Raw genomic sequence first — 57,634 nt, forward strand, 5'->3', positions numbered from 1 at the left:
TGGAAACATCTTCTCTATGTTTAATTAATCCAGGTTTTAAATAGTATGAGCACATCACAAATGTAATATTCAAAACCTGGAAATGTTTTGTGGTCCCAGAAACCAGAGAATGCTGAATGGGTGAATGTTTCCATAGAACTTTAAAAAAAAAATTGAAGAGTAATTTATTATTTAGTCACTGGTCTCAGTGTGATTAAAAAGTCATGTTTACCTCCTTAATCTAAAGTGCTCATTTTTTGAAGGTCTCCTGTATTGTATTGAATTGTCTAGATAGTGCCTGGCATTTAAAAAAAAAATAAAATGCATGAATCTGACTGACCCTTTAAAGGGTTAAGCCCTTTGATTTTATTTTTTTAACTAAACAGAAGCATTTTATCCCTGTAATCTGTGCTGGATTCAAATCTAATACCCAAGATACTATCACTTTGAGATATAGGGGATCACTCTGCCATCTAGAGTACCTGAGATGCTAGAGCAGAGAAACAGAGACACATTGTGTCAAGCACACTAAAAATCCTGGAGTGTTGATACATAACAGCCCCTCTCCACCGTGTACTGTACTTCGGACATGAGCATACTGAGGCACAGGTGATCTCTCCACCATCTAGTATAGGTCGAACGCTAGAGCAGAAACTTGACAATCTCTCCACGTGGAACAGCGAGACATGGGAATCTCCCTCCAACATGCAGCATGTCAGGTACAAAAAAATCATCACAAATGGGAAATCCCTCCTATGCATACCTATATAAATCCAGAGGTATTCAAACAAATTACAAATTGTTCTTTTTTGATAAATAGCTTTTGTGTCAGAAGGACAACGTACCGAATTAAAATTGAAAAATCAACTTAAGATATCCCATTATGTTTTATTAATAAAACGTAAAACCAGTCAATTTTCATTTAGACCTGCAGATGAAGCTCAGGACCACTGTGTGACAAAATAACTGTTTTTATATACACTCTAATCATAATTCAAAACACTTCCTCGTACTAAAAAATTTTGAATTATCCAGCAAGGTCAATTAAGCAACATAAACAACAGAAAAGTAGGAACTTGGTGCTTTAAAAAAATTAGTAGGTAATTTGAATATGTACACTTCAAATTACGCTTAGACTGTACAGAATGTGCGATATGGCAACTGAGTGTTTCTGGTTTTTAAAAAGCCTCAGCTGTGACCTCAAATTCTTCTTTGACACTTTGCAAGCTGCACTCAGGCACTGTATAATTATACAGTGCCAGGAAAGCTGTGATCAAGCACTGCATATCATTTTAAAAAATAAAGTTTCTGTCTCAAATGGATAAAATTGTGCATTTCACACGTGACTATCACACTGCTGTCTTGTAAAATTCATTTGCAGGTCTATTCAAGAGCATAATTTATAGAAATGCTGTACATAAAGGCCACTGAAAGCTGCTTTATACATAGCTTTGTTTTTTTTTAAGTTAATTTAAGGCTTCACTTCTCGTAGGTATCAAGTCGATTGAGACAATGATTTTACTAAAAACCATTCAATGAAGTTAGCTACCAAAGTCTAAAGCATGATACATACAGGTAATGCAGGAAACTCAGGAACTGAGGAAAAGAGAAGAAATGTTCCTCCCTAAGTTTCTCCCCTCCTCCTCTAAAGTATGGTAACAGCACAAATGGTTTCACCAGTGCCAGTCCACCTGATTACCCATTCTTCATGTGAATTTAGATGGTGAATGCCAGTTGGCCAGTCATAGGGGGCATCACAGCCAAACCCAAACCTGCTCTTACCAGATGAATACGCATTCTCTCTTTCCAGCAGGAGGGTCAACAGATAGGAATTAGGAGCAGCAATCGTTGTGTTTTCCTCACCATCTCTTGTACATACAGCATCCCTACTGGCCTGAGCTAACTGAGCACACAGGTAGGAGTCAACCTGGAGCCTCCCGGATCTGTAGGGCTCAGTACAAGGAAGCTTGAAGAGTAGATTGTACACATTGGAGGAAACATTGGAACACTTTGCAGGTATAATGTGATTGTTTATTTTTCTTAGCTCAATGCTGAATCTTATAAAAGTTGAAGAGCAGAAAGGTGGTCAGAGCAGAGAGGTTTGTTAGTGATGCACACATTCTGTCCCACCCCATTCACAGGTGCTCCTCTAGGGCTGGTTTTCCGAATGCCCTCTGCTGTTCTTTCAGTTGCTTTTACTTTTTGTTGAACTTATTTTTCATTCTCGTCTGCAGCGTCCTGAGAATTGATATATCTTTTCTCCTTAAAAATGCATCTTTGGAGGAAAGTAGGGGAAAGAGGAAAAGAGAGACAATAAGACCCACAGTAGTTCATTTTGATGCGGCTTTGTGAAAATCTTCCATCTGGCTTGGTAATGATGCATCCGGTATGGGCAAACCTGGCATCAGCTCAGGTCCCAGCAGCCGAATGCAGAATCTTGAAGCTGTGCGTTCAATCCCAAAAACCACTATGCTGAAATAATAATCTCCATTAAAAAGACCACCTGGTCCAAACTAAAATTCTTTCCAGCATTGTATCTGCTGAGTTATTACAGTCTTTGTAAACAATTCCTTTATCCCAGCATCTGTTGGGGAATTCATTCTTTCACTGGGAGCATTTTGGCTCAGAAATGCTTGGGCATCTCACACTGTTCACAGCGAATCAGGGCTGGATGATTCAGAAAAGTACAGGTGCTACAGTTCCAATGAGCCCCTTCATCCTCCTCTGGGTCTATTATTGGTTTTGGTGGTTTAATTGCAGTTTTCTGCTCTGTTGGTAAACAAAAATGTTAAACGAAGTTAAAAGTAACGGCTAAGTTTCTCAAACCTGCAGAATTTAATTCAAGAGAAAAAGCTGAGAATTCAAAAACTATTTTATCATGGCCACCCCTCCCCCACCCAATCAAATAGGCACTACTTCCTGACTTTGCTTATCTCATTCTTTTACTGCTTTCAGCAGCGGGTGCCTTGTCTTTCTTTTTGAACTTATTTGACCGCAGTTTAAAATTCAACACACAAAAGTCTTATTATCCTTTCTGTGAAAAAGTAATCATACAAAAACACAAACATGACAGAATGATTAAGAGGGGTGACCAAAAGCTTGGTCAAAATGGGTGATTTTGAGGATAGGTGACAAATCCTCTCATAATACAAGTTCCATTTGAATTTCTTTTTGAGTGGCTGTCACAAAATCTACATCTTACCTTTCGGCTTAGGTGGCACAGGACCTCGAAATCCCATATTGTCATAAAAATTGTGGATAGCACTGGGGTTAAAGTGTGGTCCTGCAAAGAGAGATCAAAGGTTTGCAATTTATCACAACTCATCTTCAAGTTGCAACATCTAGATAACAGATTTAACCATTAAATAAGCTGTATGTTATAACATTATTTTTATGTTTACACTTCCTTGCATGAGGGCAAGGAGAAATTCAAACAAGAATAATTAATGTTGGAAAGCAAGCACCATTGAGGCAAGAATAGAACTGACCCAGATAAATTGGAATCAAAATTTAGCTGACAAAACTGAACTGCCTTTAAAGAAGAGATAGTTCAAGGTATATTCCCAGGAAGGGAAAAGGCTAGGAAAACAAATCCAGAACTCCTGGATGACGAAAGAGACATAGATTAAGGTGAAGGAGAAAAAATGTGCTTATGACAAATGTCAGTTGGATAATACAATTGAAAACAAAAACAGAAAATGCTGGAAAAACTCAGCAGGCGTAGCAGCATCTGTGGAGAGAGAAACACAGTTAAAGTTTCGAATCCATATGACTCCTCTTCAGAGCTGGAGAGAAGTAGAAACGTAATGAAGTTTATACTGTTTAAGGGGGGTGCAGGAGGTGAAGCTGGATAGAAGGCCAGCGATAGGTGGGGACAAAGGAGCGATTGACAAAGATGTCATGAACAAAAGGACAAAGGGAGTATTAATGGTAGTGGTAAGGGCTAAAAAAGGTGCTGATAGTGGCATAAAGGTAAGAAAGTAGAATGAGATAAGAGCAGAACAAGGGTAAGCACTGTGTGAAAGAACAACATGGAACAAGTAACAGATGGCCTTGGCCCTAACTGCCTCCTCTTCACCATGGACGTCCAATCCCTCTACACCTCCCTCCCCCACGAGGATGGTCTGAGGGCTCTCTGCCTCTTCCTGAACAGAGTACCAAACAATCACCATCTACCACCACTCTGTCTGGCTGAACTTGTTCTCTCACTGAACAATTTCTCCTTAAACCTGTCTCACTTCCTCCAAGTAAAAGGTGTGGCTATGGGTACCCTCATGGGCCCCAGTTATGCCTGTCTCTTTATGGGGTATGTCTTTGTCAGTCTCTCCTTTGGCCCCACCTATCGCTAGCTTTTTATCCAGCTTCACCTGCTCCACTCCCCTTAAACAGTATAAGCTTCATCACATTTCTACTTCTCTTTAGCTCTGAAGAAGGGTCACACGGATTCGAAACGTTAACTCTGTTTCTCCCTCCACAGATGCTGCTAGACCTGCTGAGTTTTACCAGCATTTTCTGTTTTTGTTTCAGATTTCCAGCATCTGCAGTATTTTGCTTTTATAATACAAATGAGAACCAGGCTGAACATAGAAGGTTCAGCAGGGAATTGAAAAGCAAATAGTAGAAGCAAAGAGAGAGAGTTTAAGAGAATGGCAGCTAACATAAAAGGAAAACCAAAAATCTTTTATAGGCACATAGATAGTAAAAGGGTGTTAAGAGGGCAGCCAGTTAGGAACCAAAAAGACGATTTAAGCATTGAGGCAAGGGGCAGGGCTGAGCTACTTTGCATCCATCTTTACCAAGGAAGAAGAAAGCTGTCCCCAGGTCATGGTGAAAGAAGAGGTAGTTCAGACTGTTTATACTTAAAGTTGACAAGGCATCAGGTTGAGATCCATCCAAGAATACTGAGAGAAATTAAATTGGAAATTGTGGTGGCATGGCCATAATTTTCTAATCTTCCTAAGGCTCAGGGGTGGTGTCAGAGGACTGGGGAATTGCAAGTGTTACACCCTTGTTCAAAAAAGCATATAAAGATAATTCCAGCAACTACAGGACAGTCAGTTTAACTTCAGTGGTGGGGAAGTTTTTGGAAACATTCAGGACAAAATTAATAGTCACTTGGGCAAATGTGGGTTAATTAAGGAAAGCCAGCATGGATTTGTTACGGGCAAATGAATTTTTTTGATGAGGTAGCAGATGGGTTGATGAGGGTAATGCTGCTGTGAGGCACATGGACTTCCAAAAGGATAAAATGCCACACAATAGATTTGTGAGCAAAGTTTGAGTTTATGGAATAAAAGGGACAGTAGCAACATGGATATGAAATTGGAGAGTAGAGTTGAACAGCTGTTTCTCAGACAGAGGAAGGTTTATAGTGGAGTTCCTCAGGGATTGATGTTAGGATCCTGTTCTTGCAGATATATATTAATGACCTAGGTCTTGGTGTACAGACACAATTTCAATATTCATGGAAGATATGAAACTTGGAAATATTGTGAACCATACGGGGGATAGTGTAGAATTTCAAAAGGACAGACAGGTTCGTGGAATGGGCAGACAAGTGGCACAGATGAAATTTAATACAGAGAAATGTGAAGCGATTCATTTTGGTGGGTGAACGCAGAGACAAGGTAAGATAATGGATATAATTCTAAACAGGGTGCAGGAGCAGAGGGGCCTGGCTATATGTGCATAAATCATCGAAGGTGGCAGGATAGATTGAGAGTGATTAAGGAAAGCGTAGGGCCTCTTGTGCTTTATCAGTAGGGACACAGTGTACAAAAGGAAGGAAGTAATCTTAAACCTGTATAAAACACTGGTTCGATTTCAACTAGAGTATTGCATCCATTTCTGGGCACCAAGCTTTAGCAAGGATGTGAAGGCATCAGAGAGAGTGCACAGGATTCACGAGAATGGTTCCAGGGTTGAGGAACTTCAGTTGCATACAAAGGTTGGAGAGGGTTGGGACTGTTTTCTTTGGAGAAAAGATTGAGAGGAGATTTAACAGAGGTTTTCGAAATTATGAGGGATCTGAACAGAGTAGATAGAGAAAAACTGTCCCCATTGGTGCAAGGATCAAGAACCAGAGGGCACAAATTTAAGGTGATTGGCAAAAGTAGCAATAGCGAAACGAGAAAAAAAAACTTATCACGCAGCAAGTGGTTAGGATCTGCAATGTACTGCTTCAGTATGTGGTGGGGGCAGGGTCAATTGAGACTTTCAAAAGGATCATTATTTGAAAAGGAAAATTTTGCAGGCTACAGGGAAAAGCAAGGAAATGGTACTAGGTTAATTGTTCCTTCACAGGGCCAGCACAGACAACTGGCCAAATGGCCTCTCCTGCAACCTTTCTATAAGTTTGATACAGGTGGTGCAAGGGAGAGAACACATTTAAAAAAGGCAAGTCAGCAATTACCACTAAACTGCTCACCCAGTTTCCACTCTTGGCACACGAGCCAATATTGTAAATGGTTTCCTCTTTTCGGATCCCATCTCCCTTATTTTAAAGCTACTGTCACCAAACCCCTCTCTCAAAAATTCACCATCAACCTCTGTCCTCACTAACTACCACCCCATCTCCAAACTCTTGTCCCACTCCAAGGTCACTGTGTGTGTTACATTTTCCCAGACCCATGGCCACAACACTTTGCTTGAATCCTTCTAATCAGATTTCTACCCTCCCACAGCACCAAAACTGCCCTAACCAAAGCTGCAAATGACTTATCTCTGTGACCGTGGTGTATTATCCTTCATGACCCTTTGCAGTTTTCAATATGTTTGACCAGACCATCGGCCTCCATTGCCCAGTTCAGTGCCAATGCCCCTTACTTGGTTCCAGTGTGACTTATCCAATCGTTGGCAGTACCTGTAATAATGGCTTATCTTCCCATCCCTACACTGCCATACTTGCAGCCTATCAAGACTCATCGTTAAGAACATAAGAAATACGAGTGACCTCCAGCCCCTTGAGTCTGCTCTTCCATTCAATAAGATCATGCCTAATCTTCAACCTCAACTCCACTTTTCTGCTCAATTCCCAATCCCTCGATTCCCTGAGAGTCCAATCTACTGACCTCAGCCTTGAATAAATTCAACAACTGAGCATCCACAGCTCTTTGGGTAGGGGATTCTAAAGATTCACAACCCACAATCCTAAATGGCCAACCCTTTATCCAGAGAATAGATCTTAGTTGTAGAACTGCTATTCAGGCAAACAGCCTTGCAGCAACTAACTGGTCAAGTGTCAGTGAGAAGGAATCTTATGTTTCAATGAGATCCTTGAGACACTTCCTCATTTAACAGCTGCCCTTTGGCAATATCATCCATAGACATGGAGTTAGTTTCCATCGATGATACCCAACTCTACCACTCCAAGACTTCTCTCAACCTCTCCACATGCCTGTGTGCAGTCAGACTGCAATAGAGACTTGAACTGCAAAACCCTTGCGCAAAAAATTGGAAAGACTAAAGTCACAGTCTTCAGCTCCAGTCGCAAAGCCATATAAATACTGTGGCTACAAGAGCAGGTCTTAGGCTGAGAATCCTGTCGAGTGTAACTCACCTCCTGACCCCAACAAAGCCTGTCCTACAAGGTACAAGTCAGGCGTGTGATGGAATACCCTCCACTTGCCTGGATGAGTGCAGCTTCAACAACACTCAAGAAACTCAACAACATCCAGGACAAAGCAGTCTGCCTGATTGGCACTCCATCCACTATCTTACGTTCACTCCCTCCACCACTGATATATAGTGGCAGCAGTGTGCGTCATTTATAAGACACACTGCAGCAATTCACCGAAGTTCCTTCGACAGCACCTTCCAACCCCATGACCTCCACTTACTAGAAGGACAAGGGCAGCAGATGCATGGGAAGACAACCACTTGGAAGTTCCCCTCCAAGCCATACACCATCTTGATTTGGAACTATGTTATTCATTCACTGTTGCTGGATCAAAATCCTGGAACTCTCTGCTTAACAGCACTTCTCAAAGGCAATAATTGCTGGCTTAGCCAGAAATGCACGTCCCATGAATGAATAAATAAAAAAACTGCTGCCTCACAACAGACTCCATACTTCTCCCCAACCATTCTTTCAGGCTGCAACCAAACCATTTGAAATTTAGCATCTTATCTGACTTCAAGCTAAGCTTCCAAGTCCATATCCTTTCCATCACAAAGACCTTCCCATAATATCACTCACCTCTGCCCATCTGCTGTTTAAAATCCTCATATATACCATTGCCACCTCCATGTGCGACTCTACTAAAGTTCTCCTGATCTACCTCCTTTCCACTACTCGAGAAATTTCAGCTCAACTAAAACTGCTGCCCATATCCTATCCTACACCAAGCCGTGCTCTCCCATCATCCTTGTCTAGGCTCACCTAGTCAGTCCCTCCAAAGCCTCAAATTTAAAATACTCAACCTTATATTTAAAACCACCCATTCTATTGCCTCTCCTGTTCCAGTATTTGTAACTTTCTCCAGTCTTCCAATGCCCCTCCCACCAACCTCCCAGCCCTGAATTCAGGAAGGTGACATTCCTTTATCTCCAGCCCCATGTGCAGCCCACCCTCTACATCCCTAAAGGAAAAGGAACAGTCGACAGCCTCAATAATGGTCCTTAAAGAGGAGAAAGGCGAGAGCCAAGCCAATGCCAACATTTCACCAAAGAGAGGTTTCGCCTTCAAGGGAAGATTGCAGTTGAAGGAGGGAGAGAGCAGGATCTCCATTACATTCCTATGCTCTTCACTACATAACTGTGATCAGGGTATCTGTTGCATGAAAGTATCAATGTTACAGTAGTTATCACATTGCGTTGTTTTGAAGTTATTAATGATTCTTGCATGTTATGGTAGAATTCAATTAAGTCCTCCTCCCACCAGCCCCTAGTCAATAGTTAAACAAGTTACACCATATTTGTAAAGGTCAGAAAATTGCCAGCGGACACTTAACAAGGCTTCTTAACTATAATATATTGTTCAAAAAAACTGATATGCAACAGATTGAAATCAAACATACCTTTTGTTTGAAACAGATCAATCTCTTTGGTTATGCAATCTATATCGATCTGCAGCTGTCGGTTACTGCTTCGCAGCTGCTGCATTTCCTCTAACTGAAAGACCAAGGTGTATACTCTTGTCACTCTCAGCAATTCCAAAGTCAATAAATCTCAGTGCTGTCAAATTATTATTTCTAATTTCTTAGCTCATTTACAGTACTTAGTTCGAATCACTGGATAGTTCCAGTTTTTAAGTGCTAATACAGGCTTTGAATTGTCATTATTTCACTGCACACCGATGGGTGAGTATGCACATTTACAAAGGAGAGTCCAATGATTGGTGAGGGGAAGCCCTTATTAACTTTAATTTAAATTCCTGGAATGGCAAATTAGTGTTCAGAACACAGATTATGGTATGCTACTCTTCATAGAACGGTTATGAACTTCCAGCACTGGATACCACAGCTAAATTGAAACATGATGCTTTACAGCATGAACTAAAAACAAAATGATTCAAAATCTGTTCTTTAATTGCTGAGTAGAATAAATACATAAGCTAATATGAATGGCTCAGGTTTAAAAAGGAAAGTAAGTAAGTTTGTTAAGCATTGAGTTGTGAATCGTACCGATGGGATTTGGGACGCTGAGTTTGATCGTTTCATGCGCCTTTGGGTAAGATCACTTTCCATCTCATTAACTTCACTTTTCAGTTTGTCTAGTTTTCTCTTCTCCAGCTCAAGTTCTCGATGCAATCGATCCATTCTGGCTTTCTGATGCACTAATAAAGCTGCAACAGACATCAGCAAATCAACATACAGATCACAGGGAAGCAGACAAAATATAATTCTGTACAACATAAAGAACCAAATACAAATTCCAAAAATAAACCCTTTTTGATTTGGACATACATTTCTTGGGGGTTGTTAATTATTCAACCATTACTTTAATGTACACCGAATACTTGGCCAACCTGAAATTAACTAATACCATATTTTTAGATGAAAATAAAGGTGGTTCAAGACAAACTGATAATAAAATATGATTTAAAAAGTACTGAAATTATGTTTTGCACGTCAGGTTATAACAGTAAACCCTTGCCACTTTTGAACTTTGCATGTCAATTGATTCAAATGGAGCAGGGTCCAGTTACTTATTGTCTTCACCTCTTCTAGTACCTTTGCATTATTATTAAAGCCTTATTTCTGTGCGCAATACAACTTTAAGTCACTAATATGTCATAACTACCATGTCACACTCCTAGTTATCTAAACTAATCCTCCAACTTGAATTAAATCTTCACATACATACCACTCAATCTTAACTCCAATTTGTAGTAGTGGTATACATAGTGCAGGGATACAATATTATGAGAATAGAGGTACGGTTCTCCTACTGTAAAACTGAAATGAAGAGAGTACAATAGTTATGTTGCAAGACTAGGTGACAGCAAGCAGCTCTGTAGGCATGCTGCAATACCAAGAGAGTAAGGAGTACAGCAATAGCCCTATAATCTAGGTTTAGAGCACAATTAGTGGATGAGCTGGAATACCTTATGGAGTTGCAATCTGTCGTCAAAAATAAACACCTAACATTCTGGCAATTTAATTTCTAGAGCAAAATGTTGAAATTAATTTTATTCATACACTATGTATTTTAGTTGGACTCCAAGTAGCTTTGCTGTCCCATTGTAGTTTGTATGGCATAACAGCGGCCTATTGCAAAAAAAACTACATAAAGTTGAGGGGAAGTACTCATTGATTTCAAATAAGAAGGACATCAGCCAAGATTATTGTTCTTTTAAAGCAGATTTTACAGTGATGCTACAGGAACAGGCCAGTTTTCCATTCATTCAAGTCGTTGCACAAATCCATTGCCCTTGCAAGGTCTGCAATCACATCAGCACTCAATCTATTGCATTTCAGTTTTTACCTACTGTTTTTCCACCTGTGATGCACACAGGCTGAAACAGGGCCAGTGTTAAACCTCGAGATAGACAAACTTTCAAAACTCTGTACCTTCTGTATAGGCAGCATCATCAGACCCCGCACTCATTCTTCGTATCTCACTGATCCGATTATCGCGAGCTGAAGCAGGATCAGTCGCTAGCTGCAAATGTTGGACAGGTTCAGGCTCCGCGTAATGATCAGGGAGGCTTAAGAGATTGGAAGGTTCAAATGTCGGTGATGCAACCCCAGGGGAAATAGCAGGTGGCTTGTTTGGTGAAACCGTAATCTTAAAAGTATACTTGGTATTGGGTTGGGTGACCACCACTCGAGGAGAAGTGGCAGCATTGCAATTGCCAACACTACGACTCTTGGGTGGGTGATGACGGATGTAAGCGGGTTGAATGAAAGCACCCTGCTGTGGACCCATGCTAATCTGCCCTGTGGCACTTCGAGAGGAGGATGCCGAACCTGGGTTTGCTGATATGTACACAGTGGGCTGATTTCGTAGACCCGGCTCATCGCTGGCTGTCGAGTTTGCTGAGATATACACCTTCGGCTGGTTGCGTCCGACCATCTCCTCGCATGATGGAGGGCTGGCAGAAATGTAGACCGTGGGTTGATTCCTGCCTACAGGCTGGCTACTGATAGAAGGCGCAGGGGCTGTGCGAGAGTTGGAGGAACGCAGCATTGTTGGATTATTCCTCTGTGGTGATTCAAGTTTGATCTCAATTTGGTTTTTCCGTGACCCTGTTGAGATATTTTGAATGTTATACTGACTGTAAATCGAAGGTTGTGCACTATTAGAGGGCTGGTATGGGGGAACTTGAGGAGTCGTGGGGGAGCTGATAGGCATGTACACATGAGAGGTCTGGTGGCTTTGCTGGCCTGGGTGCACAGACTGTTGGGATGAGGTATATGCTGAACCACTTTGCGAAGTAACAGGGGCACAGAGGCCTGCTACTTGTTCCATCTGCTGCTGATGCGAGTACTGTGGAGCCTGGAAGACCTGGTGCTGTTGATTGTGACCGTACTGTGAAGCGCTGGTATGCTGCCCAGATATCCAAGCAGGCTGCTGTGACATTTGGCGGCTTGTACTGCTTTGTGACGTCAAGTAAGGTCTAATGTAGATCGAATTCCCTTGAGGGCTATTAAGTACAGGCGGAGGCACACCACGTATGTGCAAAGATGTAGGAGTGTTATGGACTGTCTGAAGATTGGGTGCTAGAGTGACAGTAATTGGGTTGAACCTGGGTATTTGTTGGGCTGTACTTGATATTCCCTTGGAGCTCAATGGCTGAAGAAGTCCAAGCTGCTGGGGAGAAGAAGGGCTGCGACTCATGTCCATCGCTCCAAACATATTCAAGCCTGCAGCCAACTGAGTTGGCGTTACCTGCAGTTCCTGTGTAGGCTCATAGCAGGTTAGAGCAGTCGGGAGTGCCCCATCATTGACACTATGAGGCAGAGTTCTACTTCCATTCAACTGACTTCCTTCCTTCCAACGCTGATACACATTCTGGGACTGGACATCAAGATTGAGTTCAGACATGCGATTGTGAAGTCCAGAAATGCTGGGTTCATCCAAAAAATTCAGGTCCCCTTCTCCATAAAGATACTTGGTGCTTTCTTGAGACAAGAACTTACAGCAAGCATCCAAATTGTTACCGTTCTAGGAAAAAATATAGCAACAGAAAATTAGGAAATAAATTAATGCATCTAACATTAGTATTCCTTCTCTTAAATAACAATTCTTTGATTGAAAATTTATATATTTAAATTACAAAAGGGAAAAAAAAATTGTTCAAACTACTCCAAAACTTCAGCCGTAAATTTCCCCCCTCAGTCTGCCAAAAGCTAATTCAACATCAGGTTTTTCTTATGTTAGAAACATTACATATGTACTTATTGCACAATCATGTGAGAGAGTGGGTGAGAAATTCTGACACCAGGAGAACTCCTTGTTCTTTCAAGTGAAGACATAAGGTGCACCTGGACCAAAGAAGTCTCAGTTTAATACCGCAATGGACAAGCAACAGCTCTCAACTCAGATTTCCTCTGCGCTTCCATGGAATGTCAGTCTGGATTAGAAAATTGCTTGCAGGAACAGATGAAAGATAGTCAACGCGAAGGAGAGATCATGAAGAACTTGCCACACTTTTTAAAAAGACACCACTGCTATGATGAATAAGTGATGTTGCATCTGCAAAAAAATCAATGCGCTAGTTTCTATATCAATGGTTTAAACTAAAGGACTGTGGAATCAGCTTGTTTAGACTTTACTGTACCTACCTGCAGTATACAGTGGGAGACAACACGCTCAGGTACTTCAGGGAACTTTTGCCGCAGGTCATGCAGAACCTGAATATCAATTTGTTGGCTTCCCTGGGCCATTCGTATTTTGCCTCGTCAAGTGTGGCACTGCGTTAGCACAAAGGTGCAAGCCTCAATCACAGCAAAACTTTCGTGTCCCATCAGGCATTTTCTGAAAGAAAGGTGATTAAATGATTACTTTCTGAATATTGGAAACATGCTAGTTTTAGTAAGTTAGCCCATCATAAATCTTTGAAGATTTTATGGATTAACAGCAAAAAGGGAGGCCATTTAGCTATTGTGCCTATGTTGGAGCAGTGGAACTTCACATTTAGTAGAAAATCACACCTCTTCACATAAAGTGTAGTGGAAATCAGGGACCCTGTTCTCCCCCCACCCACCCATTGCCCCATCTACACCCGCCTCCCTAAAAAAAGCTGTTGAAACTTGGGTCAATTGAAAATTTGAAAACCAAGATTAATAGATAAAGAGCAGCCATTTTCTATTGAACGGCAAGCTCAAGGCACTGAGTTTCTGACTCTTGTTCTGATGTTGAGCGAAAATTGCAGGATGAGAATTTCTGAAACCTGACTGTCTGGGACTACAATAGGTGAAAAAAGGGACTCCAGATGGACTCGTTGAACATAAGAATTAGGAGGAGCAGGACTCGGATCTTCAAAACAAAAACAGAATTACCTGGAGAAACTCAGCAGGTCTGGCAGCATCGGCGGAGAAGAAAAGAGTTGACGTTTCGACTCCTCTGTTGAAGGGTCATGAGGACTCGAAACCTCAACTCTTTTCTTCTCCGCCGATGCTGCCAGACCTGCTGAGTTTTTCCAGGTAATTGTTTTTGTTTTGGATTTCCAGCATCCGCAGTTTTTTGTTTTTATCTCGGATCTTCAAGCCTGCTCCACCATTCAATAAAATCATGGCTGATCTGACTGTATCTCAATTCTACATTCTCATGAATCACCACCCCGCACCCCCCCCAATTACTTATCAAGAATCTATCTACCTCTGCCTTAAAAATATTCAAAAGCTCTGCTTCCACTGCCTTTTGAAGAACAGTTCCAAAGACTCACTTCCCTCAGAAAAAAAACTCATCTCTCTTAAATGAGTGACCCCTTATTTTTAAACAGTGACCCCTAGTTCTAGATTCTCCCACAAGGGGAAATATCCTCTCCAGTCCACCCTGTCAGCACCCCTCAGAATCTTATGTTTCAATCAAGTCACTTCTTACTCTTCTAAACTCCAGCAGATACAAGTCCAACCTTTCCTCATAAGACAACCCTCCCATTCCAGGTATTAGTCTAGTTAACCTTCTCTGAACTGCTTCCAATGCTTTTATATCCTTCCTCAAATAAGGAGACTCAGTCTTTTTATTCAGTCATGGGATGTGGGCATCGCTGACTAGGCCAGCATTTATTGCCCATCCATAACTGCCCGTAAGATGGTGCTGCGCTGCCTTCTTGAACTGCTTCAGTCCATGTGTGGTAGATACACCTACAATGCTGAGAGGGGTAGTTCCAGGATTTTGACCAAGCAACAGTGAAGGAACTGCGATATATTTCCAAGTCAGGGTAGGGAATGGCTTGGAGGGGAGCTTCCAGATGGTGCTGTTCCCATGCATCTGCTGTCCTTGTCCTTCTAGATGATAGCAGTTGTGGGTTTGGAAGGCACTGTCAAAGGAGCCTTGGTGAGTTCCTGTAGCGCATCTTGTAGATTGGACACACTGTGTCACTGTGTGTCAGTGGTGGAGGGAGTGAATGTTTGTGGATTGGGTGCCAATCAAGCAGGCTGCTTTTTCTTGGATGGTGTCACACTTCAAGTGTAGTGGGAGCTGCACTCATCTAGGCAAGCGGAGAGTGTTCCGTCACGCTCTTGACTTGTGCCTTGTAGATGGTGGACAGGCTTTGAGGACTCAGGAATCGAATTACCCATTGCAGGATTCCTAGCCTCTGACTTGCTCTTGTAGCCAGAGTATTTATATGGCTCATCCAGTTCAGTTTCTGATCAGTGGTAACCCCCAGGGTGTTGATAGTGGGGGAATTCAGTGATGGTAATACTATTGAATGTCATGGGCGATGGTTAGATTCTCTCTTGATGGAGATGGTCATTGCCTGGTATTTGTGTGGCACGAATGTTACTTGCCTCTTGCCAGCCCAAGCCTGGATACTGCCCAACTCCTGCTGCATTTGGACACAGACTGCTTCAGTGTCTGAGTCATCACGAATGGTACTGAACACACTCTGACCACTAACCACAGTACTCCAGTTGTGGTCTCACCAATGCCCTGCATAAATGAAGCATAGCCTCTCTACTTTTGTATTCAATTCCCCTCGCAATGAACAATAACATTTTATTAACTTTCCTAATTATTTGCTGTACCTGCATGCTAACCTTTTGCGATTCATGCACTTGGACACCCAGATCCCTCTGCGCCTCTGAGCTCTGCAATCTCTCACCAATTAGATATGATGCTTTTTTATTCTTCCTGCCAAAATGGCCAATTTCACATTTTCCCACATTATACTCCATTTGCCAGATCTTTGCCCACTTACTTAACCTATGCCCCTTTGTAGCCTCATGTCCTCTTAGAATCATAGAAAAGTGATAGCACAAGAGGCCATTCGGCCCATCTTGTCCATGCCAGCCCAAGGGCACCCAGGTGCCCTTTCTATTCCCACCTTCCTGCACCCGGCCCATAGCCCTGCAGCTTACAGCACTTTAGGTGCAGATCCAGGTACTTTTTAAAAGAGTTTAAAGTTTCTGCCTCTACCACCAACTTGGACAACAAATTCCAGACACCCACTACCCTCTGCGTAAAAAATTTCTTCCTAATGTCCCCCCTACAACTTCTGCCACTTACCTTGAATCTATGTCCCCTGGTTCTAGAATTCTTCATCAAGGGAAACAATTTTATCCTGTCCACTCTATCTATTCCTCTCATAATTTTGTACACCTCAATCAAGTCACCTCAGCCTTCTTTGCTCTAAGGAAAATAACCCCAACCTATCCAATCTCTCCTCGTAGCTACTCTTTTCTAACGCTGGCAACATTCTTGTAAACCACCTCTGCGCTCTCTCCAGAGCTATTACATCCTTCCTGTAATGTGGTGACCAGAACTGCAGACAATACTCCAATTGTGGCCTCACCAGTGTTTTAAACAATTCCAACATTACATCCTTACTTTTATATTCTATACCTCTGCCAATGAAGGAGAGTAACTTACTTTCCTAGCTATCGTTGTGTCATCAGCAAATTTAGCAACCATACCTTCAGTCCCTTCATCTAAGTCATTTATATAAATTGTAAAAAGTTGAGAGCCCAGCACTGATCCTTGTGGTTCACCATTCATTACATATTGCCAACCAGAAAATGACCCATTTATACCTACTGTTTCCTGTTAGCTAGCCAATCTTCTATCCATGTCAATATGTTGCCCCCACACCATGAGCTTTTATTTCCTGCAATAAATTTTGATGTTCCACTTTACCAAAAGCCTTTTGTAAATCTAAGTACAGTACATCCACCAGTTCCCCTTTATTCACAGCACCTGTTACTTCTTCAAAGAACTCCAATAAGTTGGTTAAACATGAATTCTTTCTCACAAAATCATGTTGACTCTGCCTCATTACCTTGAATTTTTCTAAGTGCCTTACTACAAAGTCTTTAATAGCAGCTTCTAACATTTCCCCATCACAGATGTTAAGCTAACTGGCCCGAGGTTTCCTGCTTTCTGTCTCCCTCACTTTTTGAATAAAGGAGTTACATTCACTATTTTCCAATCTAATGGGACCTTCCCTGAATCTAGGGAATTTTGGAAATTAAAACTAGCTTCAACTATCTCATGAACTACATCTTTTAAGGCCCTAGGTTAACGTCCATCAGGACCCAGGGGCTTGTCAGCCCGCAGTTCCAACAATTTGCTCAGTACCGCTCCTCTAGTGATTATAATTTTGAGTTCCTCCCTCCCTGATTCTGGGATGTTAGCTGTATCCTCTATAGTGAAGGTCAATGCAAAATACTTGTTCAATTCATCTGCCATCTCTTTATTTTTCATTATTAATTCCCCAGTCACTTTCTATAGGATCAACATTCACTTTGTTAACTCTTTTCTTTTTTAAATATCCATAGAAACGTAGTTTTGATACTTCCAGCTAGCTTTCTCTTGTACTCTATTTTTTCCCTCCTTATTAATCATTTAGTTATTCTTTACTGTCTTTTATATTCTATCCAATCTTCTGACCTGCTACCATCCTTATGCAATTATATGCTTTTACTCCCACTACTTGAATGGGCTCCTGTACCATGGTCAGTTAGCTCACCCATCCTGCAGCTCTCACTCAAAAAAAACACAAATCTGAAAGAAACTCTAACCTTTTGGACAATTGCTTGAGACTCTTGCACTCCTGCCCTCTGGGTCCCCTTACTTGCCTCACTCACAGTCACACCTTCTTGTCCCTGACCAATGACCAAATCAGAAGACCCTGCCCTAAGGGGTATGACAGCCTCCTGGTACAAAGTTTACAGGTAACTTTTCCCCTCCCTAATGCATTGCAGTGTATACAGCTCAGCTTCCAGCTCAATGAGTCTGAGCCAAAGCTCTCTTTGAGCTGCAAACACTTACTGCAGACATGTTTGTCATGGATCATAGTGGCATCCAGGAGTTTCCACATGCTGCAGCCATGATACATCACCTTGCCATCCTTAATACATTTTAATCAACTACCTAATTATTTTTAAAAATATATTTTATTAACCTTACCACCAGTTTGTGTACTATTTTAAACTTTAGGAATAGAACAAGCCTTAACATAGACACTCACCAAACAGCTAGTTTCTTCCCCTGTGGCAGAGCATGAACCAATTCTTATTGCGTGAAAAAGTTAGAAAAAGCAAAGGAACACCTCCTTCCCCTCTTCACTCACCTGACTCCCAACACTCTTGCTCAAAGTCACACTCCAGTGTTAAATCGCACTGAGGCAACTGTATTCATATGCTCTGAAACTAGAGTTACAGAACCACAGAGAAAGGGATAACCAGGGGGCCAGGGGTGTGTGGCTGTGTTTGGAAAAGTGCACTTATAGGAGATGCTATTAAAAGGATCAAGCAATCTTTTCCACAACTGCAACCAGGAACCCCAACTAGCCTGTTGCTTTCCTGATGCCAGGGTAAAAAATCAAGTTGAAGTTGATTTTGAAGCATCCTTAAATTTAATGGTTCATTTAGGAACCAGTAATGGTACACTTTTGTCACTGCCTCATTCTTGGGTCTTCACTTACATGGTTACCCTCCCTCGACCCCCAATTCCCACCATTCCCAAGAAGCCTGTCCAGTTTTTAGCCTTTTGAGCTATCCAATTCTGTTTTCTCACCCGAGCCACCTAATTTTGAAGCCTGACAATGTAATAACCTATGACGCAGTCAACGGAGTAAAGTGAATTTATTAAATAATTGTGGTAAAAAAGTGAAAATGTGGTTTTGTCCACTGCTCTGTTACCCTACATCCATTTAGAAATATTGCCTCCCCACTATCCAATGCCCATCTTCAAACTATTCTATTTCTACAATTAACCACTCACTCCAAATACACAGTAACTAGATATCCATCTGAAGTTATCAACATCTCTTCCTACACCTGAATTTCAACTCCTCCATCTTGATTATTGACCAATTTCCCTCAATACCTCCTTCTCCCTCATCAAGTTAATATACAAAAATGAATCACTTCATAAGGCATCTGGGGTTTTTCACTCAACTAATAATTAATGTTTCACTTACCCACTGCAGCCGATAAACAAATCTTATGACAACAAATCACTGTTTCCAAAGAGTAAACGTGAACAATTTGACTGTCTCTGTGGCTCTCTCTCTCAGCTTGATTCGCTTTCTGAAGTTAAAAAAATAAAATGTTTTAAAGTGGAGTTGAAAACCTACTCAAATTCATTATCTAGTTTCAATTGAAAATTACAAAAATACAAATAATAATACTGTTATACGGAGATACTGTTTAATTTTTCCACTGAGGAACATAGATTCTTTATAATTAAAACATAAATAAAATCAGGCAAGTATGCAATCATTGCTGTCTGTCATGTTGGCAGTGGGATGCACACACTCTTAAAAAGCACTTGATGCAAGACAAACCAGACTAAAGGTTCTGAAATCGGTTCTTTATCTTTTCTTCAAATTATTTTGAAAACAACCAGATACAGTTACAGGCTGTGCAGATACCGTTGGATAGATTAGTTAAAGTGTTCTTGAAAGCTGTTCATTCTGCATACATGCAGATTGGTCAAATATATAAAATTCAAGATCAGGTACGAGGGTGGCTAGAGTCTTCAAAGTGCAATTTTGGAAACATTATAAACCTCTTCTTTCATATTAATGCTAACTTTAACTTCTCTTGTTAGCATGACAAATGGATGAGGCTGAGAGTGGAGTGGAGCACCAGAAAGGTCAAAACTGAGAAGGGAGCAGATTTTACAAGAACGAAAGGTAATCTCATTTAAGCATAGAAAGTTCACAGGGGCTTGATAGGGTAAATGCTGGAAGGATGTTTCTCCTGGCTGGAGAGTTTAGAGTAAGGGGTCTCGGTTTCAGAATAAAAGTTGGTCATTTAGGACTGAAATGGGGAGAAATTTCTTCACTCAATGGGTTGAGAGTCTTTGGAATTTTCTGCCCAGAGATCTACAGATGCTTAGTCAATAAGTATATTCAAGAGAGATTGATAGATTATTGGGCACTAAATTAATTAAGGGATGTGGGGAAATTGCAGAAATATGTAGCTAAGGGAGCTTGTCTACCATTTGGTTAATCTACAAGGTTTGAAAGGCCTATTTTTGCTCCTATTTCTTATGTTCTTAGCATGAACACCAAATAAAAATAATCAACTTTATGGTATGCTTCAATCAGCTAAAGTCTGTGAATTTTAAATGTCTTTGTTACCAACCTTATTTTGCATTTATAAATTTCAGTTGCTGAAGGAAATAAATAACAAAGAAAATGTTGAGTCACTTAATGGGTTCACCAACTCTATTTTTTTATTTTTAAATTGAGCTCACAATCAAGACACAGATCCATTGTCAGAACTCAGTTCTCTATCTGAAATATTAATTCACCTGTTATCAACAAAGGTATTGCTTGATCTGTTGAGTATTTGCAGCAATTTGTGCTTTTATTTCAGCTTTCCAGCATTTGCAATTCTTTTGCATTTTCCTTTTTTTGTTATGGTTGAACTGGTAATTCAGAATTGTTCCTAGTTCCTCCCTAGTTACTCAATGGCACACCTGATTTAAAAATCCCTAAGTTCTGACTTGTAGCATTTTTACTAAAAGCTAGCATGCAGGTGCAGCAAGCAATTAGGAAGGCAAATGGTATTTTGGCCTTCATCGCGAGAGAATTTGAATAAAAGAGTAAAGATGTAAAAATTGTATACAGCCTTGGTGAGAATGCACCTGTAGCATGTGCACAATTTTGGTCTCCTTATCTAAGAAAAGGAGTACAACAGAGGTCCACCAGACTAATCCCTGGGTGGGGGGGGTGTTGTTTTACGAGGAGAGATTGAGAAAACTGGGCCTATATTCTCTAGAATTTTGAAGAATGAGAGATGATCTCAATGAAACTTACAAAATTCTTACAGGACATGAAAGGGTAGATGTAGATAGGATGTTTCCCCTGGCTGGTGAGTCTAGAACCAGAAGACACAGTCTCAGAATAAGAAAAAGGCCTTTTGAGATTGAGATGAGGAAGAATTTCTTCACTCAGAGGCTGGTGAATCTTTAGACTTCTCTACCCCACAGGGCTGTGGAAGCTCAATCATTGAGCATATTCAAGACGGAAAACAATAGATACCTGGATACTAATGACATCAAGGGGGATAGTGCAGGAAAGTGGCATTGAGGTAGATGATCAGCCATGATCTAGTTGAATGGTGTAGGCTTGATGGGCTGAATGGCCTACTCCTGTGTTCCTACTTTAGGCTTATCAACAAAATGGGACTTGATGGGAAGCAAGAGACTACAAGACTACTAATATTCGCCTAATGGATCATTAAGAGAAAGAGAGGATGCCCCGGAAGACTCAAGGCCAGGACCTATTTGGTCAGAGGCTAGGAATTGTGTAACCAGCAACCCACCTCCTGGCTTCCCAAAGCCTGCCTACCATCTACAAGGCACAAGTCAGGAGTGTGATGGAATACTCCCCACTTGCCTGATGAGTGCAGCTCCCACAACACACAAGAAGCTTGACACTGTCCAGAACAAATTGATTGGAACCGCATCCACAAACATTCACTCCCTCCACCACAGATGCAAAGTAGCAGCAATGTGTACCATCTACAAGATACACTGCAGGGATTCACCAAGGCTCCTGAGACAGCACCTGCCAAGCCCATGACCACTACCATCTGGAAGGACAAGGGCAGCAGATAGATGGGAACACCACCACCTGGAAGTTCCTCTCCAAGTCACTCATCCTGATTTGGAAATATATTCCTTCATTGTCGCTGGGTCAAAAGCCTGGAACTCCCTTCCTAACAGCATTGTGATGTATCTTCAGCACATGGACTGCAGTGGTTCAAGAAGGCAGTTCACCACCACCTTCTCAAGGGCAACTAGGGGTGGGCAATAACTACTAGCCCAGCCAGAGAAGCCAAACTGCCATGAATGAATTAAAAAAGGATAATAGATGTGCGATTACATTACTGGGTGCATTTTAATAGGCCACCAGCTAATGGGAAAGATGTGGGGAAGCAAATGTGCAGGGAAAGGTGCAGAGGGGTGTAAAAACTAAAAAATAGTGATAATGGGGGATTTCAATTGTCCTAATATAGATTGGGACAGTAATAACGTAAAGCGTAGACAGGAAAGGTGTATCTGAAGCGTGTTCAGAGCATTTTCTTGAGCAATACATTTCTGACTCAACAAGAAATACATGGCTGGAAATGATACTGGGAAATGAGGTTGGTCAAGTGAAGCAAACATCAGTAGATGAACATTTCGGGAACAGAGATCATAAGTATCATTAAAATTAGATAATTTATGGAAAATGATAAGCAGCAATCGAGAGTAAAAATACTTAATTGGAGGATGGCCATTTTCAGCAGGGTGAGAATACATCCGTCCCAAGTAAATTGGAATCAAAGGTCGGCAGACAAAATTGTAATAGAACTATGGACTGCCTTTAAAGAAATGGTTTAGGTATAAATGCAGTACCGTCCTATGAGGGGGAAATATAGGGCAACCAAAAGCCAGAGCTCACTGGATGACAAAAGAGAGAGTAAAATGAAGCTGAAAAAGGTGCCGTGTGACAGACGTCAGGTTGTTAATACAAGTGAGAACTAGGCTGACTATAGAAAGTTCAGAGGGGAAGGAGAAAAATCAAACAAGAGGAGCAAAAGAGAGTATGAGAAGAGACTGGCAGCTCACATGAGTGGGAATCCAAGTCTTTTTTTGACATATAAATAGTAAAAGAGTAGTAAGGAGGGGTGAGGTCCATTAGGAACCAAAACGATCTACACATGGAAGCAGGAGGCATGACCAAGGCACTAAAGGAGCACTTTGTAGTCTTTTCCTTGTCCTCACCTTCCAGACCACTAGACTCCCAATTCAAAGAGTCATCTTCCACCATTTCCACACCTCCAGTGTGATGTCACCCCCAGCATTCCAAAGGAGCCATTTCCTCTGCAAGACCCTGGTCCACTCCACAGTTATCCCCAACACCAATTCCCTTCCTTTAGTACCTTTCCATGCAAGTGCAGGAGGTGCAACACCTGCCTTTAACATCCTCCCTTCTCACCATCCAAGGCCCAAAACATTCTTTCCAGGTGATTTACTTGTGCTTGTACTTCTTTCAACTTGTTGTACTGTATTCACTGCTCATGACGTGGTCTCTTCCAGTCACCTATCATTTCAATTTTCCACCTTACTTCTACACTGTACTTTCTGCCCTTGCCTCTTGCAGTGTTTGAATGAAGCTCAACAGAAACTCGAGGAGCAGCACATCATTTTTCCACTGGACACTTTACAGCCCTCTGGACTCAACACTGAGTTCAACAATTTTAGATCCTAAACACTTCCCCCATCTTGTTTCCTTTTTCTTTGCTAGTTTGGTTTTCTCCCCCTTGTTTCTTTCAGCTCCTTTAACTTTCGGATGGCAGTTTTCAGGATTCCGCCGTAAACGCTTCTAGGTATATATTTTATTTCTTTGCTTTTGCCATTACCAATCCCTTCAGCCATGCACCATGACATTTTTTGTCATTTAATTTCTCCTGCCCTCCGCCATATCACCAACCTTCTTTTTTGTCCTTTCCCACAATCCTCCCTTACGCTTGCTGAAAATTTATTACATTTTTAACTTTCCCAATCATGAAGAAAAGTCACAGATCTGAACATGAACTCTGCTCTCTCTCTCTCCACACAGATGCTGCCAGACCTGAGTATTTCAGGTATTTCCAGTTCTTATTTTGTGTTCAACTAACTTGAGTTTTCTGATGAGGTAAGAGTGTTGATGAGGGTCATGAGGTCAATGTAGTTATATGGACTTCCAAAGGCGTCTGATAAAGTGCCAAATAGGTTCGTCAGCAAAGTTGAAATCCATGGAATAAAAGTGAAAGAGGCTGAATGAGAGGAAACAAGAAATAGTAGTGAACAGCTATTTTTCAGACTTGAGAAAGGTTCCCCAATGGTCAGTCCTAGGACCACTGCTTTACTTAATAACCTAAACTTAGGTGTACAAGGCACAATTTCAAAATTTGCAGACACAAAAATTGGAAGTACAATGATTTGAGAGGATAGTGATCGACTTCAAGAGGCTTCATGAGGAGAAGCAATATAAACTAAGGAGCACAGTTCTAAAGGAGGTGCAGGAACAGAGACTTGCAGATATGTGCACAAATTGTTGAAGGTGGGAGGGCAAGTTGAGAAAATGGTTAGAAAGGTGGAATCCTGAGTGTTATAAATAAAGACAGGAGAAAAGCAAGCAAGTTATGATAAGCTTTTATAAAAAAAATACTGGTTTGGTCCCAACTGGAGTACTGCATCCAATTCTTCACTTTAGGAAGGATGTGAAGACTTTGGAGAGGATGCAGAAAAAAAAGAGAATGATTCCAGGGAAGAAGGACTTCAGTTGTATGGATAGACTGGAGAAGCTGGGTTGTTTTCCTTAGATTGGAGGGAGTTGAAGGGAAATCTGATAGAGGTGTTAAAAAGTCATGAGGGGACAAGACAGAGAGAAACGTTCCCCTTTGGTAGAAAGATCAAGAACAGAGGATACAACATAAAGCGAGACAGCAAAAGAACCAAAGATACCGAGTGTTTTTTTTAAACGTAGCGAGTCGTTAAGTTCTGAAATGCACTGCCTGAAAGTGTGGTGGAGGCAGTTTCTATCATGGCTTTCAAAAAAGTTGCAGGGGTGTGGGGAGAAGGCCAGGAGTGAGACTAGCCCACATGGGCTCAATGACCCAAATGGTTTCCATCTGAGCTGTAACCATTACATGATTACGGTGATATTCACAAGTCAGAGCATACAGCATGTGCCTCAGTTTCCCAAACACTAGAGCTTGGACGATACATCTTTAAGTGCAAAAGTATTTCCAACAATTTTAAGGGCAAGCTAAAATTTTTTTTTTCCATTGTGAGCGAACACTGTGCAACAGCAAGCGAAATGAGAATGCTGTGAGAATGAGTCAGCAAATGAGGTCTTAAAAATCATGCTTTGATTGAAAGAACAGACATTGAAAAGTATAGAATTTCACATAATCTTGTTATGCTGGAGTCCTAGGCACTAACGTGACTAATGAAAAGGAAGAGGACATGCCATGTCCCAACCATCACATTACAAGCTGTGGCTATTTCTTCTCCATCCCTCACCAACCTAAACAGCAAAACTTAGTCAGCATTTTCAGATTACTTTGAAAGTGGCTGGGAGCTAGAACTCCCAGTGAAAAATTCTTTTAATGGTCTATCTTGCCCATCCAGTCATAAAGAATAACGGGGCCAAATGTTCCAGTCTCCAGATCATCGGAGGCCGGACGTATGATCCAAGATGCATGTCAGGACCCTGCAGAAGTCCTGATGCGCTGACCTACATGGGAATTGCCCGGGAAGATTTAACTTCTGATGCACAATTCCCCTGCTCCCTGGGAGCCTCCACAAATACCACCGGCTCAGAGCTAGTCAGGGACTTTGGACAGTTCCATGGTGCTTACCTAGATAGTTACTCAGGAAATATTACGCAGATTAAAACCTTAGACCAGGGTAACTGCATAGCTGACCCCCCAATCACCCCCTATCATCTAACCCTCCGACCACCCGACCTGGATGACCACACTGAATGGACCCAATAACCCTCCCCATCCTGACAATCCACCTCACCCACTCGTTCACTAACATTCAAAGAGTGCCCTTCAAACTTACCTCATGGCAGCTAGGTGCCGTAAAAAAGGGGCCGCGGCCTGTCTCCCCCCCGACTCTGTTCTGCTCCGACGGAGTTCCCAGAGGGTCGCTGCTGCACTGCATATTTCTGTGAAAGCCGGGATCGGAATAGCCCAGAAGCAATGCGCAGCAGCGTTGAATTAGGGGAATTTACAAGCGCAGTGGCAATCCACTTGTCCTTGCCGCTGCTCGGAACTTTCGGGCCATGATGTCTGCCTCAGGTAAGATTACATGCCTCAGATACAAGTCCCAAAGTACATGGCTTTTACTGTTTTTAGATGTTAACCAAGAAGAATTCAGTAAACCCACACAAAGAATCTTATAGCAAAGGAGGCTGCCATTTGGTCCAAGGGCCTGTACTGCTTCTTTGAAAGAGCTATCTGATTAGTTCCGGTCCCTTGTTCTTTCCCCGTAGCCCTGCAAATTTTCCTTTTCCAACGATATATCCAATACCCTTTTAAACTATTACTATTAAATCTCCTACTCCACCTCTTCGGGTAGTGCATTCCGGATCATAACTCAAACGTTTAGGTTTTTCCACTCCAACACCCATGGGTCAGAGCTTACAAACAGCAAAAGCCGGCACTGGCAAGTTAGAAGGGATTGCCATGATTGATATGGGCAACAGCCAATCAGCAGGAACCAAAAACGAAATGTAAATACAGTCAGTAAAGCAAACCAGTAATTCAAATTGTTCTTCCAAAAAGATTTAAAATCATTTAGCAGGGGGAGAAACCCTGAAATCATTAGTTTAGACACAATTATACTAAGAAAAATAAATAAATTTTCTGCAATCAGCGTTCTGGAATTAAATGTTAAGTGAAAATAAACACAATTGCTGTGAATCATAACTTGTTTGTGTCTCTCTTGCTCTCTCTGACTGGCTCAAAGAAAGAAAGACTTGGACATATAGGGCCTTTCACAATGTCCCAAAGTGCTTCACCGCCAGGTACTTCTGAAATGTAGTCACATTGTAAAGGAACAAACATGGCAGCCAATTTTGCAAACAGCTAGGTCCTACAGACAGCAATGTGATTATGACAAGATCATTTGTTTCTTAGTTGTTAGTTGAGGTACAAATATCAGCCAGAAGTAAAATAGAGCATTTCATATCAGATTAAACACATGATACTATGACAAATATAAAATGTGTCTGGAAAACAGCTGAATATTCATTCTCAAATTTGCTTTGGCCTGTGCTGGTATTTCTGCATGCCTTTATTCTTACAAAGGTACATGTCGATACTTGTATGAGGGGCACCAGCATTTCACTTGCACTGAAGGATACTCGTGGTGCAGGATGAAAAGCAACACACGCTGCAATAAATGCTTTCAACAGAGTAAGATCTCAGGGAAAAGTATCAACTCCCATCACAGGCATCTGAAACAGGCTGAAGCTTTGTACGTAAAATGTTAATGAAACTGCTCAAAGACAAACTCATAGTCAATGTTAAACCTGTTATTTTGAAATTTATCTTATGAGAAAGTTTATTTTGTTCCTGTAGTCAACAGGTTGAAAGATTCCGAATTCCCACCCTATTTCCAATTGCTCATCTTTTTTGTTAATTACTCTTCATGAGTGGATCACTATGACTAAATTTTAACATCAACTGCAAGAAATTTATGATGAATTTGCTTCTACGGTATGACCTGAGGTGTAACAGGTAAGTATGACACAAACACAACTAAATTCAGGTCAGTGCACTGTGTTTATATATTAGATGCCTTGCAGACATTATGAATGCCCTTCAAGTATAACACTTGCATCCTATTGGTTTTGCCAACCTTCAGTAATGTTTTGTCACTCGCTGTCGTACTTTCTATCATGCTTAATTTTTAGCTTCCAGAGATTTGAGAACATAATCTATGACTGGCACTCCAGTGCATTAATGAGATAATGCCTTTCCAATGAGGTGTTAAACCGTGGTCTCAGGTAGCATAAAAGATTCCATCGCACTACTTCGAAGAGCTCCCGTCAGTGAGCTGGCCAATTCCTCAACTAAAGTCAATAAAACAGATCATCTGGTCATTATCACAACTGTGTTTGTGGGACCTTGCTGTGCACATATTGGCTGCTGCAGTTGATATATTACAACAGTGACTACACCTCAAAAGTAATTCACTGGTTGTAAAGTGCTTTGGGATGGTCTGAGTTTGTGAAAGGTGTTATATAAATGCAAGTCTGTCTTTCTTCTTTACTTACCTCAGATTGACTCATTCTTCCCAGATGACTGATTCCTGCTCCTCGTCCACCCAAATGCATCTCCCAGATTCAGAACGTTGTCTACATAGATGACCAAGAGGGGAATTAGTAAATATATTAATTCAAATTAAATTATAACATCTATATAAAAAACCAAGACACTTGACTTTCACCTCTGCTCTGCACTGCCTTCAGAAGTTCATACTGAAGCACCTTTCCATTTCCTCAAAATTACTTTGACATTTATATGTTAGTCTTAAAAATCTCTCAAAAAAATGTTTTTCCACATCTTCCTCCTTCAAGATTTCCCATTACAGTCTGCAAGACAAGCAATCAAGAGCTAAACACTCCATGCCTTCCTGAATGATTCACTCTTACAGGGAGTGAAAAGGCAACACCCAAAGCCATTAACAGAGTAATGCCCAAAGTAATACTGCTAAGCAAACTTCAGCAAGATCTATCACGTCGCAATATGGCACAAAGTTCACTTGGGATAACTTGACAACAGCTTCTCATTAACAGCTCTGTCTCACTCGAAGATAACCAGACCTTGACCCAAGCAATAGCCACCTCCTCAAATCCTTCACTTCACTCTTTTCCCAACAGCTCCTCATCTGTGTAATCCAATTGTTGGGTTTATATGGAATATTGTCATACATCACTACAGCTCTTAAGTACCAGTATGCGCCTATCCTTACACCAACTCTCAGCCAGATCTTTCCACAGAACCTCCTGCTTCTCCACAGCATCCTCCTATGTCTATGTTTTAAGAAGCTTTATTTTGCCTGTGTATTTTAAGAATTTGATTTAACCTTTCAATCACAATATTCCAAACTTAGCTTTTAGGGCAATAAGAGCAAGGGATCACATAACATAATAAAACCGAAAAACCAAACAATGGAATACCAAGTGTGCAGCCAGTGTCTCAACTCAATCAAAACCTGCCAACCTCATCATATTCAGCAACAGCCATATTCTTCCTCCCACATAACCAAGTGTTTCCCACAGCATAAGGCCAACTCCTTTATTCTCGCTATTTTAAATCTCTAAACTCTTTCCTTCCCTCTTCCCCATTGCCCCCTAACCTTGCCAACTGACACTATAAAATTGTACAAAGCAACAGTTCAGGTTTGGGATCCCATGGTAAAAAGGACATTGGTGCCAGAGAGTGCACACATTCACCAAAATGCTAACAGTGACAAGAAGCTAGAGTTAAAGGAAATACTTGAGGTACTGGAACAGTTTCTATCAGAACAGAGAAGGTCAAGAAATTTGATGCAGGTGTTTTTTAAAAAATGAGTTTTGGTAAGCTACACAGGAAAAGGCCATTTCCCCTGGCTGGGGGTTAAGATAGATATTATGAGGTGATGGGAGAATTTTCTTTACGCTGAGCACCAATGCAGCATGACATATTTAACCATAGTGAGGGATTGAGCATTGGATTCTTTAAGGTAAGATTAGATGTTTGAAGCAGGTAAAGATACAAGGCTATGGGAAGACTGGGGTAGCTGGATTTTTTTGGATTGTCCTAAAGAGGCAAGACATGAAAATGAGACAAAAACAGAATTATCTGGAAAAACTCAGCAGGTCTGGCTGCATCGGCGGAGAAGAAAAGAGTTGACGTTTCGAGTCCTCATGGGTCATGAGGACTCGAAACGTCAACTCTTTTCTTCTCCGCCAATGCTGCCAGATCTGCTGCGTTTTTCCAGGTAATTCTGTTTTTGTTTTGGATTTCCAGCATCTGCAGTTTTTTATTTTTATGAAAATGAGACAAATGGCCTCCTTGTGTACTGTAAACTTTTATGGTGCTAACAACCATTTAGCACTTAAAGGATAAACATTAGAGAAAGCCAAGATATGTAGAATGATAACAATAGATTACACAGAAGGGAACACAGAAGAACATTACCTAAATAACAGGACAATAAAAAGACTAGACTCATTAGTAGCAAAAAGGATAAGCTAATCAGGTCGGGACAATTAGTTGGGAGCACTACTCAAAAGGACTATTGTAGGAGCCCTATGGTTTATATCCAAGAATCCTGAGTGAGGAGGATAATTATAATTAACTAACTAACTATAATTTTCCAAAAGTCTGTGGAAAGAAAATGTGTGCCAGTTTAGCTGTTACCAAATTGCTGGATCTATAATATAGGAAAAAATTAAGGATTTAAGAGAAAAATGAGCTAATCCAAGATCAGTCAGCACAAATATCCAAACGACAGAGATAAAAGCAAAATACTGTGGATGTTGTAAATCTGAAACAAAAACAGAAAATGCTGGATAAACTCAGCAGGTCTTACAGCATCCGTGGAGAGAGAAAAACAAAGTTAACGTTTTGAGTCCATATGACCTTTCTCTAGACCTGAAGAGAAGTGGAAACGTGATGAAATTTATGCTGTAAATTTCATCACATTTCCACTTCTCTTCAGCTCTGAAGAAAGGTCACACAGACTCAAAACATTAACTTTGTTTTTCTGGAGTTAGGAAGTATTGAGATTTGCTGATGACAAGAAATTGGGAGATTTATAATTGCACCGAGGATTATGAAAGACTGCAGGGGGCCCAAGGTACAGAGACTACATGGGTAGACAAGTGACAGATGCAATTCAATGTAGAAAAACATCAAGTGATATATTTGAAAGGAAATAAACTTTAAACAGTAAGATTTTAAATGGGATAGAGAGGAACAAGGGTCTGGTGTGCAGATATACTAGTGTTATGATCTCGGAGGAGACCAATAACTTTTTAAGTATCCAAAAACCCACATATTTACTAAAATGAGGCCACAAAGTTTAAAATCAAAATAATTTTACTACACAAAAATCAAATAACATGAATCCTAATACCGACACTCTATTTTAAATAGTCAGTTAAATTAAAGATATGAAAAGCAATGAAGTTTGTTACTTATAATGTAAATGAAACTCCTCAATCCACTTTCCTTCTACACTCAAATAAAAGCAAAAAACTGCAGATGCTGGAAATCCAAAACAAAAATAAAAATACCTGGTTAAACCAGCTTATATTTCGCCCCTTTTCTATTTTTACTTAGTTCTGTTGAAGAGTCATATGGACTCGAAACGTTAACTGTGTTCCTCTCCGCAGATGCTGCCAGACCTGCTGAGTTTTTCCAGGTATTTTTATTTTTGTTTTGTTCCTTCTACACTCATTTGACTTACACCCCAAAGGAACTCAAGTCAGATACTTATCAAATATCGGAACATTAACTGCTTGGTCTGAGTGCAAAGATACGGGCTGAGAGTTCTTGGGCCTTTGGTTTACTTTGGCAAGGTTGTCCCTTCAAATCTCCAGCAACCATCCTACAGGTGCAGACTCCCCATTCAACATAGTCCTCCCTGCCATCTTAAGCATAGCCACCTCAGGTCAGAATCTCCTGGTTCCAATGTTCTTTATCTCTGGAATCTTGCATCTAAAATTCATTCTCTCTCCTCTCCGCTGGCTATGCCAGAAGTCCAAATCACTGTTAGGAGTTAACAATAGTTTTGAACTCTTTCAGCCTACAAAAAAATTTCAAATGAACTTTGTTTGCAAGAGATATTTTCTCTTCCGCAACCAGCTAGGTCTAAACCAAAAATGCAAAACTAAAACCCTGCTGAAAAGAGAAGGACACCTACAGTCTACTCACCCAATGATTAATTTGGTTATGTGGGAAGTGGTTGTTCGGCCTACAGTACCTTTTCTGGTTCTTTAAAGTGAATCATCCAATTAGTCCTATTCCCTTCTCTTTCCCCATAGCCCTGTATTCCATCCCCCGCTCCCCTCCCCCAAAGGTATATATTCAATTAACTTTTGCATATTACTATTGAATTTACTTTCACTACCCTTTCATGCAGTGCATCTCCAATCAGAACAAACTGCTGCATAAAATAAATTCCCTTCATCACCTGTCAGCCAATTACCTTAAATCGGTGTCCTCTGTTTACTGGTCATCCTACAAAGGATAGTAAAGTGGTTATGTTACTGGGTTTGTAACCCCAAGATCAAGAGTTCAAATCTCACAATGGCAAATTATGAAACAATGTAACTTCATCTGAATAGGAACAGATGGAAACATGTTTGTACTCGAAAGAGTTACAATACTTTGCTTGGCCTAAATAGCCAAGTGGTTATGGTACTGGGTTTGTAACCCCAAGATCAAGAGTTCAAATCTCACAATGGTAAACTATGAAACAATGTAACTTCATCTGAAACAGATGGAAACGGGTTTGTACTCGAAAGAGTTACACTGCTTGGACATCGGAAGTTTTGCTTGGCCTAAATAGCCAAGTGGTTATGGTACTGGGCTTGTAACCCCAAGATCCAGAGTTCAAATCTCACTATGGCAAACTATGAAACAATGTAACTTCATCTGAATAGGAACAGATGGAAACGTGTTTGTACTCGAAAGAGTTACAAAGGATAGTTTCTCCTTATCTCATCTATCAAAAATCCATTTAATTTTGAATACTTCTATTAAACATTACCTTAAGATTCCCTGTTCTCAGGAGAGCAAATAGCAGCCTTCATGATTACACAGGTTAAGTAGTGTTTCCAGTGATCATAGAAATGGTGGTTAGAGGATATAGATTGAAGATACTTTTTAAAATTCTTTCATGGGATGCATTGGTTACCCATCCCTTACCCTTGAGAAGGTGGTGTTGAGCCGCTTTCCTGAACTGCTGCGACCCACCTGGTGGAGGTACACTCAGTGCTACTGGGAAGGGAGTTCCACGATTTTGATCCCTTCACAATGAAGGAGCTGCAATATAGGTCATAGTCAAGATGGTGTGGGGCTTGGAGAGGAACTTGCAGGTGGTGGTGTTCCCATGCATCTGCTGCCCTTCTCTTTTAGGTGGTAGAGATCATGGGTTTGGAGGGTACTGTTGAAACAGCCTTGGTGAGTTGCTGCACTGTATCTTGTATACAGTACACAATGCTGCCACTGTGCAATGGTGGAGGGAGTGAATGTTTAAATTGGTGGATGGGGTGCAGAGCAAGCAAAATTGCTTTGCCCTGGATGTCGTTGAGCTTCTTGAGTGTTATTGGAGCCACACTCATCCAGGCAAGTAAAGAGTGTTCAATCAGACTCCTGACATGTGCCTTGTAGAAGGTGGAGAAGATTTAGGGAGTCAGGATGTTAGCTACTCGCCATAGAATTCCCAGCCACTGACCTGCTTTCGTAGCCACTGTATTTATACAGCTGGTCCAGTTCAGTTTCTGGTGAGTGGTAATACTCAGGATACTGATAGTGGAGGACTCAGCAATAGGAATACCAATGAATGTCAAAAGGAGATGGTTAGATTCTCTATTGTTGGAGATGGTCACTGCTTGGCATTTGTGTTGCGTGAATGTTACTTGCCACTTGTCAGCTCAAACATTAATATTGTCCAGGGCTTGCTGCATTTGGACATGGACTGCTTCAGTATCTGAGAAGTCGTGAATGTTGCTGAACATTGTGTGGCATGAATGTTACTTGCCATTTATCAGCCCGCGACTGAATGTTGTCTGGGTCCGGCTGCAAATTGGCACGGAGTGCTTCAGTGTCTGAGGTGTTGCAAATAGTACTGAATACTGTTCAACCATCAGCAAGCATCCCTACTTCTGATCTTATGATGGAAGGCAGGTCAGTGATGAAGCAGCTGAAAATGGTTGGTCTTTGGACCCTACCCTGAAGAGCTCCTTTGGTGGTGCTCTGGGACTAAGACGATTGGCCTCCAACAACGACCATTTTCCTTTGTGCTAAGTATGACTCCAACCAAACAATGGGGAGCTTTCCCCCAATTCCCACTGACATCAATTTTGCCAGGTTCCTTGATGCCACACTTGACATCAAAGCAATATTTGACCAAGGGTAGTCACTCCAACCTCACCTTTTGATTTCAGCTCTTTTGTCCACGTTTGGACCAAGGCTGTAATAAGGTCAAAAGCCGAGTTGCCCTGGCAGAATCCAAACTGAGCTGTAAGCAGGTCATGTGTAAGTGCCACTTGATAGCACTGTCAACGACACTTTCCATCACTTTGCTGACAATTGAGAGGCTGATGGGTTGGTAATTAGTCAGATTGGATTTGCCCTGCTTTTTTTTTTGCACAGAACATATCTGGGCAATTTTCCACGTTGTCTGGGAGATGCCAGTATTGTAGCTGTAGAAATAACTTGGCTAGGGATGCAGCTAGTTCTGGAGCACAAGGTGCCAGGATATTGTCAGGGCCCATAGCTTTTACAATACCCAGTGCTTTCAGCCATTTCCTGATATCATGTGAAGTGAATCAAATTGGCTGAAGACTGACATCTGTGATGCTGGGGATCCCAGGATGAGGTCAACATGGATCAATCACTTGGCACTTCTGGCTGAAGATGGTTGCAAATGATTCAGCCTTGTCTTTTGCATTGATATGCTGGGCTTCCCTGTCATTGAGGAAGGAATATTTGTGGAGCTTCCTCCTGTTAGTTGTTTAATTGTCCACTACCATTCACAATTAGATGTGATAGAACTGCAGAACTTAGATTTCATCTGTTGGTTGTGGAATCGCTCAACTCTGTTTATCACATACTGTTTCACTGGTTGGCATGCATGTAGTCCTGTGCTGTAGCTTCACCAGGCTACACCACATCTTTAGGTGTGCCTGGTGCCACTCCTAGCATGCCCCCCTGCACTCTTCATTGAATCAGGGTTGATCCCTTGGCTTGAAGGTAATGGTAAAGTGAGGGATATGCCAGGCCATGAGATTTTCCCCCCTTGTTGGTTGCCTCACCATCTGCTGCTGGCCCAGCCTGGCAGATATGCCAGCTCAATCGGTAGTGGTGCTACCAAGTCGCTCCTGGCGATGGACACTGAAGACCGCCCACTCAGTGTACATTCCGTGCCCTTGCCACCCTCAAAGCTCCCCCTAGGTGGTGTTCAACATGGAGGAGTACTAATTCATCAGCAGAGGGTTGGGAGGGAGGGCAATAGGTGGCACCAGGTTGACATGGGCGAGAAAGCCTCCTAATGCTTACCATAAATTTTAATGGAGTCCGTATTCAATATTGAGAACTCCCAGGGAAACGTTCTCCCTTCTCCCGACTGTGAACCACTGTGTTGCCACCTTTGCTGGGTCTGTCCTACAGGTGGGTTGGTGATGGTGCTGTCTGGGACATTGGCTGTAAGGTATGATGCAGTGAGTGTGACTATGTCAGGTTGTTGCTTGACTAGTCTACGGGGCAGCTCTCCCAATTTTGGCACAAGCCCCCAGATGTTAGTAAGGAGGCTTTTGCAAGGTTGACAGGGTTGGGGGAGCTACTGTCATTTCCAGTGTCCGAGTCAATGTCAGGTGGTCCACCCGGTTTTATTTCTTTTTGATTTTTCTGCAGTGGTCTGGTACAACTGAGTGGCTTGCTAAGCTATTTCAGAGGGCAGTTAAGAGTCAACCAAATTACTGTGGGTCTGGAGATATGTGTAGATCAGGCCAGGTAAGATACAGCAGATTTCCTTTCCCAAACAACATTGGTGAACCAATTGAGTTTTTATGACAATGATAATTAAGTGTCACCATTACTGGCACTAGCTTTCAATTCCAGATGTTTAAAAAAATTAATCAAATTAATTAATGGAATTTAAATTCCACCAACTGCCACAGTAGAATTTGAACTAGTGTTCCCAGTGTAGGGCCTCTTGATTACTAGTGCAGTGATGTTATCACCACGCCACCTGCCCCCCCGCCATGCAGAATTAAAGGGGAGATGAGAAAAAAATATCTATCTAGAAAGTGAATTCCATACCACAAACTGTGTCACAAATCAGAGCCAATAAATTCTCTAAAAATGGAATTAGATCATTGCTGGAAATGGAAAAGCATTAAAGGTGTGAGAAAGGACAATGGGATTATTCTAGGTGGCTCATGTGGACAAATGCAGTTACTCATAGTTGATGGGCTGAGCGCTTGGGTGTTATTCTGGACATTTTACAATTGGCCAGAAGAATTTTACAGAACAGAAACCAGATAATAATTCCAGAAATGCCTTCACTAGCCTGCTACATGCTAACACAATTTCCCATATCTTGACGTTTCTGCACGTGTACAATTCAAGATTCACCTCTCACAAAAAGCCTGGGCTGTTTTTCTTCCTTATTCAGTCACAATGAGAAAAGGCATAAGGCTCACAGAAAGAACAGTCCAGTCAAATGCCACCAATGGCTCAGCAATAGCATACTCCCTTTGGAGTCCAAGGTCTTCAGCACTAAGGCCTGGCTGACACTCCAACAATGTAGCACCGCCTTAGTACTGCATTGGAGATGTCATCTTTCGGATGAGATGTTAAACCGAGACACCGTCTGTCATCTGAGGTGGATGTAAAAGCTTCCAAGCACTATTTCAAGGAAGAACAGGGTAGCTATCCCTGGTGCTCCAATCAGTATTTATTCTTCAGCCAACCTCCATAAAAGCAGTATATCTGGTCATTATCACCTTGCTATTTGTGGGAACTTATTGCGTGTAACTTGGCTTGCACATTTCCTGCCTTACAACAGTGACTATGTTCCAAAAGTACTTAATTGGTTAAGTGCTTTGGTGTATCTAGTGGCATCTTTCAGAATGCAAGTCTTTTTTTTAAATGTCACTAAATGGCTAAGAAAAAGCAACACAAGCGTTGAAATGGGTTTGCAATTAATGTGACTTAAGCACAGAAGTTAATATGACTCAGTATGTACAGTTACCTTCATTAGCACTTGCATGAAAAGTCCCAAAAAAAAGGCAAACCAGCTACAGTACATATTTTAAGATAATTGGCAAAAGAATCAAGAGGGAGATGAGGAGAACTTTGTTACAGTGAATTATGATGATCTGGAATGCATTGCTGAAAGTGGAAGCAGATTCAATAATAACTTTCAAAGTTACCCGAAAAGGAAAAATTGCAGGCCAATGGCAAAAAGGGGGTGGGATTAACTGGTTAGAGACTGCACAGGCACCATTGGTCGAATGGCCTCCTCCTGTATTGGAATGTTCCGTAATTCAATATTTATTTTGATCAGTAGAGTAATTGACATGCAGAAATTCATCGATGTGTTTAGAGTCCAATCAGCTTAAATAAAGACTGAGGAAAAAATGGGTTAGAAATCCTCAAGTAGGCTCTAGTGGAGCTTGACCAGTGCTCTATTTGACCAGGTAGGATCGAACTAGGTGGTCACTGGCTCGCAGACTTATCTGGAGTGGAGTACTCAAGAGCCCTGATTCATATTAACAGGTCCACCTCTCCTGAGCTCAGCTATGATAACAAGACATGCCAGGTTGTGCCAGAAGTACCGAGGCCTTGCCGAGCTTAAGCCGCAGGTTACTGAGACAGCCACAAAAGGACTGACAAGGTTGCAATCTTCCATTGTTAGGCAAGTCAACTTCAATCCAACTCAACTACAAACACATGCAGCACACATTTGCCCACCCCCGAGGAACAATTCAAAGGTTGTCATTATAACAACTGATGACGTCCACTGACACTGCCTGGGGCAGGACACCCTGGCCACCCTGACCCGCACTAACAGGGGGCCTGGGGCAGGACACTCTGGCCACCCTGACCCGCACTAACAGGGGGCCTGGGGCAGGACACTCTGGCCACCCTGACCCGTACTAACAGGGGGCCTGGGGCAGGACACTCTGGCCACCCTGACCCGCACTAACAGGGGGCCCGGGGCAGGACACTCTGGCCACCCTGACCCGCACTAACAGGGGGCCCGGGGCAGGACACTCTGGCCACCCTGACCCGCACTAACAGGGGGCCCGGGGCAGGACACTCTGGCCACCCTGACCCGCACTAACAGGGGGCCCGGGGCAGGACACTCTGGCCACCCTGACCCGCACTAACAGGGGGCCCGGGGCAGGGCACTCTGGCCACCCTGACCCGCACTAACAGGGGGCCCGGGGCAGGGCACTCTGGCCACCCTGACCCGCACTAACAGGGGGCCCGGGGCAGGGCACTCTGGCCACCCTGACCCGCACTAACAGGGGGCCCGGGGCAGGGCACTCTGGCCACCCTGACCCGCACTAACAGGGGGCCCGGGGCAGGACACTCTGGCCACCCTGACCCGCACTAACAGGGGGCCCGGGACAGGACACTCTGGCCACCCTGACCCGCACTAACAGGGGGCCTGGGGCAGGACACTCTGGCCACGCTGACCCGCACTAACAGGGGGCCTGGGGCAGGACACTCTGGCCACGCTGACCCGCACTAACAGGGGGCCTGGGGCAGGACACTCTGGCCACCCTGACCCGCACTAACATGGGGCCTGGGGCAGGGCACTCTGGCCACGCTGACCCACATTAACACCAGACCTGGGGCCTATAGCTGACGGTGGTGGTAGTGACCCACACTAAGAACTGGCCACCGCCGGGCGCCCTGTGTCAGCCGGGCTGCACGGCTCAGCTAGTCCCGGATTCCGGGCCCCGCTGCGGGGGTTCGTCTCTCGCCCTCCACCTCCGCGGTCACTCCGGGTCGCGCGATGCGGCACCACACCGCCACCTCCCCCACTTACCGCCGCTCCTCCCCCGCGTCTCCAATCGGATCGCGGCCGGCTCCACCCACCCAGCCGGGCCGCTCCTACCCGCGGCCGTCACCGATCCAAGCGAAACCAAAATACCAGCACAACATGGCGGGGGCCTGGCGCCAAACATCGCGAGAGTGGCGACCTTTCGCGAGAGCGGCGAGATCTCGCGGGAGGTGACGGAGCAAGTATCGCGAGAGTGGGGCAGATGGTCCCTGTCAGGTGCAAACATGTCCCATCAAGTGGAGCCTTTCGGAATAAATGCACCTCCTTCCCTATAGCATGTGGGAGTCTCCACCATACTGGCACAATTTCAGTTATGTAGATCTGTTAATCCGGGGCGGGCGGGCCTTAGGATATTAATGTTAAAGCTATGGCAGATCAACAGGTTTGATTTGTGAAGTCCCACGTGGCAGAACGAGTAAAATTGGACCTCCTGGGCTGACCAAACACATGCAAGTGTGGAACTCTTTGCTTATCATACTCTGCACTTTCAGATCTAGTGATTTAGGGCAACCATCAAATGGACAGTCCCATTTTTAAACCCCATCGATTCAGAGATGTGCCAACTTTTCCTTTAAAAAAGTACCAAACTGCCCCATATTTTCTGCCTCCGGATGTCTGTTGCATTTCATAACACCCAATTTCGCCAAATGGGGCTAATGTCCCTCAAAACATGGGTTTGTATTACATCCTTACATTATTTCAAAATGATTTAGGATGATTTATGTCACCCACCATCAAACTACCAGAGAATTAAAATCCTACCGCATGCCTTCAAGTTATTGGAGAGAGAGCCCTGGACCAGATACTGAGAAAAATAGTGGAAATCCATGAAGGTCAGTTCGGATTCATGCTTGGAAGAAGCATCACTGATGCCATTTTTGTTTTAACACCCAGTGATGGAGAAATATCAGAAGGCAACACAAATACTTTATTCCAATCTCCTCTTATTGCTTGATTAATTTGCATCCAACAGTTTATGCTGCTGTTAAGGAATCTATAAACTACATCCCACCAGTGATTTCTGCCCCCTTTTTAAAATCTCTATCCATATTGATTTGACCTCCTGATCTTCTGAGCCAAGATCTTTCCTCACTATGGTATTTATGTCTTTCTTTATTATCAGGGCTATCCAGCCCTACCCTCTCCATTTCTATTTTGTTTGTTATTTCAAAACATCAAGCAGCCTGGAATATGTAGTTCCTAAACAGAGCAAATAGGAGCAGGAGTAAGCCATTTGGCCCTTTCACCCTTCTCTACCATTCAATTAGGTCATGGCTGATCTTCTATCTCAACACCATTTTCCTGCACTATCCCCATATTCTTTGATGTCTTTACTACCTGGAAATCTATCCATCTCTGTCTTGAACATACTCAATCACTAAGCCTCCACAGTCCTCTAGGTTGAGAATTCCAAAAATTTACCACTCTCTAAATGAAGAAATTCCTCCTCATCTCAGTCCTAAATTGTCTACCTCTTATTCTGAGACTGTGTCCTGTGGTTCTGGACCCCCCAGCCATGGGAAACAGCCTTTTTGCATCTACTTTGTTCAGCCCTGTAAGAACTTTGTATGCTTCAATAAATAAACCTGGTCACCATGTAATCACATCTCTGTAATGCCTACTTCTCAGTCTTCTAATATCAAGGAAATATGGGGTTTGTCTTTAGAGTCAGTTAGCTCAGTTGGCTAGATGGCTAAGCTGTGGTGCAGAATGATGCCAATGGCATTGGTTCAATCCTTGTATTATCTATGGTAGTTTATGGAGGCCTCAAGTGATATAACCACTTGTCTCTGTCTGAGAGAGGGAGAGATGCCTATAATCCTTCAGGGACATTGGCAAACTATCTTACAATAGGCTTTATTTGCTCAAGTTCTCCTTATAGGCTGGCCAACTGATCCCAAGAAACTGTCTAGTGAAACTTCATTACACTTCCTCTAAGGCAGGTATAGTATATTGTGGTTATCAGTATCCAGCTAGGAACCCTCAACTCAGTGGAATTTATCTGTATTTGGAAACCTGAGAAGCTGAGACCAGGATTGATCCAGCTCCATTTTCCTCCACTCTGAAACTCCATTGACGAGAGCCTCCAAACATCTACTGGGAATAGCGACCTGTCCTCACACAAGGAAGCACCAGATTGACAGCATCAAAACCCTGCGAACTTTATCCTTTTCATAAAGTTTTTTCTTCAACCGCCCATCTTTGCAAAGACCCTGTTTGCTTGTCTTTTGTTTGTGTGTGTGTGTGTGTGTGGGGGGGGTGGTGGGGGGGTGCATGGGGAATTTTAAAAGGGATAGATAGTTACACTTCCAGATTACAAATCGTGTGTTAACTAGTTCTTGCAACTTGTTTTAAAAATAAGTTTTATTTTATAATAATTCAATCATTCTGAGTTTATTGAAAGAAGCCTGATTAAAGTCTCTTTTATTCTGGGTCTGACAGTAGCAAAGGAATTAAGTGAATCAAACATTTACACTAATGATACAACCTGTGGAGTAGTGGGGCTAGATAAACTGCACACTCCTCCAATCCCGTTCGTAGATTGGGGGTTGTTGGGATCTCAAAACGCGGACAGTGGGTTATTGGATGTGGAATAATAATAATTGGTAAAGGATAAAAGAGCAGATACCAGGTTTCTTACAAATTAGTAAACCAAATGGCTTTGGAAGTTGCTAAGGCTTTTCTAGAGATGGAAAATGTAACCCTGACTGGTTTACATAAAGTAACCAAGACTAATCTAATGGAATTGGAAGATATGTTGCAGTTAGAATTAACTCTAGGAGTGAGGAAAGCAGACGTAGTTGAGGTAATTGTGCTGCATTTGAGATTAGAAGGGATACAAGAGAGACCACGGGGTGAGTCAATTGCTAAGATTCTGTTGCAAATGAATAAAACTTGAATTGGAGGACAAAGAAAGAGAAAACAAAATGAAAAATTTGGATTCGACAAAGAAAGAGAAATGGGAATGCAAAAACTTGACCTCCAGATAGAGAAGTTAGCAAAGGAGGAAAGAGACAAGGAACGAGAATACCAGCTTAAAAGGCTGAAATTTTAAAAAAGAGGCCTTAGATGATAAGGCAAATTCTGATGTTGGAAAAGCCACCCCAATCCAAAGCCCAATGGGGAGATGTTTAAATTTCAAGTCATAGGGCAGAACTTTACCCTTAGCGCACGGGCACACGCCCGACATGCCTAAGCATGAAATAAAACGCGTTGACATCAGCCAAGCATATTTCGCTAGGTGGGCGTGCGATGAAGACAGAGTTATGCCCGCCATTAATTGGCCAGATAAGGTACTTGGGAGACCAATTGTCTTCTACTTTATGTAGCCTGTGTGATTTTCAGGCCATCGCACGGGCAGGCGGGCAGGCCACAATTTGCAAAACATCCACGGGTAGGGTAAGAAGGGTCAGTGGCCTTGACAAAGCGATTAATGAGGAGTTTTGGATATCACTTGCTGCTGCTTGCTTCTGTGAACAGGACAGCTTCATTTTGCTTCAGAGCTGCATTCAGAGCATTTAGAGGCTTCGGTTCAGGACTCACTGTTAAAAGCAAAAAACTGCGGATGCTGGAAATCCAAAACAAAAACAAAAATACCTGGAAAAACTCAGCAGGTCTGGCAGCATCTGTGGAGAGGAACACAGTTAACGTTTCGAGTCCGTATGACTCTTCAACAGAACTAAGGAAAAATAGAAAAGGGGTGAAATATAAGCTGGTTTAAGAGGGAGGGGGTGGGACAAGAAGAGCTGGATAGAGGGCCAGTGATAAGTGGAGATAACCAAAAGATGTCACAGAGAAAAGGACAAAGAGGTGTTGAAGGTGGTGATATTATCTAAAAGAATGTGCTAATTAAGGGTAGAAAGCAGGACTCAGTGTTGCCTTCCAGGCCCCTGGAGGATTCACACAGCGTGGGTCTTCCAGGCATCAGACAGCCTTCTCTTACCCTGATAATGGGGATTGTGGTCTCTGTTGGAGGCACCACCTCTGAGGAGGAAGAGAGGGCCAGAAGGGGGAGGACGCCAGGTGTCCCTATTCAGCTTCCAGAGAAGTGACCTGTGGGAGGAGAGGCACAAGTACAAGGAGAGCAGGGCCAACAGGAAGGCCAAGGTGGAAGGGGCCGCAGAAGATGCTAATATCCTGCTGCCAGGTTTACAGGTGGCCATGCAGCTACCTCAATATGTCTGAGGTGCAATGCCGAAGGAGGCTCTGTCTCTCAAGGGAGACAGTAACCTCCATCTGTCAGAGGATTGGCCCTGAGATAAGCTCTGACTGTGTGGGTGGACACCCGATGCTAGTGGCTCTGAAGGCCACGGTGTCCTAAACTTCTATGCCTCCGGCTCTTTCCAGGGGTCAGTGGGGGATCTGTGTGGAGTCTCCCAATCAGCTGTGCACAATTGCGTCAAACTGGTGACAGACGCTCTGTTCAGGCATGCATTGACTTTCATTCATTACTGTACAGACGAGGCCAGCCAGGCAGAGCGAGCCAAAGGCTTCACAGTCATTGCTGGGTTCCCCTGCATCCAGGTTGCAATCGACTGCACACATGTGGCCATCAAGGCACCAGCGGGTCAGCCGGGAGCCTTCATCAACAGGAAGGGATTCCACTTCATGAATGTGCAGATAGTGTGTGACCACAGGATGCAGATTCTGCAAGTGTGTGCAAGGTATCCTGGCAGCTCCCATGACGCTTACATCCTGAGACACTCCCAGATCCTGAGGCTCTTCAGTGCTCCAGCCTGGCTGGATGGATGACTGGGTGACAAGGGCTATCTGCTCAAAAAGTGGCTCATGATGCCTCTCCGCCACTCAAGAACAGAGGCCAAGCAGCAGTACAACAGAAGCCACGCCTCCACAAGTACGGTGGTAGAGAGAACCTTCGGTCTTCTCAAGATGCGCTTCCGATGCCTGGACAGTTCAGGGGGCGCACTGCAATATGCCCCAGATTGTGTGTCATTGATGGTGGTTGCACACTGCACTCTACACAATCTGGCACTGGAAAGGGGGAACACAGAGTTAATGTTTCGAGTCCGTATCTCTCTTCTTCAGAACTCTGTTTTTGTTCTCAATTGTATTATCCACCTGACATTTGTCATAAGCCACTTTTACTCCTTCATCTTAATCTATGTCTCTATCGTCATTCAGGGAGTTCTCGATTTATTTTCACAACCTTTTCCCTTCATGGGAAAATACCTTGAACCATCTCTTCTTTAAAGGCAGTTCAGAGCTCTGAAGAAGAGTCATATGACTCGAAACGTTAACTTTGTTTTTCTCTCCACAGGTGCTGTTAGACCTGCTGAACTTTTCCAGCATTTTCTGTTTTTATTGCTGAAATTAACATTGACCGGTATTTTACATCACACCATTAAAAAAAAGAACAGAAAAAGGGGGAATAAATATCACCCGTGATCGGGCCTTGTTGTGACAAAGGTGCTTTAAGTTTTCGCTTGCAGGTGCTACATCTAGCTGCTCTCCCCTCACTGGCACTGGCACTGGGACGGCCTGCTCACTCTGATGTCTTGTTGGCCTTGACGACCTTGCTGGGTGTCCTCTGGTTTGTGGAGCCTGTGCTGGTCCCACCTGGGAGGGAGCAGCCAGTACCACGGCTGGCATCACCCCAGTCGCCGCAGCCTCATCAGATGCCACGGTCACTGGCAGAGGGGCGGAGGAGCTGCTGCCATCATCCGGATTGCCCTGAGAGCAGCCTGCAGAGATGACAGGCAGCTCGTGCGCCAACATGCGGTCGCTTTGGACCTCCCTGCTCACCATTGATGGACTGGCACCTAGCTGGAATACTGGGTGCCCAATCCATCTCTCACACTGACACTGACCAGCTGAGGTCATTGCCAGTGTGAGGGCTTACAGGTCCGAGCGCATTCCCAGGAACCCGATTGAGTCCCTGGAGGACCCCGTCACAGAATCACAGAATCACAGTGCAGAAGAGGCCCTTCGGCCCACCAAGTCTGCACCGACATGTGAGAAACACCTGACATACCTACCTAATCCCATTTACCAGCACTTGGCCCATAGCCTTGAATGTTATGACGTGCCAAGTGCTCATCCAGGTACTTTTTAAAGGATGTGAGGCAACCCGCCTCCACCACCCTCCCCGGCAGTGCATTCCAGACCATCACCACCCTCTGGGTAAAAAAGTTTTTCCTCACATCCCCCCCTAAACTTCCTGCCCCTCACCTTGAACTTCTGCCCCCTTGTGACTGACTCTTCAAATAAGGGGAACAGCTGCTCCCTATCCATCCTGTCCATGCCCCTCATAATCTTATACAGCTCAATCAGGTCGCCCCTCAGTCTTCTCCGCTCCAACAAAAACAACCCAAGTCTATCCAACCTCTCTTCATAACTTAAATGTTTCATCCCAGGCAACATCCTGGTGAATCTCCTCTGCACCCCCTCCAGTGCAATCACATCCTTCCTATAATGTGGTGACCAGAACTACACATAGTACTCCAGCTGCAGCCTCACCAAGGTTCTATACAACTCCAACACTTTCCATGGAGGAGGAGCATCGGCCATGAGGGTCAACACAGTGCCTTTGCTCCGCAGGGACTCCTCCACAATGGACACAATGACATACACTCCCTCATGTATCTCTGCCAGATCCTCCCACACACCCTGTTGGACATCCAGAATCTGCTACCTCATGGACGATTCCAGAGGCCCATCATCAGCCTTCGACTGAGCATTGTCCTGGTCCACAGCAGTCCCCCAACTGCTGGCACCCTGGACACTCTCTGCCTCAGCCTGCACGTCAAATGAGTGTGAAGTGCCCTCAGCAATGTGCACTGAGATACTAGATTGCGATCATATGCCCACTGAGATGCTGGTATCTGTGCTGGTGCCTGCTTGACAGAGAGGGTGTGGCACTGATGCGTGGTCAGCATGGTGGTCCTCAGGGGTCGGGGTGGGCCTTCTGGCTCCTCAGAATGAAGGGCCGCTGGTGACCCTAAAAGGCAGAAGAAGGACATGTCAATAGTTTAATTCAGTGTGCATGCCTGGCACCCTGATGAGACAGAGATCTGCAACATGGCGCCCTCATCTTTCCATTATCAGTGGGAATTCCAGGTTTGTGGCTCACATCAATAAAGAGACTACACTGGAAAGGTTGCAAAAACCCACATTCTCACCTCAGTGTGCTGCACTCTTACCTCCCTCTGGCACCCCAACCTCATTGTGGCCGCTTGACCGATGTGCATGGCATCTCTCCAGCTCCAGGGCCTCCTGCTCGTATCAACTGAGGATTAGGAGATATGGGGGGCCCCACCAGTCCACAACCTCTCAGCATTGTTATGGGATGTTTTCTCCTGAAAGGATAGAGGAGCATTGATTAGTCCACCCTCTACCTGCAATAATTTATATAGATTTTTCTTCTCCCACCTATTTCCATTATTTTTAAATGTATTTCCAACCATTGTTTTATCTCTACCTTTTAGCCTATTTTGATCCCTTCCCCCCAGCCCACCCCCACTAGGGCTATCTGTACCTTGCTCGTCCTGCTTTCTACCCTCAATGTCACCTAATGGCACATTCCTTAGATAATATCACCACCTTCAACACCTCTTTGTCCTTTTGTCTATGACATCTTTTGGCTATCTCCACCTATCACTGGTCCTCTATCCAGCTTTACTTGTCCCACCTCCCCCCTCCCTCCTTAAACCAGCTTATATTTCACCTCTTTTCTATTTTCCTTAGTTCTGTTGAAGAGTCAGCCAGACTCAAAATGTTAACTGTGTTCCTCTCCGCAGAGGCTGTCACACCTGCTGAGTTTTTCCAGGTATTTTTATTTTTGTTTTGGATTTCCAGCATCCGCAGTTTTTTGCTTTTATCTTAGTGATAGACCTAGCCAAGAGTGAGTTTGGGAGAGTGCAAGTTATTTATATAGGGCATATCATAGGGCAAGGACAAGTGTTGCCAAGAACAGCGAAAGTGCAGGCTTTGATGGTATTCCCTTTCCTTAAAACTAATTGGGAAATCATAAGATTTTCAGTAATGTACGGTTTCTATCATAAGTTTGTGCCAAATTTCAGCACAAAAGCTGCTCCACTAACAGATTTATTGCAAAAGAAGGCAAAGGTGATATGGTCAAGAAAGTGTCAGACAGCTTTTGGGAAGCTGAAGGCAATCCTAAGAAATGAATCAGTGTTAACCACCTCTAATTTTACTAAACCCTCCAAGTTGCCAATCAATGCTGGTGACTTAGGGGTGGGTGCAGTCTTGTTGCAAGAAGATGAATTGGGCATAGGGAAGCCAGTGAGGTACTCTTCTAAAATATTAAATTGACATCAAAAGAGATACTCTGTGGTAGAAAAGGATACCCTGGGATTGATACTGGCTCTTAAACATTTTGAGGTATATGTCCATCATGGCTGTAAAGCCCAAACCTCTAGTACATACTGACCTTAATCGCTTGGCCTTTGAGGAAAAAGTTAAGACTCAGAATGAAAGACTGTTCTGATGAAGCTTGCTAATACAGCCTTATAACTTAAAGATTGTTCATATTGATGGGAGAGATAATATAATTGCTGATGCATTGTAAGAATGTAATTTTTGTAGAATTATCTGGAAATCAAGAAAATCAGGAAAAACTACATATTTTGTATAAGGAGTGAATGATTGAAAGAGTGCATGTTTGAATTTTATTTTCTATGTTGTATATGTCTTCCCTGTACACTTTGTAATGAAACACATTTGGAAATGGTATTTCATTTCTTAAGGGCGGAGGCATGTTGGAATCACATGTACAAGAATTATATTTTCTTTTAAAATTTGGAAGGACATTGCATTATTTGAACACTTAGAAGCTGACAAGGATTTTTTTTTAAAAAAGGCCACAAGTTCGTCTTGGGCTGGAGCAAGCATGCCTCTTCCAAGAAATTACATGATGTCAGCTAAATGACCTATAGCAATTGTCGAGGAGAGCTACTTGTTTATTTGAACTGCAATCACTTTCATTGACAGGAAAAAAAAATTTGTTTAAGGGCAGAGGCTTGTGATTTACTGGATATCACCTGATGGAGGAGCTTTATGTTTTGAACTTGCTGATTTGAACTCAGTTGGGAATGAACTGTGATGGGGAAAAGCTGCCCAGCTCACACTCCCTTTGCCTTGCTTGAAATACAGTGTGGTTATCAGTATCCAGCCTGGAATCCTCATCTCAGTAGAACTTGGCTGTATTTTGAAACCTGAGAGTTTGAGACGAGAACGATTGATCCGGCTCCATTTTCTTCCACGCTAAAGCCCCATTGCTGAGAATGTCCAGACATCTACTGGGACTAGCGACCTGTCCTCGCAGCAAACAGCACCATATTTACAGTATCAAAATCCTGTAAATTTTATCCTTTTTATAAAGTTGTTTCTTCAACCGCCCATCTATGCAGAGACCCTATTTGTTTGTTCTTCGTGTGTGCGTGTGTTGTGTGTGTGTGTGTGTGTGCATGCACCTACTGGGGAATTTTAAAAGGGATAGATAGTTACACTTCCAAATTGTGAGTTAACTAGTTCTTGCAACTTGTTTTAAAAAATAAGTTTTGTTTTATAATAAATAAATCATTCTGAGTTTATTGAAAGAAGCCTGATTAAAGTCTCTTTTATTCTGGGTCAAGCAGTAGGAAAGGTAAATAACTGGCCATTTTGGTAAGTGAATTAAACATAATGGTATGAGCTGTGGAATAGTGAGCCTAGATGAACTGTGCACTCCTCTCATCCTGGTCGTAACAGAGTATTGAATCCAATTCTTGGCACCACACCTTAGGAATGACATGCAGATTTAGGAGAGGCTACAGAAGAGATTTACAGAAGAAAATGGTTCCGAGGATTAGGTATTAAATTGAAACAGAAAGCATACAAAGATTAGTGGTAAGACAGAGGATCAGTTATGTTTTAAAAACCAACAAAAGTTGACCAAAAAAATAAAGAAGGAGAAAATAAACTTTGAGGGTAAACTAGCAAGTCATATAAAAACAGACAGTAAGAGCTTCTTTAGATATATAAAAAGGAAGAGGGAGGCCAAAGTGAACATAGGCCCCTTAGAAAATGAAGCTGGGGAAATAATAATGGGGAACCAGGAACTGGCAGAGGAGTTGAATAAATATTTTGCTTCAGTCTTCACAGTAGAAGATATTAATAGCATTCCAAAAATACGAAATAATCAAGGGGCAAAAGGGGTAGGGGGAAGGAAATAAATACAATAACTATCACTAGAGAAGAAGTACTAGGGAAACTAATGGGGCTAAAGGCTGATAAGTCCCCTGGACCTGATGGGTTGCATCATGGGATACTAAAGGAAGTAGCTACAAAGATAGTAGATGCATTGGTAGTAATCTTCCAAGAATCCTTAGACGCTGGAAAAGTCCCAGAGGATTGGAGAACGGCCAATGTGACACCTTTATTTAAAAAGAGAGGGAGACAAAAAATAGGTAATTATAGGCCAGTTAGCTTAACATCTGCCATTGGGAAAATGTTGGGAGTCTATTATAAAGGATGTAATAGCAGAGCATTTAGAAATACATAATCTAATCAAGCAGAGTCAGCATGGCTTTATGAAGAGGTAACAAACAGGATAGATAAAGGGGAACCAGTGGATGTAATATATTTGGATTTCCAAAAGGCATTTGATAAGGTACCGCACATAAGGCTACTTAATAAGATAAGAGCCCATGGTGTTGGGGGTAGTATGTTAGCATAGATAGAGGATTGGCTAACTAATGGAAGACAGAGAGTTGGGATAAGGGGGGCATTTTTGGGATGGCAACTTGTAACTCGTGGAGTGCCACAGGGATCAGTGCTGGGGCCTCAGTTATTTACAATATATATTAATGACTTAGATGAGGAAAGGGAATGTACTATTGCCAAGTTTGCGGATGACAAAAAATAGGTGGGAAGTACATTCAAGTGCTGAGGATGACACATAGAGTCTACAGAGGGATATAAACAGGTTAAGTGAGTGGGCAAAAACTTGGCAGATGGAATATAATGTGGGAAAATGTGAGGTTATGCACTTTGGCAGGAAGGATAGAGGAGCTGAATATTATTCAAATGGAGAAAGACTGCAGAAGGCTGCAGCACAGAGGGATTTGGGAGTTCTTGTGCATGAATCCCAAAAAGCTAACATACAAATTCAACAGGTAATAGGGAAGGCAAATTGAATGTTGGCCTTTATTTCAAAGGGAATGGAGTATGAAAATAGGGAAGCCTTGCTCAAACGATACAAGGCACTAGTTAAACCACATCAAGAATACTGTGAACAATCTTGGTCCCCTTATCTAGGGAAAGATATACTGTCGTTGGAGGCAGTCCAGAGAATGTTCACTAGGTCAATACCGGGTATGGAGGGATTTTCTTATGAGGGGAGGTTGAGTAGGTTGGGCCTGTACTCATTGGAGTTTAGAAGAATGAGTGGCCACCTTATTGAAACAATAAGATTCTTAAGGGGCTTGACAGGATAGATGCTGAGAGGTTGTTTCCCCTTGTGGGAGAGTCTAGGACCAGATGGCATAATCTCAAAATAAGGGGGCGCCCATTTAAAACAGAGATGAGGAGGAATTTCTTATCTCAGAAGGTAGTGAATCTATGGAATTCTTTACCACAGAGGGCTGTAGAGGCTGGGTTATTAAGTATATTCAAGTCTGAGATAGACAGATTTTTAATCAGTAAGGGAATCAAGGGTTATGGAGTTGAGGATTATTAAATCAGCCATGATCTAATTGAATGGTGGAGCAGACTTGATAGGCTGAATAGCCTACATCTGCTCCTATGTCTTATGGTCTGATGGATAGACTGGAGAAGCTGAGGTTTATATTCTTCAAGCAGAGAAGACTAAGATTTGAGCGAGGTGTTTAAAATCATGATGGGTTTAGAGTCAATAAAGAGAAGCTGTTCCCAATGGCTTGAGGGTCAGTAGCCAGACAGCACAGATTTTAGGTGATTGGCAAAAGAACCAGAGGCAATATGAAGGGATATGGAGAAAGAGCGAAGGAGCAGGACTAACTGGATTGTTCTTTGAAACATCCAGTGCTTTAATGGCTAACTGGCCTCTGTGCTGTACTATCCTATAAATTTATGAAGTCAGAAGAGATGGCTGGAATTAGTTCCAAACTACTTTCACCTTCCCTGATTCACTGGGTACTGTTATTGCAACGATGTTCAGGGCGACCTTCAAGGCAGTCAGTCATTCTCTTGCATTGTGTCCCTTCCTGTTATGTAGGTCGAACTGTGTGTGTTGAGTTGCCCATTGAAGGAGCCCATATATTGATAAATGTGTAGCCCATCTGTGTGATAGTAAGTGGCCATGCATCATGCAACTCTGTTGTGTTAGTGATTTGATTTTTAAGATATGTCCAAGGTTTTGATTATAAGTACAGATAAGCCATGATCTAACTGAATGATGAGACAGGCTAGAGGGGCTGAATGGCCCAAATAATTCAGTGCATCACTTGCCTGTAAAATTTCCTGAGAAGAGCAGTAAAACTGATTATACAGAGAGAGCGGACATCAGAAAGACTGTGCTGAAAACCTTGAGATTGACTGGGCCAACATCGAAACAACAATCACAAGTGTCCCAGAGAGAAGGAAATCAAAAAAATGCTTCAGCTTCCAGCTCTGCATGACATAATCATATGAGCTTCTGAAATCTTTGCGAAATCTATGGATTTATCAACTCCAAGCTGAAGGAACTAGACTCTCAACATTATTCAAATGTGTTAACTTGTCACCCAAAAACTAAGTTTAGTCTAAACTGATCTCGATGCCTTTGTGTCAATCTGAGACATTACAACGGAAATACCAACTATTCTTCATTAAGTAGAGCCCAGTTGATGCTGAAACACAGAGACATCCAGACTGCCTTTGTCACCTCAGATAATTCCATCACTTAATAATAACTACCTCAATGTTTGCATACCCTTATTATTTATATTGAAACAGCTGCTAATTGTACTGCCCTGTTAATGAAAAAATTATTGTTCATGACATCATGGTCTGACATTCTGTTTGACCTTCGCAAGAAGATATTAATTCACTCAGTAGTTTATACATATCCTAATAGGAGGTTGGCAGTGTAATATAAATATTAACATAATTTGTACCAGTTGATATAGAATAGTTTGGGTGATCCAAATTCAGGATCTATTATTTCCATAGGTGGAAGGCAACAAATTTCCAGATTGTCTTTGGACATGGAGTGAAGGGATTAAAGACTCACTTGGTAGCCTTTGATTACTATCTCAAAAACATGGGGAAGTGAGTTGGAAAATTCAATATTTGGTTGACTTGACAGGAAGACCTAACTGGGAATTGGAGAATGCTGACTTACCTTGCCTTAAGGTTGAGCCACAAACCACATACACTTGCAGGCCCAACCTGGAGGCTGAAGATGGGCAATGGAGGTTACAGGGAGTCCAATCATAGAAGTAAACAATGATACGCTTCAGAAGAAAGCCATTTAGCCCAGCGTGCCTGTGCTAGCTCTTTTGTAGAACTATCCAATTAATCCCCTCACCTGTTTTATCCCCGTGGCCTTGTAAATTTTTCCCTTCAAGTGCTGATTCAATCGTCTTTACTTTTGAATTTGCCTTCACCTTTCCTCTAGGCTGTGCATTTCATATCATAGAAATTCATTGTGTAAAAAAATGTTTCCTCATGTTGCCTCTGGTCTTTTGCCGATCAGCTTAAATCTGTGACTTCTATCACCAGAAATAGCTTCTGCTTATTGATACTTAACAAAACCATTCATAATTTTGAACACCTTTGTCAAATTTTTCTTAATCTTTTGCTGCTACAAAGAAAAGTCCAGCTTCTGACATCAAGCATCCCTGATAACATTCTAATAAATCACTTCCGCACCTTCTTCAAGGCTTTGACATCCTTCCTAAAGCCTGGTGCCTAGAATTGAACTCAATGCTCCAGCTGAGGCGTAAACAGTAAAGGTTTAGCATAACTCCCTTGCTTTTGTGCTATTTCCCACTATTAATAAAGCTAAGGATCCCATATGCATTTTTTAAACAGTTATTGCAATTTGCCTTGCCTTTTGAAAGTCCAGAAACAAAACACCAATTGCACTGCCTTCACCTAGTTCTCTATTACCTCATCAAAAAACTCAATCAAGTTAGAGGAACATGGTTTGCTTTTAGCAAAACTATGCTGGTTCCTGTTTATTATTCTGTGCTGGTCCACGTGGCCATTTTCTCCCAGATTATTGTTTCTAAAAGTCCCTGGTAATCAACGATGCAAATTATTCATTTCGTCCCTCTACCATTCTTTCTGCCTCTACCAGTGGATCTTGACTTTTGTCCTTAGCCGGCCCCACTCCTCTAACAATCCTTTTACTGTCAATATGCCTATAGATAATCTTTGAATTCTCCTGTACGTTAGCCGCTAATCTATTCCGCTGCTGTCGCTTTGTCTCTCTTATTTCCTTTTTCATTTGTCCTCTATACTTATTATTTTCAGCTGGATTCTCTTTGATCCCTTGCACTTAACCCTTTTTTCACTCACTCCCAAACTTCACAACACAGACGTCACATGTAGTATCTTACAATTAAAGCACTGTTTGAAAGTGTGTCTGGAGCCAATATTATGTTCTTGTCACTGCAGGCCCAAAAGAGCGACTAGTGACCTAGAACAATCCTGCACTTCACTACTGCCTCCACCTCTCATCAACATCTGCAAACACCAGCATAGCCACACACAAAATACAAAGTACATTTAGCGAGCTTCAGGTGACTCGCAGTGCATAGGTAAGAAGGATACTGGGCGAATCATGGTGCAACAGGTGAACTGGAGCACCAAATGCAGTTACTGCATTGGTAAAGAGGGAACTGGGTGAAATATCGTGCACAAGTGAGGAGGATACCAAATGAGACATGCTGCATAGGTGAGCAGGAGCACCAAATGCCTTGGGTCCAAGGTGAGGGGTATGCCTCTGTCGCATCTGTTCTGATGATGCCACTTTCAAAAACAGCTCCTCTGACATGTCTTCCTTCCTCCTTAACTGAGGTTTTCCACCCACGGTGGTTGACAGGGCACCTCAGCCGTGTCCAGCCCATCTCCCGCGCATCCGCCCTCACACCTTCCTCTCCCTCCCAGAAACATGATAGGGTCCCCCTTGTCCTCACTTATCACCCCACCAGCCTCCGCATTCAAAGGATCATCCTTCTCCATTTCTGCCAACTCCAGGATGATGCCACCACCAAACACATCTTCCCTTCACCCTCCCGGGTGGCATTCCGCAGGGATCGTTCCCTCCGGGACACCCTGGTCCACTCCTCCATCACCCCCTACACCTCAACCCCCTCCCATGGCACCTTCCCATGCAACAGCAGAAGGTGCAACACCTGCCCCTTTACTTCCCCTCTCCTCACTGTCCAAGGGCCCAAACATTCCTTTCAAGTAAAGCAGCATTTCACTTGCACTTCCCTCAATTTAGTCTAATGCATTCATTGCTCCCAATGCAGTTTCCTCTACATTGGAGAGACCAAACGCAGACTGGGTGACCGCTTTGCAGAACACCCTCGGTCTGTCTGCAAGCATTACCCAGACCTCCCTGTTGCTTGCCATTTCAACACACCAGCCTGCTCTCATGCCCACATGTCCGGCCTTGGCCTGCTGCAATGTTCCAGTGAAACTCAAAGCAAACTGGAGGAACAGCACCTCATCTTCCGACTAGGCACTTTAGAGCCTTCCAGATTGAATATTGAGTTCAACATTTTTAGATCATGAACTCTCTCCTCCATCCCCACCACCTTTCCGAATCCCCTCCTTTTTCTCCCCAATAATTTATATAGATTTTTCTTTTCCCACCTATTTCCATTTTTAAATGTATTTCCATCCATTGTTTTATCTCTAACTTTTAGCCTATTTCGATTCCTTCACCCCACCCCACCCCCTCTAGGGCTATCTGTACCTTGCTTGTCCTGCTTTCTATCCTTAATTAGCACATTCCTTAGATAATATCACCACCTTCAACACCTCTTTGTCTTTTTGTCTATGACATCTTTTGGCTATCTCCCCCTATCACTGGCCCTCTATACAGCTCTACCCTCCACCCCCTTTAAACCAGCTTACATTTCACCTCTTTTCTATTTTTCCTTAGTTCTGTTGAAGAGCCATACGGACTCGAAATGTTAACTGTGTTCCTCTCTGCAGATGCTGCTAGACCTGCTGAGTTTTTCCAGGTATTTTTATTTTTGTTGAGGAGTGTACTAGTGAGTTATGGTGCACAGGTAAATAGAAGTAGTGGAATAAGTTAAGGTGCATGAGTATGGTGGTTACGAAATGTGTTATTATACAAGGGTGAGCAGAAGCACAGGTGAGGAGGTTACTGGGTGTATCACAGGATGCAAATTAGGAGCATACTGGGCTAGTCACAGTGTACAGGTTAGGAGGACACTGGGTTAGTCACAGTGCATAGATTAGGTTAGTCAGAGTGTACAGGTTAGGAGGACCCTGGGTTAGTCACAATATATAGACTAGGAGGGCCCTGGGTTAGTCACAAAGTATACATATGAGGACTATGGGTTAGTCATAGTGTATAGACTAGGAGGACACTGGGTTAGTAACAGTGTATAGATTAGGAGGACACTGGGTTAGTAACAGTGTATAGATTAGGAGGACACTGGGTTAGTAACAATTTATATATTAGGAGGACACTGGGTTAATCACAATGTATAGATTAGGAGGACACTGGGTTAATCACAATGTATAGATTAGGAGGACACTGGGTTAGTAACAGTGTATAGATTAGGAGGACACTAGGTTAGTAACAGTTTATATATTAGGAGGACACTGGGTTAGTAACAGTTTATATATTAGGAGGACACTGGGTTAATCACAATGTATAGATTAGGAGGACACTGGGTTAGTAACAGTGTATAGATTAGGAGGACACTAGGTTAGTAACAGTTTATATATTAGGAGGACACTGGGTTAATCACAATGTATAGATTAGGAGTACACTGGGTTAGTAACAGTGTATAGATTAGGAGGACACTAGGTTAGTAACAGTTTATATATTAGGAGGACACTGGGTTAATAACAGTTTATATATTAGGAGGACACTGGGTTAATCAAAATGTATAGATTAGGAGTACACTGGGTTAGTAACAGTTTATAGATTAGGAGGACACTGGGTTAGTAACAGTTTATAGATTAGGAGGACACTGGGTTAGTAACAGTTTATAGATTAGGAGGACACTGGGTTAATCACAATGTATAGATTAGGAGGACACTGGGTTAGTCACAGTACATAGATTAGGAGGACACTGGGTTAATAACAGTTTATAGATTAAGAGGACACTGGGTTAATCACAATGTATAGATTAGGAGGACACTGGGTTAGTAACAGTGTATAGATTAGGAGTACACTGGGTTAGTAACAGTTTATAGATTAGGAGGACACTGGGTTAGTAACAGTGTATAGATTAGGAGGACATTGGGTTAGTATCAGTTTATAAATTAGGAGAACACTGTGTTAGTAACAGTGTATAGATTAGGAGGGCACTGGGTTAGTCACGCTACACAGGGTGAGTCACCGTGGTGCACAGATGAAGAGGTGATAGTAGAAGAGCAGCAGCAAGCTGAAGCCCTATTGTCTATGTGGCTGCCAAAAATAATGAGCCTTTAACTTTATGATACATAGTAGCATGGTGAAGTTTGGCAGCTGTGTGATGCTGATATTGCTTTCTGTGAGGATGAAAATATTGTATTACTTATTACATTTGGTGTACAGTACAGAAACAGGCCATTTGGCTCAATAGGCCTGTGCTGGTGTTTATGCTCCATTTGAGTCTCCTCCACTCCTCTTCATCTCATGCCATCAACATACCCTTCTGTTACTTTCTACCTCAAGTACTTATCTAGCTTCCCCTTAAATGCATCTATGCTATTTGACTCAACTGCTCCATGTGAGTAGCAAGTTCCATATTTGTACCACCCTGGGTAAAGATGTTTATTCTGAGTTCCCTGTTTGATTTATGGATGATTTTCATATATTTACGGCCTTGTTTTCTGGTGGAAACATATCTATGATTATCCTATCAAACCTTTTCATCATTTTAAAGATCTGTCAGGTCACCACTCAGCTTTTTCTTTTCAAGAGAAAAGAGCCCCAGCACCTTCAACCTTTCCTGATATGTATAACTTCTCAGTTTTGATATCAGCTTTGTAAACCTTTTTGGCACCATCTCAAGTACCTCTATGTCCTTTTTATAAAATGGAGACCAGTTGTGGTCTAACAAATTTGAATCCATTTGACACTTACATGCCATCTGCAAGTTTGTTAGTCGTTTTGATTTTTTGGCATAGTCTTCTTCTTTGTTAACTATACTGAATTTGATATTATACACAAATTTTGAAATTGTACTTCCAACTTCCAAGTCCAAATCAATTATATAAATTGTGAACAACCATGGTTGTTCAAATCCAAGGGTTGTAGTTCCTGAAATGTTTTAAGTCGAGGGTGATTTAATTGGTTTTCAAGATATTGAGGGAAACTTATAGGGTGGATAAAGAGAAACTATTTCCAATGGTTCAGAAATCTAGAATTAGGACGCATAATCTAAAGATTAGAGCCAGATTTTTCAGGCTGAAGTTAGGAAACACTTCAGCCTGGCAGACAGAGGATGGTAGAGGGTCAGCACATCCTTCTGAAAACGACAATAACTTATGTTTCCATAGCGCTTTAAAGTAATAAAACATTCCTAGTAACTTCACAGGAGCATAATAAAACAAAATATGTCACCAAGTCATATAAGCAGATATTAGGTCAAATGATCAAAAAGTCAAATGGTCAAAGAAGTAAGTTTTCAAGGAGTGTCTTAATGGAGGAAAGCGAGGTAGAGAGGCAGGGATGTGTAGGGAGGGTATTCCAGAGCTTAGGACCTAGGTAACTGAAGGCATGGCCAGCAATGGTGGAGCAATTAAAATCAAGGATCCTTAAGATGTTAGAATTAGAAGAGCTATTATCTTGGAGGGTTATTGGGCTGGAGGAGATTACAGAGACAAGGAAGGGCAAAGCAATGGAGGGATTTGAAAACAAAGATGTGAATTTTAAAATCAAAAATTGCTTGACAGTGAGCCAATGTAGGTTAGCAAACACTGGGTGATAGGTGAATGGGGCTTGGTGCAAGGTAGGACATGAGCAGCAGAGGTTCAGATGACCTCAAGTTTATGGAGGGTAGAATGTGGGAGATAAGCCAGGAGTTCATTGGAAGAATCAAGTCTGGAGATAACAAAGGCATGA

The 57,634-nt window shown here is 42.5% G+C and overlaps 1 protein-coding gene across 7 annotated transcripts; it reads right to left on the reverse strand.

The window, feature by feature from the left end:
* Positions 1 to 847: 847 nt before the first annotated feature.
* On the reverse strand, positions 848 to 38,510 carry tab2 (TGF-beta activated kinase 1 (MAP3K7) binding protein 2). 7 transcript variants are annotated; one of them, XM_041216768.1, is made up of 11 exons: positions 38,374 to 38,468; positions 31,792 to 31,823; positions 27,869 to 27,949; positions 23,712 to 23,849; positions 19,013 to 19,121; positions 13,209 to 13,401; positions 10,992 to 12,588; positions 9,603 to 9,763; positions 8,997 to 9,090; positions 3,182 to 3,262; positions 848 to 2,748 (listed from the first exon to the last, which is right to left on the reverse strand). In XM_041216768.1, exons 6-11 carry the CDS (start codon positions 13,308 to 13,310, stop codon positions 2,603 to 2,605), a joined length of 2,181 nt encoding a protein of 726 aa, XP_041072702.1. In that variant the 5' UTR covers positions 13,311 to 13,401; positions 19,013 to 19,121; positions 23,712 to 23,849; positions 27,869 to 27,949; positions 31,792 to 31,823; positions 38,374 to 38,468; the 3' UTR covers positions 848 to 2,602. The 7 variants fall into 7 exon arrangements, with proteins under 7 accessions (XP_041072702.1, XP_041072712.1, XP_041072686.1 ...); XM_041216778.1 differs by lacking the exon at positions 31,792 to 31,823 and having other exon boundaries at positions 38,374 to 38,510; XM_041216752.1 differs by lacking the exon at positions 23,712 to 23,849.
* Positions 38,511 to 57,634: the final 19,124 nt, after the last annotated feature.

Source organism: Carcharodon carcharias, chromosome 2, assembly GCF_017639515.1.
Source record: "Carcharodon carcharias isolate sCarCar2 chromosome 2, sCarCar2.pri, whole genome shotgun sequence".
NCBI classification, from domain to species: Eukaryota; Metazoa; Chordata; class Chondrichthyes; order Lamniformes; family Lamnidae; genus Carcharodon; species Carcharodon carcharias.

Excerpts from the sequence above, each read along its gene's own strand:
- tab2 (XM_041216762.1), bottom strand. The coding sequence starts at position 13,310 with ATGGCCCAGGGAAGCCAACAAATTGATATTCAGGTTCTGCATGACCTG. Across the intron at positions 9,091-9,602 it reads CAGCGTCCCAAATCCCATCG|TTAGAGGAAATGCAGCAGCT; the intron begins GTACGATTCACA and ends TTGGTCTTTCAG. Across the intron at positions 2,749-3,181 it reads TGTGCCACCTAAGCCGAAAG|AGCAGAAAACTGCAATTAAA; the intron begins GTAAGATGTAGA and ends GTTTACCAACAG.